General features: G+C 48.8%; 1 protein-coding gene and 3 long non-coding RNA genes across 5 annotated transcripts; 2 read left to right on the top strand and 2 right to left on the bottom strand.

Moving 5' to 3' along the window:
* LOC102184471 lies at nucleotides 11627-16123 on the top strand. Its single transcript, XR_310826.3, has 6 exons — nucleotides 11627-11727; nucleotides 12246-12300; nucleotides 12741-12825; nucleotides 14370-14468; nucleotides 14582-14658; nucleotides 15612-16123. It is a non-coding gene; the product is annotated as an uncharacterized LOC102184471 (long non-coding RNA).
* On the bottom strand, nucleotides 16813-34852 carry ST6GALNAC2 (ST6 N-acetylgalactosaminide alpha-2,6-sialyltransferase 2). Of its 2 annotated transcripts, none has more exons than XM_018063734.1 (9): nucleotides 34607-34852; nucleotides 30673-30736; nucleotides 26073-26247; nucleotides 25312-25480; nucleotides 24755-24893; nucleotides 22566-22669; nucleotides 20741-20929; nucleotides 18741-18840; nucleotides 16813-17596 (listed from the first exon to the last, which is right to left on the bottom strand). In XM_018063734.1, exons 1-9 carry the CDS (start codon nucleotides 34726-34728, stop codon nucleotides 17429-17431), a joined length of 1230 nt encoding a protein of 409 aa, XP_017919223.1. In that variant the 5' UTR covers nucleotides 34729-34852; the 3' UTR covers nucleotides 16813-17428. The 2 variants fall into 2 exon arrangements, with proteins under 2 accessions (XP_017919223.1, XP_017919224.1); XM_018063735.1 differs by having other exon boundaries at nucleotides 20741-20824; nucleotides 34607-34848.
* On the bottom strand, nucleotides 36084-47875 carry LOC102184758. The gene is made up of 3 exons (XR_310828.3): nucleotides 47750-47875; nucleotides 38142-38390; nucleotides 36084-37395 (listed from the first exon to the last, which is right to left on the bottom strand). It is a non-coding gene; the product is annotated as an uncharacterized LOC102184758 (long non-coding RNA).
* Nucleotides 48036-51565, top strand: LOC102184279. The gene is made up of 2 exons (XR_310825.3): nucleotides 48036-48132; nucleotides 51302-51565. It is a non-coding gene; the product is annotated as an uncharacterized LOC102184279 (long non-coding RNA).

The following is a 70157-nucleotide window of genomic DNA, read 5'->3' as shown; positions in this document are numbered from 1 at the left end:
CATCTTCCCAAGCCCCCCTCCTCCCACGTGCATCTCTCCTCCCCCTCCAGCTCCTACTGCTCACCCTCCTGCCAGGAGCGAGGCCTCTGCCTGGCCGGCCCCGCTCCCTGACTTTCGAGAAAGAGGAGCTTCTGTAGACAGCAGGGAAGGCTGAGATGCAGCAGACTCGGGAAACCCACTCTCAAGGGACAGGGAGGAGGTGCAGCCTGCTGCAGGGAGCCTGGCAGTTCCGTGGGAGCCTCAAAAGTAGGGCAGGGCGGAGGCAAGGGAAGGGTCGCACCAGGGGAAGGAGCTCCGTGCTGGAGCTGAGTCAGAGCCCCACTGCCCGCCTGACATGGGCCGCAAGTTCGTGACCACCTGTCTCAGCTCCCGTCAGCCTGTCTTTCTCCGGGAGGCATCACTCACAGGCTGAGGGCCAGAGGGCACTGTTCCCAGGACCTGGCCTGTGCTCCCTGATCCTACCTTTGCGTTCATCCTCTAATCTCTTTGCCATATTCCTGTCACTTCATCCTGGCTGCCGCTCTCTGCCTGTCTCCTTCCACTGGGCTGAGGAACTGTCAGAGCAAGGTCGGCTCGCTGCACCGGGGCTGGCTCACCGCCCAGACACACATCCACAGAGTGACACCCCTTTGCAGCCCTGTTCTCAGAGCCTGTGAAGGCGCCCCTGGGGACCATTAGCCGGAAGAAGGGAGGGAAACCAAGAGGAAGGGGCTGCTGGAGGTGGGGGGAGGTGTCTGCTGGGCTTGGAGGCTGCCCAGGCCCTGGCAGCCGGGGTGCCATGTGGGCTGGCTGGGAGGGGCTCTCTTCCCCAGGGAGCAGGCTGGCTTTGGTGGGAGCAGATTGTGTTTACACCTTCCCCACACGCCCGGCCCACGCTCGCCTCTTATTCTCAGGGCTCTCCCACCCCTGGGCTCAGCACAGTCTGCACGCTGGCAGCTCCTATTGCAGAGTTGCCACCCTCGGCCGAGAACTCCTCTTCAGGAGGCTGCCCGGGGCCGAGGTGCCCCTTCCTCGGCCCACTATCTCCAGTTCCAGCAGCTGGGTTGAAGCCCGTGCGGGGGGTGGACCCGGTGTTCCCGAGAGGCTGAGTCCCTCTCCCTCCCATTTCCTTGGTAAGAGCTGCTGCTTGGATATGAGAGCAGAAAAGTTCAGGGGCTTGGTAGATCAGCTCTAACAAGAGAGAGGGGATTAAGGGAGACTCAAGAGAGAGAGCTGGGCCCCTCCTGGTGCAGGGTGTGGGCTGTTAGGAAATAATGATCAAGGATTTGAGAGTGAGGAGCCCAGGGTCAGAGCACCAGATTGAAATCTTGACTCCACCGCCACTTCGTACCTCTGTGGCCTTGGGTACGTTACTGAACGTCTCAGTGCCTGTTTCCTCATCTATAGCACGGAGATAATAGTGTTAGTTTCCTGTCTCACAGGATTGATGTTAAATTAGATAATGTGTGTAGCGTGCTTACCACGTTACTAAGTGTTCAATATATGTGAGCTAGTGGGATTGTGTTTGTAAACTGTCAGTTACTGAACAATTACAGAACAATCAGTAGGTAACTCTAACAGCTAGAGTCCCTCCCCTCTTTCCCAGAGCCCCTCCTGGCCTGTCTTTCCACATAGATGACCACCGGGCACTGGCAACTCTGAAATAAACAGCAGAGGGTGGGACTGCTGGGTGGGGGCCACCGAGTTAAGACCTAGCACCCAGTGAGACGGTACAAGAGCCTGCTGCTGTCGCTTCTGGGTACCTAGAACCCCATCCCAACCTCCAGGGGGTAGGGTCGGTCCTGGCCTAGACACCTGCCCCCCTAGAGGCTCTGCTTCTCAGCTCCAGAGAAGACAGGCGGCGGTTGCCCTGATGCTCTTCCACCCTCCGTCTGAATGCTAATCTCCCTGCCGTGGAAGCCTGAGTGACAGGGAAAAGGCTGCTCGGAATTGCAGGGCAGCCGAGGGCAGCAGCGGGAGGCAGGGAGGTGCTGTCGTCTGCGACTTTTGCAGCTGAGGCTCAGGGCTGCTGCCAGTCTCTCCTGGAGCTTGGGAGACTGGGACACGACCAGAGAGCTTATGAGGCAGCGGGGGTGGGGCGGGGGAGCAAGGGAGGCAGCCACAGCAGCTGCGTCTGGCGTGACCCTGGGGTGTAGAAGCGACCGGGGAGAGCACTGGCCCATCCCAAACGTATGACTGTGTGTCTTCGGACAAGACGGTCCTGGGCGGGGGCAGAGAGCAGAGGCCCCGTCCTAGACTGGTGGGACATGGCCCCATCTGAAGCAGCCACGATGACACAACAGCAGGGGGCCCAGCTGGCCCCACTGCTCCCGGGGACCCCTCTGCAGGCGCCCCACTGCTAGAGAAGAAGCCCCAGACCTTGAGATAGAGCCTCAACAGAAGAGCCAAGTGGCTGATACCGAGGTTTACTTTGATGATAATGATAATGATACTACTACTATTAATAATAATGGCTAATAGGTCTCACACACTCTGTGCCAGGCGCTGTGCCAAGAGCTTTATTTATAAGCACTGTCTCACTTATGAGGCAGGAACTGCTGTTAACCTCACTGACCCAATAATTCATTCAAGGTCACTCACAGCTGGTGGCAAAGCTGGGATCTGCGCCCGGGCAACATGATACCGGAGCTCGTGAGCTGGCAGAGCAGGAAGGGCCTGAGTCTTGAGGAAATCCAGGGTGACCCAGCCTCCAGGCACAAGGAACCAGTCGTGGCCCAACCTGGACGGTGCCTCTGTAGGTGGGCCGGGAGGGTTCTGCCAGGGCTATCTCTGTGCTCTCTCTTCTGGGACCCATGGTTCCAGGGTAGACTCTGGGTCCTGAAACAGCTAGTCCTTGCTTTCCAGCTGACAGGGGAAAGGAGAGCGGGCTCCGCAGGATCGGTCATCCTCTTAGGGAGGAGGCAGTGGCCACCGGCAGACAGACAGAGAGGCCAGCACTCAGAGCCACTGCCAATCTGCTGTCCCCCTCAACTAGGGCAGAGAGAGAGGATATAGTCAGCAGACTGGCTGGAGGGGGAACTGGAGGAGGGGGAGGGCTTCAAGCAGGTGGCTTCGAGAGGGAGCCCCTGACTTAAACTGGAAACGAGTCCTGGTACGTAAGGACTACAGACCCTCTCTGTGGGATGCACACGCCCCCTAGTGGGGACTAAGCCTAGAGGGTGGACAGAAAATGAAAACAGAAGTAGCTGATGACCATGACCTGTGAGCCTAGGTGGGAAGGGCCAGTCCCATCCTTTGGTGAAGACACATATGTCCACTTAAGGTCACATGCAGAAGCCAGCTGAATTAAGCATTAAAGGAGACTATTAATGTATCCACTTGCTTGTTTATTTGACAAGCACATATTGGGAGCCCACAACATACAAATCTTGTATTAGGTGTTCGGAGTGAGACAGTGAAGAAAAAGACAGTGCCTGCCCTGCCAGTTAGAACAAGACCAAGACCTTGGCCTGGGAGGCCCAGTTCTGCCAGCCAGACACTGCCTGGCCACGTGACCGTTCCTTCTCTGGACCTCCATCTCCCCATTTAACAGGCATGTGTTGAACTCAGGTGGGCTGGTGCTGGCAACGTAAAGGACTAATGACCGTCCTCAGGAAAAGAACTGTCTACTAAGATGAAGGGGATCCATCTGATGACCTCTGGGGGCCCCAGAACTTCTCCCAATCAAAAGAGACTCTGATGGACTGTGTCTGGAGGTGCTAACAAGGACTCGCTCACTCAACAGACATTTATGGAGTGTCTGTGTGCCAGGCACTGTGGATGCCAAAATGAATTAAGACTTCCTGCCACAAACAACTAGAAAACTGAGCAAAATATAAGAAACAGACACTTGACAACAGGCAGCACACAGGATGGTGACCTCATGACTTCCTGGGCATCTGCCTCAGACAGTCCCCTGCCTGCAGTGGGGGGGCGGGGGGGGTGCAGAACATGCAGACCACAGTGGTCTTACTAGGGTGAGGAGGCATGATCAGAGTTCAAGACAGTGTGGCGGGGGCTGGGGGCGGAGGAGGCAGTTCCAAAGGACATACACACAGATCGATGGGATCCGAAGACAGGACAAAGGCGATTCAACAGAGAAAGGAAAATCTTGACAACAGAAAATAGAAAGCACTAACCATAAAAACAAAGTGGATAAACTGGAAAGGCTAGGAGAAAGTATCTCCCAAGCAAATAGCTGAGAAAGGACTTGGGTCCAGAATATATGAAGAATTTTCACAACTCAGTAACACGATAGGCCAATAAAAAAGGGAGGGTTTTAATAGACTCGTCACAAAGAAGTACACGTAGGGCCAATATATACAGAAAGATGCTCAACATCACAGTCGACAGGGAGATGTGTGTTAAGACCACAGTGAGATACTACAACACACCCATAAGAATGGCTAACGTTATGGCTGACCATAACAGGTCCTGGTGAGCGTGTGGAACCAGCGTAACTCTGAAATACACTGCTTGGGGGAATGTAAGCAATACAAACCACTGGGGATACCAGTTTGGCAGTTTTCCTTGCAGTTATCCAAGAGGAATGAAAACTTATGTCCACAGACAGATCTGTATAAAAATGTTCATTGCAGCTTTATTAATCATAGTTCCAACAGCCCAAATGTCCATCAACATGTGCATGGATAAAAATATTGTGGTGTATTTATCTGATGGAATAATATTCAGTAATTAAAAAGGAAATGAACGACTGTTATAAGCCACAGCATGGGTAATCGAGGGAAGCCAGACACAAAAGAGTACCTGCTGTAGGGCTCCATTTATATGACATTCTAGAACGGGCAAAACGAAGCTGTAGTGATACAAAGCAGATCAGTGGTTGTCTGGGGCCAGGGCTGGATGGAGATTGACTGTAAAAGGGTGTGAAGGGGATCTCTGGGGGATGAAAATGTTCTAAACCATGAAGGGGTCATGGTTGCATAGGTGTATACACTTATTGGACTACTACACTGAACATTTTTAAATGGATGCATTTTATTGTATGTAAATTATACCTCAATAAAAGATGACTTAAAGAGTTAAAAAAACAAACAAGAATAAAGCTTTGACTCTTATCTTGCTTACAGTCTAGTGGAAAAGCCAGACCTGAAAACAAATTATCATAAAATACTGGGTATTAAGAGAAGTATGTTCACATAATAAGAGCTCCACTTACTGCGTGCTTCCCTGTGCAGGCTAGGTGCGTTGCACGCACAGTCCTAAAACGGTCCTGCCGGGTTCGTGGGAGCCTCTACCTCTTCCTGCTGCAGATAAGGAGCCTCAGAGAGAGGTGAAGTCATCCGCCAGGGGTTACTTACCTCAAATCAGCAGAGCTGGGACCCGACTCCAGGTCTGCTTGGTTGCAGAGCATGTGCTACATCAGCCAACCGTGGGAACATTGCAAAGAGCTAAGGGACTGTCTGAACATCTCAGGTCAGACTTCGCAGAGGAGATGCTGAAGCATCAGTCGGGATTTGATACGCACAAAGGGAAGGACGAAGGGAAGGAAATGTCCAGGCAAAGGAGACAAACAGCATGAGAGCAGGTGCTGCAGCAGTTATGAGAAGGGATTTCTGGGAAGGGGAGTCACGTCCAGAAAACAGGAGGAAAGGTTAACGGCATATTATGTATCCTTCAAATTCACTTATTTTTAAAAAGCCTATTAAGCAATAATTTTATGAGAGGCAACAGATCTGCAGAGCAGGCAAATGAAACCTGTGCTACTGGTCACCACAGGAAGGAATCCACTGCAACCCAAGGTCAACCATTCTCAATAAACAGGGTACATGTTGTCCTGTTTCTTCCTCTCCAGAAAGTTAAAAGCTCTGAGCAATGGTCCCAGATTTCTGCTGAATGGGATTTGTGGCCCTCTTTCATAGTCCTGAGAAATTGAAGTGGAAAATATCCTCTATGCTTTGAGGATGTGCTTTCGAGCTGGATGAATTAAAATCACTGGAGTTAGCAAAACATGAGCCACTGTTACAGTGTATCTTTCCAGGAAACCCAGCACAATGGTTAAGACCATAGGTCTGGAGGCTCAACTGAGTTCCCAGTGCCTTCACACACTGATGACTTTCATTTTTCTGCCCTTGAGTTGAAAAACAGAAGGATAATGACAGGACTGTTGTGAGAGTCAAATGAGAGAGCCAACTGAAGGTGCTTAGGGTCATCAAGTTTTATACTTTAAATTTGGGCAGCTTTTTGTATGTCATTCAGATCTCAATTAAAGAGGTTTTAAAAATATGTATATTCTTCTATTTATTTATCTTTGGTTGTGCTAGGTCTTCACTGCTGGATACGGGCTGTTTCTAGTTGCGGCGAGCAGGGGGCTACTCTTTGTTGTGGAGCATGGGCTCAGTTGCCCCGCGGCATGTGGAGACTTCCTAGACACGGGATCAAACCTGTGTCTACCACACTGGCAGGCAGATCCTTAATCAGTGGACCACTACAGAGGTCCAGTATATCAAGTGTTTGTTTTTTTTTTTTAAAGGCACTTAAAACAGTGCCTAGCATGGAGTCAACACTATATACCAGCTATTATTTTTTTCAGGATGGTAATTTGATTGTGTCAGTTTGTCTTCTTTATTTTGCCATGACCCATTCTTCCCGAGAATAATCATCAACAAAAAAGAGAGGATGATTTGGGATATGCCAATCCTATCATTTAAAGTCATATCATTCTAATGGAACACCCAGCTTAAGATGGCTTAAACAGCAGAGTGGTTTCTTTTTTAAAATCTCCCACTCTGTATTTCACTCAAACTAGTGCTCACAGGATGCCTCCCACATTCAGAAATATTGACATGTAAAAATATGTGTCTCTGAATCAAACTAAAGGTCTAAAGGCTGGGGACATTGGGACTGGCTTCTCCAGCAGCTCAAAAGCATCTTCAAGGACTCAAGCTTGTTCCGTCCATCACTGCTGACCTTCTGCTCTTCCTAGGAAGCAGCAGTTGGCTTGCTGTTCAGGCAGCAACAAGATGGCTTCCATGGTCTCAGGCATCACTTCACGGGGTCCCAAAACTAGAAGGGAGGCTACTGTTTTTCAAAATTAGAAAACCTTCCCAAATGTGGCAGAACTGCATTGCAGATCACTTTCTAAACCAATTCCTGGCGAAGGGAAGAGATTTCTCATGGGCCTGGTGCAGACTATTCAAGACTCACTCCTTGGGGCAGAGATGGGGTTTGCTTCCCAGCACCTCTGCGGTGTTCATCATATGGAGGAAGGGCAGTGGTGGGGCTAAGGGTGCCTGCCACACAGGTAAACTTCTGGGAATATCACTGGTGCAACTGCTCCCCATGTAAGCAGCTAACTGCTCAGGAAATACTGCTCCTCCTTCGTGTTCTTATTCATAAAATTAAACACAACTTTCCAGTTAAGACATTAACCTCAATATTTAAAGACTCTTTTCTATTAATGTGGGTTTCAAATGCGTGTGCTCAGTTGCTCAGTTGTGTCCCACTCTTTGCGACCCCATGGACTGTAGCCCACCAGGTTCCTCTATCCATGGGAATTCCAAGGCAAGAATACTGAAGCAGGTTGCTATTTCTTTCGCCAGGGGACTCTTCCCCACCCAGGGACTGAACCCATGTCTGCAGGGTCTTCTGGAGGCAGATTGGCAGGTGGATTCTTTACCACTGAGCCATCTGGGAAGACACAGTTTTCAAATAATCCCAAGTCTTAGATTTGGAAGACTCAGCAGTGGCCACAGGACTGGGAAAAGGTCAGTTTTCATTCCAATCCCAAAGAAAGGCAATGCCAAAGAATGCTCAAACCACCACACAATTGCACTCATCTCACATGCCAGCAAAGTAATGCTCAAAATTTTCCAAGCCAGGGTTCAACAGTACATGAACCATGAACTTCCAGATGTTCAAGCTGGATTCAGAAAAGGCAGAGGAACCAGAGATCAAATTGCTAACATCCGCTGGATCATCAAAAAAGCAAGAGAGTTCCAGAAAAACATCTACTTCTGCTTTATTGACTATGCCAAAGTCTTTGATTGTGTGGATCACAACAAACTGGAAAGTTCTTCAAGAGATGGGAATACCAGACCACCTGACCTGCCTCCTGAGGAATCTGTAGCAGGTCAAGAAGCAACAGTTAGAACTGGACATGGAACAACAGACTGATTCCAAATCGGGAAAAGAGTACGTCAAAGCTGTATATTGTCACCCTGCTTATTTAACTTATATGCAGAGTACATCATGAGAAACCCTGCACTGGATGAAGCACAAGCTGGAAACAAGATTGCCAGGAGAAATATCAATAACCTCAGATATGCATATGACACCACCCTATGGCAGAAAGTGAAGAAAAACTAAAGAGCCTCTTGATGACAGTGAAAGAAGAGGGTGAAAAAGTTGACTTAAAACTTAACATTCAGAAAACTAAGATCATGGCATCCAGTCCCATCACTTCATGGCAAACATTTGGGGAAACAGTGTCAGACTTTATTTTTTTGGGCTCCAAAGTCACTGCAGATGGTGACTGCAGCCATGAAATTAAGAGATGCTTGCTCCTTGGAAGAAAAGTTATGACCAACCTAGACAGCATGTTAAAAAGCAGAGACTTTACTTTGCCAACAAAGGTCCATCTAGTCAAAGCTATGGTTTTTCCAGTAGTCATGTATGGATGTTGAGAGTTGGACTATAAAGAAAGCTGAGCGTCGAAGAATTGATGCTTTCAAACTGTAGTGTTGGATAAGACTCTTGAGAGTCCCTTGGACTGCAAGGAGATTCAACCAGTCCATCCTAAAGGAAATCAGTCCTGACTATTCACTGGAAGGACTGATGCTGGAACTGAAACTGCAATACTTTGGCCATCTGATGTGAAGAATTGACTCATTTGAAAAGACCCTGATGCTGCAAAAGATTGAAGGTGGGAGAAGGGGATGACAGAGGATGAGATGGTTGGATGGCAACAACAACTCAATGGACATGGGTCTGGGTGAACTCTGGGAGCTGGTGATGGACAGGGAAGCCTGGCGTGCTGCAGTCCATGGGATCGCAGAGTCAGACACATCTGAGCGACTGAACTGAACTGAAATCCTATCAGTGAATGGAACTCCGTGAGCTGACTGCCTGAGCGCAGCAGGTTGGCTGACCCGATTTCCCCTCTGCAATCAGAGCCAAGGCCCTGCACAGCCCTGGGGACTCCTGCCCTGTAAACCTTCTGATCTACTTCTGTCACTTATCTCTAGACTGTGTGACTCTCCATGTAACAAATATAGGTCTACACTGGCCTTGAATAATGTAAAATTCAAATATCCTAGACCTCGCCAGCAAATGAAGTCACAACAACATTAGCATTTCCCTCTCAATAGCTCTGAGCCCTTGCCCTCATTCAGGAACGCTAGCGCATTTTGTGTTTCCCAGTTATTTCCGGGTGGCCTATGCAGTGCACCTGACGCGTACTCAGGCACAAGGGCTCATTGCATTTTGCTCAGTCACTTGGCCACAGCCCAGCAGCCCGTGACACCCCCATCCACCGTGAGCCTGCTGCTGTTTTACCAAGGGCCCTGTCAGGTGTGAAACCTCCACTGTGTCCTCTGGCACAGTGGCCCTTCTAGAGCTGGGACGAACAGCCTTCACTGCACACTGGGTGCCAATTAGTCTGGGACCCAAGACAGCCCCCTCCCTGCAATGTAGGGGACCTGGATTCAGTCCCTGGGTTGGGAAGATCCCCTGGAAAAGGTAATGGCAACCCACTCCAGTATTCTTGCCTGGGAAATCCCATGGACAGAGGAACCTGGCAGGCTACAGTCCATGGGGTTGCAGAGTCGACACAACTGAGTGACTAACACTTCCATTTTTCAAGACAGCCCCGCGACAGCCCAGAGCCCTCAGTCTTTCACAGATCAGCTCCTGCAGCCTCTCATCCTCACTATTCCTGCCAGAAAATGGCTAAAAACAGTGGAACGGGTGCCCATCATCCACACCCCACTTCTCAGTTTCATCTCTAACCACCCATGGAAACACACAAAATCTGTTTTCCTTCCCCTCCCCCACAATCCCAAACCCTTCTATGTAAGATCAATTTATATATACACTCACAGTACAGTATAACTTCATCGTAAGAGTACAGACTCTACAGGCTAGGATCAAACCCTGATTCCACCAGTTACTAGTGTGTGAACTAGGGCAAGTTATGTAATATTTCAATGTTCCTCTTTCCCCATCTGTAAAAACAAGAGTAGTGATAACACACTTCACCATGCAGTGGTGAGGATGAAACAAATTAATATCCATAAAGTACTCAAGGAGTGAATGTCTCACAGTAAGTGTTATAAAGCATTAGCTATCATTATTGTTTTGCCAGCAGATCACCTGCCTACACACAAGCAGCTTTTGGCAAATTCCACACTTAGAGCCTGAAATAAATTTAGTCTGCAGGAAGAGACCTCATTCTTTCTTTTGGTATTGTACAAAATAATTTGTCTTCAAGGGTAAAACAGAAACTTAGGGGCCAATTTCACACAATTGGAGCTATTGCTGAGTTAATGATTGTATTTGTGGAGTACTTACTGTGAGCAGAGGCAGTGGAATACCAACTAGGTCTGTGAAGAATTTAAAAAGAAAAAACAAATTAGACTTCTGCCTTGAACAGCTTACAATCAAATTAAGGAAGGCAAACATTAACAGATGTGGTAACTTGAAAATAAGTCCCCGAAACATTACTACACACAGAACAATTTAATCCAGACTTAAATGCTACTGAGATCATTGCTAAAGGGCTGATGAGGATGGGGAAAGGGTGATGTTTTAAGGCTTCATGGTCTTGCAACTTTACTATTATTATTATTAGTATTGGTCGCAGGACATGCAGCACGTGAGATCTTAGTTCCCTGTCCAAGGATCGAACCAGTGTTTCCTGCACTGGAAGTCCAGAGTCAATCACTGGATTGCCAGGGAAGTCCGCACATTTAATTTCCAAATAGGTATACATTCTGGCTGTGACTCTAGTTGTTGTTTTGCCCTTTTACAATTTCAAAACTAAAGCCGGGGTGACTGCCTGAAAAACAGCCCTCAGGAGTAGCAGACGGTGTTACACTACTCTGTTCTTTTTGTAAAGTATAATTATTTTTGCGTGCCGCCCCTTGGGTTCAGGGGAATTTCGAGCCCGGCCCGGCCCGGCCCGACCGGTCGCTCTCGGGCGCCCTCTGCCGCCCGCGCCCCAACTAAGAGCAACGGAGCGGGACGTCGAACAACGAATTCCCCGGGAATCTCCTTTTCCTTCACTAACGCAACCACCCCCTCCATGACTCTAATAAAATCCGTCGAGCAATTAACTACGAAGTCCCTCAGAGGTTCCTCTCGAAGCCCCCTCGAACTTTCTGCGGCCTCCACCACCCAGCCAATCTCGGCCAGGGACAGCCTGTTCACGCAACAGATAGCGACTTTGTAACCGAAACGACCGTCGGTCTTCGTTTTCTAACCGCCGGGGTTTCTATACAGAGCAAGCCTCCCGCCCTGGGCTCTCTACTGTCCCCAGTGGCGGCCACCATCTTACCCGGGCTTCAGAGCCTCGGGCGCCCCTCAGCGGCCGTTGACAACACTACATTTCCCAGCAGCCCTTTCTCAATAGCGCGAGAGTTCGCGCGAGACTTCCGTGAAGACTTGCGCGCAGGCGGAAACCGGCCTCCTTTTCCGATGCGGGCTGCTTGACTGGGAGTCATGGCTTCCTCGCTGTGGTTCCAGCAAGGCCAGCAACCTCGGCCCTTTAGCCGAGGGAAGGCTGCGGAGGTGGGTAAACAGCTTATTCCTTGATACGGCGCTAGCATACTTGGCCTCTCGCTGCTCGAAGGCGAAATAGTGACGCTAGGCCTGGTTCCCCCAACCCCCACCCCCATAGGTGGTTGGGAGGATTAACTGAGATACTCGGTGAGAAAACGCTTTCCAAAGGGTGCGAGGTTTTGCTACTGAAGGGAGAGAGAGCCCAAGCCCACCTTTGACATCGCAGCGTCCCTCCTGGGGGAGAACGTCTCTTCCATCCTGCGCAGCCCCCAGGCCTCATGGCCACCCAAGCGCTGAGCTTGCAGGCCCAGGGGCCCTGCTTGTCCCCAGGTCCTCCCACGGGGCAGGCTCGCAATTAACATCCAGGGTATTAACGTCTAAATATTTGGCTTCCTGTTGGAGTGCATAGAGGACAGCCCCAATCAGTTTCACTTAATTCTACAGCTAATAGTGGCGTGGTAGACTTTGTCTGGAAGGCTGCAGTTTTATAGCGACCCTTAACATGCTTATGTTTTTATTCCCCACAGGCCTTTCCGGCATCTGCAGAGAAGCTTAGAAGTGACGAATGGAAGTCTGAAATAAGTAAGAATGCATGCAGGCAGGAACTTGGGTGGGCAGCAGAAATGAGAAAGCCGAGATGGTCTTAAGCCTGCCACGCACCGCAGCTCTGAATCCTGGCTGACTCAGGACCAGTTGGGGGTCCTACTCAGAATCCAGAAATGAGGATGGTCTCTGTGCCAGTGTAGTTGTGGCCACTAGGTGTCGCTGTTTAAAACCAAAGTGGATGCCACTGCATTCACGGGTAAAAGGGAGACTTGGAACTTGAGTTTTAAAGTTGATTGAGATTTAGAAATGTTCCTTACTGGTTGAGCTGAGGATGATTTAAAGTTATCCCTGTCTGAAAAGACTTCTTTTGTGAGGAAATCTAACTTGCTGAGGCTCAACGTTTTAAATTATGTTCTTGGGAATGAATATCCTAAGTTTGTTCCTGTTAATGTGTTATCCATATTTTTCTTTTAAAGATGTAGGCTGGGGGCTTTGAAAAAAGTCACATGAAAACCATCATCCAGAGATGTAAGGATCCTTGTGATGAAATGTCTATAAATGGTAAGAGTTTTAACTTTAACAGAATTGCATAGATTATGGTTCCTTTAAGTGTTGGCTTGTTAGATTTCAGAGATGTGTGGGTCTTCCCACACATTAACAGCTATCTGAGAGATACTTGTGTAGGCCTTCTTGAATAGTTTTTCCTTTTAGTGCCCAGAGAAGAGTAGTATGAACTCTTTCCTAGACCTCTCACCAAGTACCCTCACAGTGATTGTTACAACACTGTGAGGTAGATGTTTCCCCTATGTTGCTCCCGAGTAAGTCAACTGAATTAATGAGTTCACTTGCCCAAAGTTACACAACTAGGTTATTTTTTTTTAAGAGCCATAAAAACAAAGCTATAAGTGATTTTGGAAGGGGGACATTTTTATTAAGCTTTATTGAGATATAGTTAACAGCTGGTCATTGAGTTAGACTAGTGGTTCTCAACTAGGGGTGGAGGGTGTTGCTGGGATCCAGGCAGTAACCCTAATTACCCTATAGTGTACATGACAGGCCCCCCACCACCCCGACAAAGAACTCCCCACCCAAAATGTAGAGTTGAAGTTGAAACCCACTATTAGACTGAGACTCCAGTCTCAGCTTGTTACCAGGTAACCACACTAGCCCTTGTTTCTTCATTTCTAAAAGACAAGAGTGGTGCTTTTCAGACCTGGCTCTGCACCTGTAGAATGTGCCTGGACCCCACCTCCACCCATGCTAAGATGGGTGAGATGGCTTTAGAGTGTAGCCCAAGAATCATGTGTGGCTATTTAGGAGCAGATGTGGAGGAACAGGGAGATGATCTGATCTACTTTTAGCTCGGGGATTTTTATTACAGCAAGGTTATCGTACTGGCTATTTTTAAGTAGCTCTCAGGGCAGATCTATAATCCCTATCTTAAAGAACTGAAAGCCACATGGTCCCTCTGCAGTATCATTTTGCACACAGGCGAGCAAAGAAGTGACCTTGTTTGGTGTTGATTCTTCTTGGCATCAGGCACCCTTTGTGCAGCCGGCCTTCAGTGGTCTGGCTGAAAGGAGTAATCCACACTGTTTTAGACATTTCCACTGACAGCACAAAGATGCTGAAATATTTACTCGGCTACTAGACACTTTGTGCTCAGGGAGACCCTGGCTTTAAAAGGACAGGAACTGTCACCGTGTCAGGTGTGGGACGCTGGGTACAGCTAGGCACTAGATAGAAAGTTTTTGCCCTTGAGGGCAAGCACATTCTAATAAACCAGATAAGATTGAATAAGTTCCTGGGAAAGGAAGTAAAGCGGAATTTGGTAAGGAAAACATGGTTTGCTTGTGCTGTGGGCTGGCAGCTGGGTGGGGAGCTGAGTCCATGATGATGTGAAGTTATCCCTGTCTGAAGGCCAAAATAAGGCCTTTGAGTGTGGAATCTGGATATCTGAGACTCAGTTTCCCAAGTTTGCTTTAGAGAAAATTGAGGCCTGGTTTATTTGGTTTGTTTAATGCCTGAATTAGCAGTGATCTGTCTGAGAGATACTTGTGTAGACCTTCTTGAATAGGTTTTCCTTTGCAATTTCCCCTTGCCAGGTACAGCCTCAGTTTGAGGCCGAAAAGGATACTCCAGAAAAAGACACCGGCTGCAGTGCTGTGGCGGCTGCCCTGGGCTCGGCATGGAACTTCTCTCGTGTAATAGAGGAAACCTTTGGGACAGGCCTGGGTGGATGTGCTCTGTTTCCCCCGGCCCTTGGGTTGTGCTGAGTGGCAAGGTGACTTTGACATACGTCTGTTTTCTTTGCTAGATGTCTGCAGCGTGTGAAACAGAACTGACCTGCTTTACCTAAAGCAAGTGAAACTGTTCTCTCCCGTTGTTTGTAATGTAAGCTTTCTGTTTCTATCTTACGGGTCCAAAAGAATCCCCACAAGCCTGTGATGGTTAGTTATCCCTGTCTGAACATCTCGACTGAGGGAAAACAGTCTGTTCTGAGGCTTAAGGGGCTGGCTCTGGGCTCTTAAAAGCAGTTCAGGCTTTATAAGGGATCAGACAGAACGCACTCCAAAGGGAGCTGTGCTTATGTACCCTGCTGAGACCCCAGTCCTGGTGCCCCATCCCTCTGCCACGTGAAAACCAGTGGTGGGCTGCCCTGTCACCCTTTGGCTCTGAGGGCACAGGCTATAAGAGGTGGCAGTAATGGGCAAGTGGCCCAGATCTGGCTTATGCTTTTAACTGTGGAATGAAAGAGTGCTTGTCACATATTTCAAGAAAATGAATGCGCTCTTTGAGACAGACGGCAATGGAAGATGTGTGCCGGCTGTGGCAGTGAGCACACTTCAGGACTATCTGATCTCTTGTCTTTTTACTGTGTCCTGACATTCAGGAAAGAAGGGGTACCTTGGCACTAGCATGGTTTCCAGGTGCCTTGTTCACGCAGGGCACTCTGCTGGGGTTAGCCCAGCTCTTGTCTGAATGGCATGGCTGGCTTGTGAGCAGGAGAGTAGCAGAGTGGCACTGGGCTTTGTTCCCATTGAAATGCCATGCTTGAAGTGGGCACAGATTGCCTTTCTTTTCTGTTGAAGTTGGGAGGTATGTGCAGCTCTTCATATGTAAGGTCACATATTTGTTTGGTCACCAGGGAAGCTGTATTTGGGGTGGGATTTAAAGAACCAGAAAACTGGTCCAAGCAGCCTACAGCCTAAAGCAAACATAGTGACAGGACGTGTTAGCAAGTGGGAAGGTCTACCTGCTGGGTTACAGTCTGCTTCTGAGTGGACTTGACTGTTCTGCGGGACCCAAGTGAACCTGGAGGGGTGTTTTGTGTTTTGTTTTTTCAGCTCTGCTGCACATCAACCCTGGCCCTTGGCAGTGAGAGCGCCGAGTCCTAACCACTGGACCCACCAGGGGATTCCCCGAACCTGTATGTTTGACTTCAGAGGGCGTCTGAATATAAATGCCCCCAGCACTTTGTGGGTGCTCTTTACTGGGGCTTTGCACTGTCTCCTGGAAAGAGGCAGTTGGGACCCACTAGCCTGCACTGAATCAGTCTACTTGTGCCTTACACACACACAGGCAAAATGGTCGATCGCTTAGAATGAGTTCCTTCAGGATTGCCTCTTGTAAATTAAGGTAGAACTAAGAACATTTGCACTACCACACACAGAGTTTAGGTGATCTTGGTGCAGTGGGGGGACTGCAGTTTTGTAAAATGAAACTCACATGGACACGCTCTGTTGAAGACTAAGGGGAAACAGGTGTTCAGCCTAAAAAAACATTTCTCAGTGGATTTCTACAGTGTGTCTTGGGTTTAACTCTAAAGCAAATTAAAGCATTTAAAAGTTGACTTAAAGCATTTGTGGATTTCAGATTGAGACCTGTGGTTTCTTCTGTGTATCAGCACGTTCTTTTATAAATGAAAGTTTAAAGTTTCTCACTAAATCGATGTTATACAGTTGACGGGTTTGCTAACTACAGATGTGATGGGAATAGGGAAAAAATAAAATATGGGGGAAAGGGGTCCAGGCCTCAGGAAGCCGTGCTTTCTCAAGTAGCTGCTATAGTGGTTAAATCGTGAATGTCCTTTCTCTTAGTCACCTGTCTTAAAAAAGCAGCAGTGTTGTATGGAGAGGAATGACCCTTCAGAAGCAGGGGCCAGAGGCCAGGTTCTGGGTGGGAGGCTCTTGCCAGCCCGCCCCGGGGAGACCTCCCCAGCCCGCTCCACTGCCTTACGGGGTGTAGTGACACCACAGTCAAACCCAGGGTTTGTGTACGGAGCTGTGTAGTGGTCATTCCGTTGATTTATACTTTGAAGCCCGTATAATCTAAAAGAAAGCTGCCTGTATCCAGTCAAATTATTGAAGCCTTGATAGTCAGTGTCCAGGGATGAGGGTTTGTTACCCAATAATGTCCTTTTGGTGATGGGGTGGTACTACATCCTCAGTGGGCCTTTAATCAGAGGCCACAACTTTCCGGTGGTTCAGACTCTCTGTGTTAAACACCCTGCGTGATATACTACTTCCCCCAACACAAACACAGACACAGTGGTTATCCATTGTTTATGCAGTTAACTAATTTCAGATGACTTTCTGCCCTCTGAGCTCCCACTTTATCAGGGGGCAGAAGTGAGTCCGTTCCCTTTCGAAGATAAACCTGTTGCAACATGTCCTTGAGGTGAACTGCTTTGGAGTCTGAGGCTGGACATGCTAGTGGGAGGATTTGGGCTGAAAAGTGCATTTGTTTCTACTGCTGCTTGACCTTCGTTAATTGAGAGGCCCTGAGCCACTCCACTGACCTAGTCAGTCCGTACCACTGCTGGCTTGGAAATGCTCAGCTCTGAAGGATCCCTGCATGCTCCCGCTGTCAGTCTCATCTTGAGAGCGTTCCCTTCAGTTTTCAAGATGAGCCCAGCAGAGCAGTCTTTTTCCTCGACCAAGGTTGGGTTGTCTCCCTGGGCCCAGAGGAGTCTCCTTTGGTGAGCTAAGAACAAGGTAGGGTTTCCCACAAAGCATTCTTCAGTGACTGACACATCCCCTCTCTTCTATAGGGAAGGGGGAAGGTGTGTGTCAAGGATAGAACGCACAGGAAGGTAGCTTTAGTTACTTGAGGGGCCGAGGGCCACAGCTCTGCAAAAATAAAGGTCTTGGATGTTTCTGGGTCACCGCTGGTACAACCAAAGGATGCCAGCCTTGTGCAGGTCCCTCCAAAGGGTGGCTTCCAGGGACAGGTCGTGGTTTGCATAGAATATCAGTGGCTTCTTCATTCGATCGAAATAGTGGTCAGAAAATTTCTGGTAGTTGCTGGTGATGAATCCATAGGCGCTAACCTGGACAAGGACAGTTAGCATTTGAATTAGCATTTGAGCTGCTATGTGTAAAGGGCTTCCTTGGTGCTCAGATGGTAAAGTAGGTGCCTGCAGTGTGGCCCCTGGAGTAGGGCATGTCAACCCACTCCAGTATTTCCTGGAGAATCCCCATGGACAGAGGTTCCTGGTGGGCTATAGTCCATGGGGTTGCAAAGAGTCAGACATGACTGAGCGACTAAGCACAGTTTATAAAGTGGCAGGAACTTGGGCATAGCTGCCTCATGTGAAGGTGAGGACAACCACCATTCTCAACCACGTTTTTATAGCTGCCCTGTGCTTTCTGCACATTTTCTCACCCAACTAAATAATCGCAGATACTGTCCCTGTTTTACAAATGGGGAAACGGGCTCAGAAAGATAACCAAAATGTGTGTCCCCAGTCACAAGCTAGTAAGTAGCTGGGCTGGGTTTTTAACTCCAGTCTGTGACACCAAAGCCATGGTCATTATGCTCAAGACGGAGGCAGAAAGCCCCTTACCTCCCGCTTCCTGTTCTAATGGTGACTGCAGACAGGAGAGTCCTGTGTGAAACGTGGAAAGGGGACCAGAGCCCAGTGGTGCTTGGCCTCCAGCTCTTGTGCCTGGGTCACCACTGCCTTTCCCTGAAACCTGCTTCCTAGCCTCTGTCTCTGCAGCTCATGTGGGTACCACCCCAGTAAAGAATTAGCTCATGGAGTGATTTCAGAGACTCCATGTGTGGAAGGCTGCCCACCTCAGTTTGAGAGAATCTTCCCAAAACAGATGTCCCTACCCACTTTGGTTGAGATTTTGCTTTGACAAGAGCAGTTAAGTTATATGTCCCTTAAACACCATGTGCAGCGGCTGCCCCGGGGCAGAGGGTGAAAGGACAAGGCCAGGGGAAGGTGGCCCTGGGGAGGAAGGCAAGACTGGGCCCAGGGCTGACCCTTAAGGGACCAAGAGCACTTCCTCCACCCCATTGCCTAGACTAGATGGCTCCTGCAGCTGGAGAGCCTTCCGCCACGGGATGGAGGCCCAGAGTCCCGGGTCTGGGCTAGCAGGCCTCAGGTAGAGGATCTCAGGGATGGAATAAGGTTCCATTCACACCAGCTCTGCTGCTGTGGGCTCCTGAGAGAGCAGAACTCTTACCTGGTCACAGGTATGCAAAGCTGTCAGCAACATGAGGGCCCCAGTACTAGGCATGTATAGGTCTCCAAATTTTGTGTTAATCAACTTTGATTTCAAAAACCTGGAAGCAAAAAGAAGCATCAAAACTCAAAGACTCTGGAGGACTCCCTTGGTGGTCCAGTGACTAAGAATCTGCCTGCCAGTGCAGGGGACAGGGGTTCAGCCCCTGGTCCAGGAAGATCCCACATGCTGAGGCGCAACTAAGCCCGTGTGCCTAGGGCCCGCACTCTGGAGAGGCCACCAAAATGAGAAGCCTACACCCCACAGCGAAGAGTAGGCCTTGTTTGCCACAACTAGAGAAAGCCCATGCAGTAAAGAAAACCCAGTGCAGCCAAAAAAGCCCAAGACTTGTGTTCTTGCACATTAGCTTGAGGGTTGTGCCATTACACCAACTCAGGCAGGCTGGAAAACGGCAAAATTTTCTGGCCCTTCTACCCTCACCCATCTGCCATTTGGAGAAAGATGAATTATACACAAAAATCTTTGGTTGAAATAACACCTTAGGTAACAAGCAGTGAGGAGGAGAAACAGGCCCTCCTGAAGAACCACAGGTGAGACCCTTCCCTTTCTCCCGCTCTCTAGAAGCCTGAATCCAGCCTAACGTGCTTTTCCTCTCAGCAGCACACTCCCGCACCACAACGTCACAGGCATAGTTGGCGTATTTAACCTGACACCTAAATTTCACCTCCAGACTGGCCAAGCAGGAGCCACACGAGGACAGAGGACACGTAGGTCCTGTGACTGGGTCGCTAGTGAGATGGTGCACATGTGTGCATGCACACGTACACGCTTTCAGACACCCAGATGGTCCAAAATGAGGCCACAGTATGGTGACCATGAGCCTTGACCTCAGCCCTGGGTTCTCATCTAGGCCTTGCCAGGCAAATCACCTAGCCTCTCAGCCTGTTCTTCCTCTGTTGAGTGGTCTTCAGTTTGCCTCCCAGATGCTCCTGCCGCCCCTGGCCTGCTCTGGGTCTTGGGGTGCTAGCCCGGGCCTGCATGCAGTAGGCGTCCCAGCTGCAGCACCGTCACCACTTCAGGCTGGACAGATGTGCATTGCAGGGACTGCCCTGTGTCTTGTAGGTGGTTCAGCAGCATCCCCGGCCTCTGCCCACTAGGGGCACTCAGGTTGCCTGCTGCTGCTAAGTCGCTTCAGTCGTGTCCGACCCTGTGCCACCCCATGCCTGGGATTCTCTAGGCAAGAATACTGGAGTGGGTTGCCGTTTCCTTCTCCAATGCACGAAAGTGGAAAGTCAAAGTGAAGTTGCTCGGTCGTGTCCAACTCTTAGCAACCCCATGGACTGCAGCCTACCAACTCTCCAGACAGGGCAGTGGACCAGCCTCCTGCTGAGAACCACTGGTGGGTGGGGTGAGGGTGGAGATCTGCAGGCAGGGGTTCCCCAGGCTCCTCCCAGGGTCCTCCTGTGTTTGGGCCTGAATGCTGGCTTCCGCTAGTCCCCATACAGCCCCACACTTAGGTTCCCTCTATGCCCAGCCTAAGCGTTGATGAACATTTTTGGTAAGTAAGCCTGTTGAGTTTCCTGTCTGCCTTGACTGATAGAACATCACCTCCATCAATGTGTTTAACCTGGTGGCTCAGTGGTAAAGAATCCACCTGCCAGTAACGGAAGACTTGGGTTCAATCTGGGTCCAGAAGATCCCCTGGAGAAGGAAATGGTAATCAACTCCAGTATTCTTTGTGGGAGATGCCATGGACAGAGAAGCCTGGCGGGCTACCATCCATGGGGTCGCAAAGAATGGGACAGGACTGAGGGACTAAACAAGAAGTAAATGAAGCAGCGTGAGTGCTGCGGGGGGGCCCGGCCACGGGGGTCCTCGGCACGTGGCCCAGCTGTGGGTTTCATCTTCGGGGGTTAAAGCCAGTGCTGCCGGTAGGTGTGGGGCGAGTGGTGGGCGTGGGCGGGGGAGTCGCTCCCAGCACCACCCCTGCCCGCACCTACCTCTCTCTCAGGTAGCTGATGAAGTCTGGATGGAGTAGCTTGAATTTGCTGGCAGAGGAGTCCGGTCCAAAATAGGTCTGAGGCCTAGGACCCACGATAGAAGTGAACGGAGCGGCCAGAGCCGTCGTGGAGCGAGGAGAGGTGAAAGGCGCTGGGGCGGTGGCGGTGGATGGACCGGTAGGGGCGGGGCTGAGAGTAGTAGCGGGAGAACGGGGTGTAGAAGGTGGCTGGGAGCACCGTGGGCACCACGTGCGGCTTCCCGCCCACCAGGACCTCGGTGGGCGGGGTGTAGGAGAGGGAGGAGGGGGGCGTGAACAGGGCGGGGGGAGACGGGTAGGAGCAGCTGACCCGGGGCAGGTGCGGAGGCGGCGGGAGGAGAGGGAAGTACAGGGAGTCTGGGGGCTGGCGCGGGCGCAGGCGGTCCCGGGCCCGGCAGGGGAAGGAGCAGGGGAAGCACTGGTTCTGCGGGAGGGGCGAAGTAGGAGGCTGGAAGAAGGGGGTCTCTTTCATGAAGCGGGGCACGTAGGGGGCGATGTAGGACGGGATGCCCCGGATGGGCCCGAGCCCGATGTAGGAGGCCGAGGGCGCGGGGCTGTGGGCGGGGGACTTGGCGCCAGGCATGGGGGGAGTTTGGGAAGAGTTTCGGGAGAGGGATTTCAAGCCAGATTGAGAGGGAGATTTGGAGGCGGGTGGAGTGGCATTTTGCGAAGACCCTCGAGGCTGGACATGAGGGCTGGGGGTCAGGGAGGAGGCCCGGGAAGAGGGCTGTGAGGCATTTGGGGTGGCAGGGTGAGATGGGGCACGGGAAGACCCCCGGGTAGGGGACGGGGAAGGAGCTGAGCCGCCAGAGCTGGCATAGGGCTGCTGGTTGGTATGGTTGGATCTGGACTGGGAGGGGGACTGGGCAGGGGACGGATTAGGGGAATGGGAGGGGGAGCTCATTGGTGTTGGGGAGGCTTAATGTCCACCCGATGTCTTTGAGCCAGCCCCCCCCAGCCCCCAGGAGCCAGTCCCGTCTGGGTCCCAAAGCCCACCCCCAGGAGCGGCTGCCAGGCGATTGTTAGGTCATCAGCAGGTTGGGGCGGGGCATGGGGCGAGGCACGGGGCGGGGCTGGCCTGGCCCTGGAGGGCTTAACCCCTCAGGACGCCTCAGAAGGCGTCTTTGAGGGTGGGTGAAATGTCCGGGGGCCAGAGAGACAGGAGGTCCAGTCCTTGCGGCTACAGGGGTTGGTGCAGATTTGTGAGGACCCAACTCAGGGACAAGAAATTGTCTTCAGCACCACAGGGAGAAGGTTCAGATGAGGCCTGGACATGGTTCAAAAGAGCTGGACACGGGCCTGCTGCCCAGGAAGGTGGGGGAGGACAGACAGAAGGCCCTTTGTTCCCACTCCGCAGGACACTGGGCCCACGTCCCCTGCTCTCCCATTTCATGGGCAGTCTTGGGAGGGTGCCTGCCAAGGAATGGCATGGGTCCTGGCCCCCATTCTTGGTCTCCAAACACAATGCACTCAACGGGACAGCAGGGCCAGCTGCGGCCAGGCCAGCTGGGCAGGTTATGGGACCACATCTGAAGCTGAGGGGCCAGGCCTGCCGGCCCCCATTCCAAAAGGAGCCCCTTGAACCTGCAGCCCACCTGGTCAGGAGGGTCCCTGGGGACGAGCAGCATTACTTGAGCTTTCCCAAGGGTAGGAAAAAAAGAAGAGTTTACTCTTACTAATGCTCTGATGGATTCTTGGGGCCTTTCTGGCTACCTTCAGCCACCTTTCCCATCTGACAGTGGACCCGGGAGCAGTACCATGCCCTATTTCCCTGCTTGGCTGCTCACCTGTCTCCTTTATCGGTGCCCTCCGGGACAGGCACACCCAGGATGGCGGATCTCAGCATCATGTAGTCACGTATGTCCGAGGGGATGAAGATATAGCGCAGGTGCTGTCGGGGCAACAGAGAAGCAGCCCCAGTGGGGACAAGACCACGGGGACTTCCTGCTCCGAGTGGACCGCCCTCCGCCCAGTCGGGCCCCCTGCCCTGGCGGGAGCATTTCCCTTCTGAGTCTGTAATTTCCACGTTCAGGTGCCCTGTTCTTTCAGGCTCCACTGAGGGTTTCAGCACTCAAACCCGTTGATATTCTTCCCTTCAAGGAGCCGTGCTCAACTGCCATTCCCTTGAGTGTGGGCTGGACTGAGGGACTAAGAATTTTTCTAATGGATAAGAAATAGTGGGAGTAAGGAAGCGTGCGTGACTCCCTTGGAGAGGGGGTCATAAAAGACACTGGAGGAGCTTCCTTGCTCTCTGGGATTGCTCACCCTGGGTTGAGCTAGCTAGCCCATCGGGGAGGCAGTATATTAGCCCTTCAGAGGGGCCGGCATGGTGAGGGCTGTGAGGGAGCCATCTTCACCCTGGGCCAGGCGGGCCTTCTGATGACCACAGCCCCTGTCAAGCCTGACTGTGACTACTGGGAGACCCTGAGCCAAAACCACTCTGATGAGGGACTTCCCTGGTCCACTGGTTAAAACTCTACCTTCCAACACAGGGGCGCGGGTTCAATCCTTCGTCAGCAAACTAGGGTCCAACATGCTGCTGGTGTGTGTATGCTTAGTTGCTTGGTCGTGTCTACCTCTTTGCAACCCTGTTGGACTGTAGCCCGCCAGGCTCCTCTAGCCATGGGATTTCCCAGGCAAAAATACTGGAGTGGGTTGCCAGGCTCCTCTGGCCATGGGATTTCCCAGGCAAGAATACTGGAGTGGGTTGCCATTTCTTTCTCCAGGGGCTCTTCCCAACCCAGGGATTGAACCTGCATCTCGTATGTCTCCTGAATTGCAAGTGGATTCTTTACTTGCTGAGTCATCTGGGAAGGGCATCCCTGATGGCTCAGACAGTAAAGAATCAGCCTACAATGAGGGAGACCCAGGTTGGACTCTGAGTCAGGAAGATTCCTTGGAGAAGAGAAAGGCTACCCTCTGCAGTATTCTTCCCTGGAGAATCCTATGGACAGAGGAACCTGGAGGGCTACAGTCCATAGGATCGCACAGAGTTGGACACAACTGAATCAAGTTAGCATGAACGCATACAGGTTCTGTGGCTACACTAGAAATGAAACTGTGCTATCTTGTTTTATCATGAGCTAAAAGAGGCCTTGGAGCATGGATGCTGTGGCTTGGACACCTCTGACGTCCCTGGTAAGAGGAGGAAGCTGCTGGAAACTCAAACCAGCCCTATCGAGGACCACAGCACCCTTATCCTGGGACCTCCCCACTGCATGGGGGAGCCAGCCTGCTCTGGAAGGGGAAAGAAAGTGAAAGTCGCTCAGTCTTGTCTGCCTTTTTATGACCCCATAGACTATATGGTCCCTGGAATTCTGAATTCTCCAGGCCAGAATACTGGAGTGAGTAGCCTTTCCTTTCTCCAGTGGATCTTCCTGACCTGGGGATCGAAGTGGGGTCCCTTGCATCACAAGTGGATTCTTTACCAACTGAGCTCTCAGGGAAGCCCCCTAGAAGGGGAAGCATGGTGTTAGAGCATCTGGGTGTGGTTGAAAGAGCCTGGAGGCAGCAGACAGACTCAGGTTTCAGTTCACAGGTGCTGCTGTGCTGAGTGTGTGTGGGGTGGGAATGGAGGAGACACTCAGCAAATGCCCTCTGGCTGGCTGTGTGCTGCTGAGCTCTGGGTTGGGGGATAGCTGGGGTTTGAGTCCGGCTCCACTGCCGCCCTGCTGAATGAAGGGGCCCTGAGCCTTAGTGCCCTCACCAGTAAGAGGGGGCTGATGTGGTCTCTGTAAAGTGCCTGGCACTCCATAAGCCTTCAGTAAATATTAGTCATTCACGCTCCACTCCAGAGCTTTCCTGGTCCTGAGCCACAGGGCGCTCATCACACAGGCCCTAGATCCCGGCGCACAACCTGTCCATCCATTGGGCTGGGGCTTAGGAGCCCCATGACCTGCCCCGCGGTGCGATGAGGGGGCAGACAGGAAACAACAGCGCCGACTGTCAGGGACCGTGGTGCCTGTCGGAGCCTCACCTGTCCCTGCGGCACAGAGGTGAAGCCCACGTTCGAGTAGGAGATGAGGGAGTTCTTCATTGTGTTCACGGTGAAACCGTAGAAGGAGATCTTGGTGCCCACGTCATTCTCGAAGCCTTTGATCACCGCACCATTGAGTCTGGTCCAAACAGAGGCTCATCAGCCTGCTTGTGGCTACACGGTACTGCATGTCGACTTCCATCCCCAGGCTTCTGGCACTCCTTCTACCCATGGCAGCCCCAGTGCCCAGTCGCCAGCCCCATCCTGACAGCCGGGCACCTGAAGGGACACCCTGTGAAATGGGTGAAGCCAGCCCTGGCAGCTCCTTCCTCCCGGGTCCCCTGGGTTGACCACAGCCTCGCGCATCTTCAGGGTCTGTCTGCGTAACGCCCTTGTCCGCGCCTGTCCGCCCATCACAACTGCTGAGCTGCCTGAGGCCGCTGCTGCTCCATTAGCCCACGCCCTCACCTATGATGCTCCCCCCTGGGGGGCTGGCTGGGAACCAGCTCTCCACCCAGCTCCTCTTCTGCTTCCTCCCTGGCCCCTGGCCCACATACCTGAACACGTAGTCATGGGCATCAATGTTCTGACCCTGGCGGGAGCCATTCAGAATGCCTCCGTTACCCACCACGGCACACCGGATGCAGCCAGGAAGCAGCTCCCTAGAGACGGCGAACAGCCTTGTGCTCTCCGAGCCGTTCAGGAGGTTAAGGGTGGAGGTGATGGCTGTGGGACAAGGTGGGGCACCATGAGGGGCACTGGGGCCTTCTCGAGACTCTTCCTGGCACCCTGCACCTGCCTGAGGCCTGACACCAGCCCTCTCTCGAGAGGCACAGAGGGTGGAGGACGCCTGCAAAGAGGGTGGGGTGGGAGGGTTGGCTGTGGCCCCAGTCATCTCAGGAACTCAGATAACCAGTCCTCCCGACTTTGCTTATTCCAAAAGGAAATAATTTGGGGCCTGCGGGTCTGGGGTGGAAGGGCTGATTTAAAGTGGAGGGGGCTCTGGGTGGTCTCTCCCAGCAGCAGCCATCAATGGGCTGTTTGAGGGCTCACAACTGCTATCCTCGGGCCACCTTTGGACACTGACCATCTTTCATGCCAGGCCCCAGGAGGGCAAGAGCCGCTGGTGGCGGGGGTGGGGTGGGGCGGTAGCCAGGCCCCTCTTCTTGACCCTTGTAAAGGGTGCTTGTAGAGGGAGGGAGTCTCCAAGCAGTGGTGGCGAGCCTTGAAGCCTGCCTGGGAGGAAGTGAGGAGAGAGGGGCACCGTAGCCCCAGAGCAGCAGGAACGGACTAGTTAGGGCCAGGGGCTGCAGGTTACCTTGGTGGGAGAGCCCCTGCCAGCCGTAGGGGGCTTTGTGCTGGCTCAGGCTGTCCCAGAGCTGCTGGGTGAAGAGGTCCCCCGACAGCAGCACTGGAGTGGAGAAGTTAAACAGATTCTGGAAGCGAGGGTGCCGCTGAACGGCGAGGGAAAGTGCATGTTGACAGAGCAGGTTCTGTGGGTGACAAGATAAGAGGGCTGTTTCTTTTTAAAATTTACTTATTTGGCCGCCTTGGGTCTTAGTTGCATCATGTAGGATCTCCGTGGTCAGGCCTCTCTAGGTGTGGCACGCGAGCTCTCCGGTGGCACTGTGGGCCTCGCTGCCCTGAGGTATGTGGGATCCCACTTCCCCACCCAGGGATGGAACCCACGTGCCCTACACTGTGAGGCGGATTCTTAACCACTGGACTCCCAGTGTTAGTCGCTCAGTTGTGTCCTACTCTGTGATCCCACGGACTGTAGCCTGCCAGGCTCCCCTATCCATCGGATTCTCCAGGCAAGAATACTGGAGTGGTTGCCATTTCCTTCTCCTGGGTGGGATCTTCCCCTACCCAGGGATCAAACTCACCAGGGAAGCCCAAGGACCCCCAGGGAAGTCCCCGAGGGCTGTTCTGGAACAGCCAGGAACCTTCCAGGGAGCCTGCATACCCCACAAGAGGGCTGGGAGGGAAGCGCACTGCCCTTCCCTCTCCAGACTTGGGCCACCCCCTAGATGTGCCAGCCAAGCTGGCCTGTATGCAGTGGACCGGGGAGGATCAGAGAGCTTTCTGGATTTACCCTGCCCAGCCCTTCTCCCTGGATGCCATGTCTCTCGGGCCTGACGGCTTTGGCCTACTACTTTACCTCACACTTGGGGGGAACTTGAGGGCACTTTCCCACAAATGGGTAAGAGCTGCCTGCCCTGTATTGGAGGAGGTCCACCCCAGGCCTTGGAATCCATCAGCCTGGGTCCAAACCCTTGCCCTGGCTGTCCTTGCTGCAGTAGGGTTCGTGTGGAAAGGGCTGTTGCGAAGATCTGTGATGTCTTTGACCAGCCGGTGCCTATCTTGAGTTGAATAATGTCCCCTCTCCCAATTCATGTCTGCTGCAAACCTCAGAATGTGACCTTATGTGGAAAGAGGGTCTTTGCAGATGTAATCAGTAAGGTGAGGTTACACCGTAAGGTGGCTCAGCGGTAAAGGATCCACCTGCAGTGCAGAAAGGTCAAGGAGACGCGGGCTTGATCCTTACGTTGGGAAGATCCCCTGGAGGAGGGCTAGGCAACACACTCCAGCCTGGAGAATCCCATGGACAGAGGAGCCTGGTTGGCTACAGTCCATCAGGCTGCAAAGCGTCAGACACGACTGAAGTGACTGAGCCACACACATAAATGGAATATAGCTTCCAATGTACTAAGGTGGGCCCTAAATTCAATGACTGGTATCCTATGAGAAGGCATGTGCTAGGCTTCCTGTGGTGGCTCAGGCGTAAAGAATCCACCTGCCAGTGCAGGAGACACGGGTTCGATCCCTGATCCAGGAAGATCCCACATGCCGCGGAGCAATGAAGTCTGTGCTCCACAACTATTGACCCTGTGCTCTAGAGCCTGGCCCCGCAACTATGGAGCCCATGGGCCGCAGCGGCTGAAGTGTGTACGCCCTAGAGCCTGTGTTCTGCCTCAAAAGAAGCCACCGCAATAAGAAGCCCGTGCACCGCAGCTGGAGAGTAGCCCTCGCTCACCACCACTAGAGGAGGGCCCACGCAGCAACGAAGACGCTGCACGGCCAAAAATAAAATCATACAAAGAAGGCACGTGCTGATGGTGGGGTGCGAGCAGAGAGTGAGTGATGCAGCTCCAAGCCGGGGGACAGCTGGAGCCCCCATAAGCTGGAAGAGGCCAGGAGAGATTCTTCCTTGGAGACTTCAGAGGGCGGCTGGCCCTGCTGGATACCTGACTTCAGACTTCTGGCCTCTAGAACCGTGAGAGACTCCATTTCTCTTGTTTTAAGACACCCAAGTTGGTGGTCTTTTGTGCCAGCAGTCATAGGAAGCCTTGCAGGGGCCTCCGCACACAGCGACCTTGAAGGAGAGCATGGGTACCAGACAGGCCCCAGCCCCCTCTGCCCGAGGACCCCCGTGTCAGATTCCTGAGCAGCCCTGGCCTGGGCAGGGCTATTCTTCCATTGAAGGGGCTCTTGGTTAAGCTGTTGGTTTGATCAAAAGACAACGTGGGAAAGAGTTGTACAGTCGTTTCTGCTGTTATGTGACATACGAATGCCTAAAAACCATCCTGCAGAACCGCAACCCAAACCACAGGGCTTTTGGGAAAAGGGACTACGAGCAGCAGTAACTCAGAAAACGATCAGTGATGCATACAATGAAGATAGAAGCAGTTTTACACACATTCACTGGTTAGGAAACATCTAGAAAAGTGAAAATGTTAGTCACTCAGTTGTGTCCGACTCTTTGCAACCCCATGGACTACAGCCCGCCAGGCTCCTCTGTCCATGGGATTCTCCAGGCATTTACTGGAGTGGGTAGCCATTCCCTTCTCCAGGGGATCTTCCCGACCCAGGATCAAACCCAGGTCTCCTGCATTGCAGTCAGATTCTTTACCGTCTGAGTCACCAGGGAAGCCCAAGAAATATATAAGTAGTTCTCAAAATATGGCGCTTGACCTTGGAAAAGAACTGACATTTGCTTGGGGATGTGCGCTTCGGAAGGGTGGCAGTTTGGGAGTTATCGTGAAGTGGTGGGAAGCCAGTTATAAAACATGCGATGAAGCAGATGGCTGGCTGAAGTGTGCACATGCGTGCCTTTTGGGTATTCCTACATGATTCCCTTCGGTGGAGTATGGTTTTCTGCATTTATCAGTGTTCTGGCTGACAAAATCACTGATAAACACACACGAAATTTGGGTTCTGCTCAACTTGTTTTACCCCCACAGCAATCTTTATGGACCAAATGCATGCTTTAAAAGCAAGCATTAAGCTGAACTTACTACATCAGTTTCACTCCTCTTCAGTTAATCATAGGGATGTTTCCCAGGGCCTCCTTTACAAGGCTCCAAGAGAAAAATCTTCAGGGCCTTTTTATAAGGCTTCAAGAGAAAAATCTTCAGGTCTCCATATCCAGAAGGGCTGCACTTTGCTTGGGCAGCTGGCTTGCTTTTATCTCATGGACAGGGTGGTAAGCTTTCCGTCTTTGCTGTCATCACAGGGAAGCTCAGAGCCCATCTCTGACACCCTCTGGCATATTTTTCATGCACTTATCTGACATTATTGTCTAACTTTCTTACCTTTATTTTTCCTTTACCTACTTCTTCATTTTATTCTTTTTTCCCCCCCATGTCATATATATCCAAAAGACAAAAGCTCAAATCCTTTTGTTTTTAAACCAGATTAGGAAATATGTCAATTAGCATCAAGTAGCTCAAGGTGAAAAGGACTGTAGGAAAAGTAAAGATGACCTGGCCAAGTGCTTTAAGACGCTTAAGGCCTTTCTTCAGCCAGTCAGCCAAGTGTCCACCTGACCTCTGTTCTTGGGGCGGGGGTGGGTGGGGTCTCCATCACCTTCCGGGGGGAGCTTGCTCTGCTGCTGACAGCTCTGTAGTCAGTCTTGCATGTGGTGAGATCTTGCCCCCATGAGACCTCAGTTAACAAGTTCCAGTGTCTTGGGCATGAAAAAACAACTCTTAAACCGGGATCAGGCCAGAACTACACAGTCATCATCCCGCTCGACTGCAGTCTGCAGAGAGGGTGAGGGCACCTTGCTCGGGAGTTCAGAGCCAGCCCGGGGGTCCAAGAAAGGCTTGAATCCCTGTGCCACCTCTTTTCCACGGATAACCTGAGCAGGGTATCTCTGAGCCTCATTTTACTGTAAAAGCTGCCTCCCAAGCTTGGCGACAGGTTTAAGTGAGAGAACGCAGGTAAAATGTGTGAGACGGCCTGTCAGGCCACAGTCAGTGTGCTCTGTTACAGAGCAGGGGAGTCCCCTGGGCTTGGTGTTTACTTCATGGTAAACAGTTTAAAGGGCTTCTCAGGTGGTGCTAGTGGTAAAGAACCCTCCTGCCGATACGGGAGACGTAAGAGATGCGGGTTTGATCCCTGGGTCTGGAAGATCCCCTGGAGGAGGGCATGGCAACCCACTCCAGTATTCTTGCCTGGAGAATCCCATGGACAGAGGGCTACAGTCCATAGGGTTGCAAACAGTCGGACACGACTGAAGTGACTTAGCTCACATGCATGCTAACAGTTTAAATGTGAGTTTTACAGTAAAAAGACATTTTGAGGTGTAGAATGTAAAAATCAGAGAACTTTTAAAGATAAATCAAGATTTGCAAGAACTTTTCTGCTGGTTATACCCCAAGGAGTAAAAATGGAGCCATGTTTCTCTGCTGTTGGGGTGCAGGGACCTCAGTGGTCAGGTCTGAAGAGCTCTGGCTGGCTGGCCCCTCAGTTCTGTGCTCCATTCTCCGGGTGAGGAGGGGGATGTAGGGGGGTGGGGGGAGAGGAGGGAGGGGGATTTCCAGAGAGCTCCCGCCCAGCAGGCTCACAAGAATGTTCTCATTCCCATTTTTCTTTCCCCTCGTACCCAGCCACAGGGTAGCCCACCACTGTACCTTTCTTGTCCTAGAATTCGATGCCTTGTGTCCAAAGAAAGCTCGCGACGATGACGTAGTGTTCCTGGGGGAGAAGGAGGAAGTAAAGCCGGGGTCTGACCTGCCCCCGGAGCGTGCTCGTCTGGTAACTCTGGAGGCTGACCGTCCATCAGGGTCTGATTTTTTATTTTTTCCCCTAAGCTCTGATTCTTGCTCATCTCTTTCTCTTTGGGCACAAAATATCACCTTATTATGTTCTGCCTAGCCCCTTGGCAAGTGGCTGAAATGTGGAATGTACTGGAATAGTGAGATGGTGGTTAAGAGATGAAAACATAAAATAGGAAAGATTGCCAGCTCCCTGGGCTCGTGACCACCTAAGTGGTCTCCCTGTTAAGGCCCCAGAAACAAGTGTTAGATCCCGGGTGCCCTGGGCCCCCTTCACCTGGCGAAAGGGGTGGGGCCAAAGCCCAACTCCATGGGTTTGGGTTCCAGGGTCTCTGGAAGCCACTGAACTTCTTAGAAGCTCAGTGCCTGTGTCTGTTCAGCAGGGATGATCATGCAGGTGTGAAGATGGTCAGATTTGGGGCCTGGGACCCTTTGCTGCAGTGTTTGCATTTGGACAAACATCTCCTCGAGCAACAAAACGCAAAGTAAACTACAAGGGACTGAAAGTAGCTGAGTACATGCAGCAGCTGCGGCAAATTATGGACAAAGAGATACAGGAAGACCAGACTCTGAGCAGAAGCAGGTATGCACGTTCAGCCGGCACATGGCTTACCACTAAGCCATCTCTTTGGCCTGACCCCCTGGACCCATCCCTACTGTCACCCTGTAGAAGGAACCAACTCACTGAGCCCCCCTCAACCCCAGGGAGCAAGCAAGAAAACCTGGCATTGGGTTTGCTTCCTGTTGCTGTGGCAGGGGCCCCAGTAAAGCCCTGCCTGCATTCTTGTCCGGAACCTTCAAACAGAGTCTGTGTTATCTTATGTAAGAAGTGTCTTCTAAATATTAGCTATTGTTACCTAAAGGGCAAAGGGAAGGGACCCTGTGACAGGCCTCAACGACACTGACCCTTCTGGAGGGAGGTAAGGGTCTAGGTTACTGCCCCACACCCACTTTCCAGGTGCTAGGTGGTCCCTGCACCAATGCGTGTGTGTGTGTGTGTGTGTGTGTGTGCACGTGCGCTTAGTTGTGTCTGACTCTTTGCGACCCTATGGACTGTATGTAGCATATCAGGCTCCTCTGTCCGTGGGATCTTCCAGGCAAGAAGACTGGAGTGGGTTGCCATTTCCTCCTCCAGGGGATCTTCCTCACCCAGGAATCAAACCTGCAGCTCCTGCATTAGCAGTAACATTCTTTACCACTGAGCCACCTGGGCAGAGGGCAAACAAGAAGGAACAGGAGCCCCTATCCATTCAAGAGGGTGGTTGGGCTACTGCCAGACTCCTCTCGCCTCCCCTACAACCCAGAGGGAGCAGGTGGGGGAGGATCTGAGATCAGCAGTTTCGAAGGAAACTAACGCTTCCAGTGACTTCCTTCTAGGCACCAAGACCGTTTGAGCCACAAGAACATCTGGACCCACCTGCCTTCAGGGTGAAAGACTTTGGAAGAGCAGGCCAGAAAAAGCAGGGCGATCCTTTCCTCCACTCAACCCAGATCGGCCAACCACAAAACCCTGTAGCTCCTCTCAGAGGAGGAACTGGCACCCTGGTGCTTAGCCCAGGTGGCCTTCAGGAACCCCCAGGGAACTTTTGAAAAACACCAGAATTCTGATCGGATGGTTCTGGGTCTCCAGAACCCCCCTCCCCCCACTGTCATCCCTTCCTCCCCAGTGATTCTAACATGCACCCAGGCTTGGAACCTGACGGAGGAACTGCTGAATGGGCAGAATAGAAACAGGAGGGAGCCTTGAATCGCTCAGGTCTCAGGAAGGCCAGCTCCTCTCCAGAGCACCCCTTCTGTTCAAGAGACTCCCCCAACACCCCCGCCCCCGCCGAATCCAAAGGCTTTTAGACACCACCCTGGGAATAAGGCTTCTCCAATGGCTCAGTGGTAAAGAATCCACCTGCAATGCAGGAGACAATGGGTTTAGTCAGGAAGATCCCCTGGAGGAGGAAATGGCAACCCGCTCTAAAACGAGTCTAGAAATTCCAAGCCTGGGAACTACTGACTGGACCGATTCCACCCTCTAACCTGCAAGGAGAGCCTCATCTCCCATCTCTGGTGTGCCAGGCCTGGTCCCAGCACTTGGCTTCCCCTGGACTCCCCACTGTAGCCCGGGAGGGCTGCTTTTGATTCCCAGGTGAGGGGGGTCACGTAGCTTGCTTGCCCTGCTCAGATTTCTATCCCGCCTGTCCCTCTGCTTGTCCAGCTCCTAATGAGGCTGAGTCTGGACCTGGCCCCTGGAGTTTAGCTAAAATGCAAACATCACCAAAACATCAAGGATATGGACAGATTGTACTAGATTTTTTAAACATGAAAGGTCATTTAAAAAAGCTTTGTTGAGATATAATGGATGTTCAGTCAACCTCATATGTATAGTGGTATTAGTTACTTTTGAAGGATGTTCAAACAAATGTGTTTCAAAATATCCTTACAGAAAACTGATACGTATCTGCTTTCTTAATACCCTCAGTCCTTTTCAGTCCTCTTTATGCAATCAATGTCTGACTCCAAGGAGGCGACGGTAACTTCAGGTGTTGCCAGGCAGAGCACCTTTGGTTCTAAAGGGAGGGTATGCATAATCAATGGCAAGTGTGTTTCATATTGTTTTGCAACATTGGGTGCCCTTTGACTTTGTTTCCTGAGTGTTTTTTGTTTTGTGTTTTAGTCGCTAAGTCCTGTCTGAGTGTCTGACTCTTTTGCGACTCCATGGACTATAGCCCGCCAGGCTCCTCTGTCCTTGGGATTTCCCAGGCAAGGATACTGCAGTGGGTTGCCATTTCCTTCTCCAGGGGATCTTCCTGATCCAGGGATTGAACCTAGGTCTCCTGCTTGGCAGGCAGATTCTTTACCACTGAACCACCTGGAGACCCCATTCCTGAGAGCAGACACTAATTCTGACTTCATTCCCTTTAGTGAGGACTGTGTGGGTGGAAAAGCACTGGGAAGGGAAAGCCAGGGCCCAGAGGCCTCTGCACCAGGCTGTAGGTACCCGTGGGGCCTCACAAATCCAGACGCTGGGCACAGCTCGGTCCACCTTCCGGAAGAAAAGCTAAATCCCTTTTAAGGTTTCTTCAGTAACTGGAACCTTGACCTACCAAAGGCAGGCTCTCAGGTTTCTCCTCCTGGGGCACAAATGAAAGGAAGGTGCCCAGGGTCAGCGAGAGGGAGCGGAGCGCAGAAGGAGCAGCTCAGGGAGGGAAACTTGGGTGGAGCCCAAGGTGGGCCCCGGTCCACCTCTTCACCGGATTGCGCCCAGACAGGGCTTATCAAAATAAACAATGGAACAGAGCGGGAGGAGAGAAGCGAGCCGAGCGCGGGGAGGGCAGGGACCACAACGAGCCAGAGAAGCGCGACCTGCCGCCGCCGGACTGAGGAGCCGCGTGCAACTCTGGATCTGGGAGACTTGGGTCCCTGCCCCCAAAGTAGAATCTGAGAAATGTGACGTTAGCGAGGGACAATTCGTGGAAAGCCAGGACTGATTTTATCTGACTCCGATGTCCAAGCCAAAGTTGAACAAATGAAAGGGTTTCTAATCAGGGCTGGAGGGAAGTCAGCAGAAAGCTGTCGGGAGTGGATCTCCGGTGCGCAAGGGGCGAAGCTCCTCTTGGATCCAGCAGCAGCTGTGGGACCCCCGGCAGCACGAGTTTAACGCCGGGGCGGAGGCTCTGGGTACAAAGGGCCGCAGCCCGAGTCCCCGCGGCAAGCCTCCCCAGAGGGCACCCCGGCCCCGGGCTGGGCGCCCGGCGCGTCCCCTGCGCCCTCCGGACAGGTCCCGCGCGGCAGCTCCTACCTGGCTCCGGTGCGGGGCCCCAGGTGCAACTCCACCGTCGAGTACAGGGCGACCAGGATCCCGGAGCAGGCAGCCGCGAGCAGGAGCAGCGGCCAGAAGAGCCGGCCACGCTGGAGCCCCATGCAGCCTCGGCCCGAGGGCGTCCCGTCGGCAGCCGACCCGGGCGGAGAGGAGAGGCCCGGGTGCGCCGGGCTGGACTCCCGGAGTCGGCCGTCCGGCCCCGCCCGGCCCCGCCACGCCTCCCCGCCCCGCCTCTCTCCCTCTGCCGGCTCCCGGCCTCTGGACGCCGCCGCACCCTTGGGGGCTGCGCGGCGGGTCCCAGAGGCGAGAGTGTCGCGCCGGCACCCAGAGCTGCCCGCGCCTCTCAGGCGCTACCCTCTGTCCTCCGCACTTGGACGGCCCAGCCCAGAGACGCCGCGAGCCGGGCGCTTCCCGGTACCGTCAAGGGCGGGCGTGCGCGCGGTCCGGGGGCTCTGTGGGGCCGCGGGGCGCGGGGAGACGCCGCCACCTGCCGCCTGGGCCGCGCACTGCGCCCTCGGGGGCCCCCCGGGGCCCGCGGCTTCCAGGCACCCGAGGCCCGTGGGAGGGGCGGGGAGCGTGGAGGGCTAAACCCCGACCGCTCAGACCCCGGCTGAAATTGGAGGGGGTGAGGCAGGGGGCCTGCCCGGGATGGGAAGGGCAGGAGAGCTGAGGTTGTCCGTCTCTCTCATTTGGTGACTGGCCAGAGCCCTCAGTCACAGTGAGTCCCTGTTACAAACCCGGGGCAACCTGGAGATCTCAGCAACCCAGAGACACCTGAAAGGTGTAGCAGACGCCCAGGTGTCACCAGGAAGGCCCGGGGAAGCCCGGGCATCCCTGCGCCGGATGCAGAGCCTTTCCAGGGGTGAGCGGTAGATGAGACACTGTATTCTCCAGTGGACATCATTCTGGCCCCAGAAACCTGTGAAATACCCTAGACCCTCAACTGTCAACAAATGCAAGGATGTCAGGCACCTGCAATGCACCCACCCCCAACCCCGCCCCAGTCCTCAGGGTAAGCCTGGGTGCAGCAACAAGAATCTGTCTAATTGCAAGGCTTCTGGGAAAACTTCGTGCAGTCTCTGCTCTCAGGCAGGAGCAGGTCCTTCAGGCTCAGTTCACATTATTTAAAAAATGCTGCCCCTGGCTACCCTCTTGTCAGACCTGTTAAATGGATGATTTCAAGTCTTTCAATCTTTACCGTTTTCCACCCCCCAAATCCCTGTCTCTGTTACTTATCCCTTGATCAGCACCTTCTCCCATTTCCTCAGGGGTTGATAAAACATCAGACCTCTCTCTAAGTCCCTAAGTCCCAAACCTACCCCCAGCCCCTGTGGCTCGGCCGGTAAAGAATTCAACTGCAACGCAGGAGACTGGGATTTGATCCCCCTGTGGGGAAGATCCCCTGGAGGAGGGCATGGCAACCCACTTCAGGACTTTTGCCAGGAGAATCCCATGGACAGAGGCTCCTGGAAGGCTACAATCCATAGGGTCGTGAAGAGTCAGACACCACCGAAGTGACTTAACACGCACACAAGCACATCCGTATTAAGGATTTGGGTCCATCTCCAGTGCCTAAAAGACAAATACCTCAAGATTTCCCTGGTGGTCCAGTGGCTAAGATCCTGATCTTCCAATGTAGGGGCCCCAGGTTTGATCCCTGGTCAGGGAACTAGATCCCACATACCACAGCTAAAGGTCCCCAGTGCCAAAACTAACAAGATTCTGCATGCTGCCACTAAGATCCTGCACCGCCAAATAAATAGATATATACATATATTTTAAAAAGGTAATATCCCACTAAGACCAGAGCTTCCTATCCACCACATGGGGGTCTCTTTCCTGTCTGCAGCCTCCTGTGTTCTCCCCCCTCCACTGTCTCCCGGCACATCAGTTCTCTCCCTGAAGCTTTCTTTGCTTTCCAGCCAGGCCCCTGGAGGTCATAATCTGAGAGCTACTCTCATCATAACCCAGATTCTCCTGTGTTCCTGGCTTTCCGCCCAGCAGAATTCCGACCTGGATTCACACTCTGATCGGCCTGTGCATCCCCTCCCCCATGCTGCCTGCTCCCTGGCCTGGCTGGGAGCTGCTGGCCGGGGACTGTTTCATTCCAGAGTAGAATGGTACCCACTAGGCATCAGCTGGACTCGCCACACCAGCCATTTCCCCATCCTTGGTTAGCTCCAGCTTCCATCCTGCCCAACAGGGATTCCAAGATGTCACCTCAAGCCTCCTTTCTCCCTGCCATACCTCCGAGAGGGGAGCTTCAATTTCCCAGGCTTACAATTACAAAGGCACCTCCTGGCCAGAATGTGAAGGGTCCGAGGTTTACCCTGTGATCGGGCTAACAGCTCAGCCCGCTACAGTTTTATGGATGCTGGCAGAAGATGTGAGACTCTGGGGCCAGAGATGAATGACTTGATTACTGGTGGCACAATGAGCAACGTGACTTTCATGGTGGTGCCTCCTTGCTTCTCAGACCCCACGAAGGGGAGGCAGAGGGACCCAAAAGGGGCCACACAGCGGGTTTGCTGCACATATAGTGGGTTTGCCACACGACTGAGGAACCTTGAACAAGGGAAACCAGAATCTTTTACAACGGGCTTCAAGCAAACCTGCCATTGCCCTTGAGGCAGGCATTAAAAATTATACTGGAGGGACTTCCCTGGTGGTGCAGAAGTTAAGACTCTGATCTTCCAGTGCAGGGGATGCGCGTTCAATTCCTGGTCAGGGAATGAAGATCTCACATGTTGCAGGGCACTGCCAAAAGACTTTGTTTAAAGAGAGGAAAAAAAAAAAAAAACTTAGGCTGGAAGTAAGAAAATTTGTCCTCTGCTCCAGATGGGGGTATTATCTTTATCTTCCAGACAGTTTGCTATATACCAACATTCTTGGAAAGATAGTCCGGGACAAAAGGCAGTTAGCGCCTCTGCTAATGTGTGCAGAAATGAGATTCACCCGGCGAGGGCTCCCAGCGTGTTAATGTCCACGCCTCTTCACCTGCACCCGCCCAAGCTCTCCTCCTGTAAAAGCCGGCCTCTCTGCTGTGTGCTCCCACCTCTTTGGGTCGCCCTTTGGCAGCCATCCCTTCCTGATCTATAGGGCCCGGCCTATGCGTGTGTGCTCAGCAGCTCAGTTGTGTCCATCTCTTTTGTGACCCCGTAGACTATAGCCCTTAGGCTGCTCTGTCCTGCTCTGTCCATGGGATTTTCCAGGCAAGAATACTAAAGTGGGTTGCCATTTCCTACTCCTGGGGATCTTCCCAACCCAGGGATCGAACCCTCGTCTCTTGTGTCTCCTGCATTGGCAGGTGGATTCTTTACCACTGTTGCCACCTAGGAAGCCCCCCTGGGCTATGAATATATCCCAAAGAGCTCATCCTAAAAAGCAAAACAAAGTCAAACAAAACCTCTGTTGAGCTGACACCCTTCTTAACTACCCGTTCCTTCTCATCCTCCTTCTTGTTGGGACAACCACGCTGTGACCATTTCTCTCTGAATCTGGTTTCTTTACCTACCTCCCCACTGAAACTGTCCCATGGAGGCCACCAGGGCCTGTGTCGTTCCCGGTGGAACAACAGAGCAGACGTTTTCCAGTTCTAGTCCTGCTGCATCTGCCTCTGAATTTGGATTCCGAAGAAAATTGAAAGTGTCATCTTCAGGGCTCCTTTTAGCTGTTTGTTAAATCCAGCATCTGGCCACTCCCACAAGGTAGTTTCTGCTGACTGCCTTTTTCTGGTTTAACAGTCATGCTTTTTTGTGTGGACCTGAAACAAACAGATGGCCAGCTATTTCAACAGCAAAACTGGTTTTATTTGACCTACTGTATAGCCCAAGGAACTGTTACTGCTCAGGGTTCTTGGCCTCTTTAATCAATAGAAATTGATCAGAAGCCAGATAAGAAATTCAGGCAAGGCTCTACTGGGGGCCAGAAGGAACTCTTGTTTGCTTGATCCTGAGGAGGGGCAAGCTTGTTCCTTATATGGGGTGAGGGCAGGGGTGTGTCCAGGGGGTGGGCTAGAGGGGTGGTGGCTTGGGTGGTTTGCCTACCCCTTGGGTGGTGGTGTGTGCAGGGTTAGGGTTAGCCATCCTGTCTTTAAAAGTGGCACTTGGGTTTTTTTGTCTCTTTGTATCGTTTGGGTCCAGAATTTGCCCCAACTGTGCACGCATGCGTGCAGTCATTTTTATTTTTTTAATTTATTTTTTAATTGGAGGAAAATTGCTTTACAATGTTGTGCTAGTTTCTGCCATACAACAATGTGAGTCAGTCATAATCATATATATACATTCTCTCTCTTTTGAGCCTCCCTGCCTTTCCCCTGTCTCAACCCTCTAGGTCATCACAGGGCACCAGGCTGGGCTCCTGTGCTATATAGTAACTTATCACTAGGTACCTATTTTACACAAGAGCACAGTCACTCAGTCGTGTCTGACTTGCAACCCCATGGACTATAGCCTGCCAGGCTCCTCTGTCTTTGGGATTCTCCAGGCAAGAATACTGGAGTGGTTGCCATTTCCTCCTCCAGGGAATCTTCCCCCTCTGGGGATCAAACCCTCGTCTCCTCCGTTTCCTGCAGTGGCAGGCAGGTTCTTTACCACTGAACCACCTGGGAAGCCCTCTTTTCATTTTACACTCAGCTCAGTGTATATACATTACTGCTACTCTCAATTCACCCTTCCCCTGCTGTGTCTAAAGCCCATTCTCTACATCTGTATGCAGTTATTTTTAGTCCCATACAGATTCCTTTTTAGATACAAGTTCTATATAAATATATTTATCTTCCCTGGTGGTCCAGTGGTTAGGACTCCATGCTTCCACTGCATGGGGACCAGGTTTAACCCCTGGCCAGGGAACTAACATCCCCGCAAGCCACTTGGCACAGCCGGAAAAAAAAAAAAAGAAAAAGAAACATTGGGCTCAACAGAGAATTGGAATTTCTGGATCTATAACTAAGGACCATGTGCAGGTCCCACGGGGCAAGGGAAGGAAATGGCTTTTACAGAGGAAACAGGATCTGGGTGGCTACCACAAACAAAGAATCCAAAGCTTTTCACTGGCTGAGTCCTTGCCAGGAAGAAAGCGGTATCTTTCTTCTTCCTGTTGGGCTCTGCTGCCCTCGCTGGGCATGAAAGCTTCCCCCTTCTGTCTCCTGACTCTATTTAACGGAGGTTTCTGTTTACTAGTTTTTTACACCTGCTTATTTGCTTGTCTCATCTATTTCTGTTGGAAACTGGACATTTTAATTAGAGTTGTAGCAACTCTGAGTACCCCCCAGGCTTGTTGTAGCTCCCTTGTTTGTTTAGTGACTGGCTGGCTCATTTTAATGAAGCCTCCCTCCTCACCCACCCCCTTCTCCCCACTTTGCAGATGAAGAAACTGAAAAGTAACCCGAGGTCACAGGACCTTGGGAGATGTCACATTTCTTTTTCTTCTTCTTCTTTTTTTTTTTTGAGATGCCACATTTCACTTGGTCTTTTACCATTTTCTTTTTGTACTCCTTTTATCCCTTCATGTCTCACTACCCACGAAGTCCATGAACGCTGTTCGCAGCAAAGTCACCTTTTAGGGGTGAGATCAGGCCTGGGGATCAAGAAATGGATATCCACTCTTCTCTCATTAGCTAGGACCTACCAGAAGGGTTGTACTCCACACCTGCTTGGCCCACGGCCACCCTGCAGGACATCCATCCACAGAGACAGGGACTCCTAAACCCTCCCAGATGACCTGGCCAGGGAAAGCCCACCTCCACGACCCCTTGGGTTTTTCCTCTAAGAACCTCCCACCGTCTCGGCCAGCGAAAGCAGGGTCTTCTCACCCACCACACCCCCTGCTAGAATGTCTTAGTTCACATCTCCTCCACCTCCTCACACTTCTGAAGCTTTTTTTCTTTCCCGCTGGTCTTTGTGGTCCCTGAAGTGTTAACCTCTGATGCACAGGGAAGTGCAGTTTGGGGTCTGCCCACTGTCACCCTCGGTTAGCCGTGACTTGGGCCAGATCATCTTCGTCTCTTCCCCTGACCACGTGCAGCTGTCAAGATGCGTTAATTGCCAGTTGATCTGTTGCTTTCAACAATGCCCTGGCACATAGATTGCTCTACAGACTCGGGCTCCTTTGAAGGAACAGCTCCTGAGGTTACTGTCTCCTGTTTCTCTCCCTGATTCTCTCCTGCAAACTAGCTGACTTATGCGTTAGCCTGATCTTCATGGAATCTACACTCTTCTTCCAGTTGCCTTTCAACACATCCTTCTGTTGTTGTTGTTTTTTTTAAATGTATATATATTTGCTTATTTATTATTATTTGTCCACACCAGGTCTTAGTTGGGGCATGTGGAATCTAGTTCCCTGACCAGGGATCGAACCTGGGCCCCCTGCATTGGGACTACGGAGTCTTAGCCACTGGCCACCAGGGAAGTCCCATCCTTCTGTTTTGAGAGCATCCTTAGGCTTGAACTTCTCCACTCTGTTGCAGATAAGGTCAGTTCTTTTGGGAAGAGATTAGACCTGTCTGTTTTATAATCTGCTTCTGTCCCTAGGCAAAATCTCTGAGGCTGGACTCCGGCTGTGGGTGGGGACAATGATGTATTTCCCTCTGAGTGATACCCCTGTGTAAGAGTTGACCAAGTGGCAGAAGACAGCCCATAGCTTTGGGTCTTCTCTGCTTGCCTCTCTTGGCACGGAACCACCACTTTAGGAGCCAGGGCAGGGATGACCAAGGCCCCAGAATCCCCAGTGGTATCACGCCCAAAGTAGAGCCTCATGTGCCATGAATGGGAGGGCTGAGCAGAAGAGAGTCCATAGCTTAGCCTCAGAAGCAGGGACTTAGGGCAGGATGAGAAATGTCAATGCATTAATCCTCCTAGAAAGAACCCTCTGACAGGGAACTGATGGGAGAGTGAGCCCTGTGCACTTGGTTGTACCAATCTGGAGTGGAGTTTTTGTCTCCACTGGGCTGGGAGTAGGGAGGGAAAGAGAGAGAGACAGAGAGAGAGAGAGAGAGAAAGAGCAATTCTGGCTCAAAGACTCATCAACTTTTAGTAGATTTTCTCCAATAGATGTTTCTGTATTTGCTATATATTTTTAGGACCATTTCCAGACACTTCGAATGGTTATCTCTTAAAAAATTCTTTTTTCATTTATTAATTTGGATGCTCCAGGTCTTGGTTGGGCATGCAGGATCTTTAGTTGCAGCATGTGAAGGTCTTAGTTGTAACATGCTGGATCTAGCTTCCTGACCAGGGATTGAACCTGGGCCCCCTGCGTTGGGAGTGTGGAGTCTTAGCCACTGGATAACCAGGGAAGTCTCGATGGTTATTTGTTTATACTTTTCACCAGTTCCACTGCAGAGTGGGTCTGTGGAATTTCTTGGGCTGTCATATTGGAAATTTATCACCTGCAATGATTTTTAACTTAATGTTGGTTTTTCTGTTGGTTTGTTATTCTACAATTTTATTGTTTGAATCAAGGAAATTTGAATACAAACTGGATATTTGGTGAATCTAAGAAATTCTTAACTCTTTTAGGTGTAATAATATTACACCTATTATTTTAAAGAGTTTTTAAAGTCTTTAAAATATTATTTTAAAGAGTTCTTACCTCTTGTAATGCATAGTGAAATGTCGGCAGATGAAATAATAATGATGCATGAGATTTGCTTAAAATAGTTGAGTGTGGGCCCTAGTGGGAAGGGGATAAGGATGAAACAAGATTGGCTAAGAGTTGACAATTTTTCTATTATGCTGTATTAGTACTTATATTAATTATTACTAATGGATAGTTCACTGTGCTATCCTTTCTACTTTTGTATACATTTGAAATTTTCCATAATAAAATGTTAATTTTTTCTTTTGTCTACATGTGAAATATACTTCATTAGATATCTTAGAAATATGTTATTTAGTTGAATTAAAATCTTGAAGAGTATATATACATACTTTTCACCTAAGATTATGTTCTACAGAACTGAGAGATCAAACTTCGAGTGCTCTTCATTCTGAAACAACATTTATAAACATCTTTGTAAAAAATTTTTTTAACTAAAATCAATGTATTTTTCAGTATCTGAAATGGCATGAATTTCAAGCAAGTTCCCAATCAAAATTTATCAGATGTTCTAATTATGTACCAGAAGCTAGTTTTTGTTATTTCAATCAAAACCATTTTTAGATGATTAATTATTATTTTATGAAAAAAAGCCATGATGAAAATTGTTCCAGTTTTAATTCAAGAATTTATAAGAAGAGAAATTTATGCACTGAATTGAAGCTGAGTAGAAACTGAGCTTGCAAAAAGAAAATACAGTTGATGACAAAATTTTGAATATCAGCTGGGATGTTCTGGGTCAGTCAGAGCATGGATTAGCATTTGTGATTCAAACAATTAGTGCCTAATGCTTTTCAAGATGTAAAATGTTTCTTTTTCTATGTTGTTTTCTATAGACCTATTAATGGGAATTTTTTTTCAATCCCTTGGAAAATGTCAGCTTCTTGAGAAAACAAATGTTATTTTGTCAGAAATGAGAAACTAGTCTTAACAATAGATAATTTGTCTGTTTGTATGACAGCGCAGTTGATAACATTTTGCACAGTTATGATTGGTCCTGGGAATAATAGGAAACAAAAATGTTAAAATTGTGAAACTTGAAAGTGATTTCATCATTAATCTCAATTGTGCTGCCATAATACTATATTTATTATAATGAATTAACTGTTCCAAAATAAATCAGTGATTTACTATTTTCCTGTCTATGATGCTTAACACAGCTCACTATGTTTTTCTTTGTTGTTGTTGTTGTTAGTTTGGAATCCAAGTTGAATCCATGTGCTATCTTGTTTTTAAGGGAGGAGAGCCTTGTTTTTAAAAATAAGTTGTTTTTTAAAGATTTATTTATTTATATTTATTTGTCTGTGCCAGGCCTTAGTTGTGGCATGTGGGATCTTTAGTTGTGGCTCACAAACTCTTAGTGGAATGGGGAACTCTTAGTTGCATTATGTGGGGTCTAGTTCCCTGACTAGGGATAGAACCTGGGTCACTGGCAGCTGGGAGTCTTAATCCCTGGATCACCAGGGAAGTCTCTCTCTTTACTATCCATTTACTATCACCTGGATCCTAAATATTTTTCAAATCTGTGCTCATCTCCCCGCCCCTACTATAAGTGGACAACATTGGGTTACAACTGTTTTCTAATCACCAGTCTGCCTTCCACCTTGTCCTCTCAAATTCAACTTTTGCTCAGCTAGCTGCCAATGTGACTTAGATGGCGCTCTAAACATAACCTCTCTTCGGTTTAAAGATTTCAGAGGTTCCCTATTGTGCATGTGTGCTTAAGTTGCTTCAGTCATGTCTGACTCTTTGCAACGCTATGGACTGTAGTCCACCAGGGTCCTGTCCATGGGATCCCCCAAGCAAGAATACTGGAGTGGGTTCCCATGTCCTCCTCCAGGGGATCTTCCTGACCCAGGGATCAAACCCATGTCTCTTATGTCTCCTGCATTGGCAGGCTGGATCTTTACCACTAGCGTCACCTGGGAAGCCCAGGTCCATATCACTGATAGTAATTTTTAAAGTGTGAGGATACTTTTCTGCATATATAGAGAAAAGCCCTGTCCTCTAGTTTGAGAAACATTGTGGTAGAAGTTAGTTAAAATATGACATTTCAGGAGATGGGTAAGTAATCATCAATATGAATGGGGCCCTGAGCCCGTATGGCAGTACTTACCAGTGTCCAGATGACCAGGAAGGCGTCTCTTAAACTTTTACAGGAACAACAGTAAAATGAAAACCACTAGACTGAACATTTCTGATAGGCTTCTGGGTAAGGAAGGTAGGCTGAACACATGCATTTATTTATATTCCCTCTTAAAAAACCACTACGATAGATAATAAAGGGATTTTTTGAAAGCATAAACCCACCAAGTTGAGGGAAAGAGGATTAGAGATCATAGCAACACAGTTCTGCAAAAATAAATCGGAAGGATAAGAAGTAACTGATTTAACATCTCCAGATAGCTGCATATGAACTTTTAGTGGGGAGGCAACAACCAAACTAATTTATGCTATAGAAGCTTCAGAGGGGTTAGGAATGTTTGACATTATGTACCTCTGTAATGAGGCTTGATAGAAATACGTTTAAGAAAATTCCATTCCACACGCTTTTCAACCACATGCTGCCCCTCATTCTTGGCAAAAGACCAGAGGGTTGTTTTCCTCTAGGAGTTAAATAGAGTCTTGGCCTGGAGGCTATCAGGCACAGTGGAAGATATGGTACGTTAGTGAAGCTGAGCATATTCCCAGTTGGCACTAATGGTAAAGAACCCACCCGCAAGAGACGTAAGAGATGTGGGTTTGATCCCTGGGTCAGGAAAACACCCTGCAGGAGGATGGCAGCCCTCTTCAGTATTCTTGCCTGGAAAATCCCTCGGAGAGAAGAGCCTGGCAGGCTACAGTCTGCAGGGTCACAAAGAGTCAAACATGACTTAGCACACAGACATGCATATGTTTTAAAAAATATTTATTTCACTGTGCAGGGTCTTAGTTGTGGCATGTGGAATATTTGATCTTCTTACTGCATGTGGTACCTTTTAGCTGCAGAACGCAATTTCTTACTTGCAACATGTGAACTACTTAATTGCAGCATGTGGGATCTAGTTCCCCAACCAGGGATTGAACCAGACTTCCTGCTAAGCTCAGAGTCTTAGCCACTGTGGTCATACTTGGTATTTAGTTGCTAAGTCATGTCTGACTCTTTCCTGCCACTATGGACTGTAGCCCTGGCAGGCTCCTCTGTCCATGGGAGTTCCCAGGCAGCAATACTGGAGTGGGTTGCCATTTCCTGCTCCAGGGGATCTTCCAACCCAGGGATCGAACCTGCATCTTTTGCACTGGCAGGCAGGTTCTTTATCACTAGCACCACCTGAGAAGCCCAGTTCTTCCCTGCTGCCCCTAATCCCCACATCCTCCACCCTTTTCTGCCTGTCTGTGTGTTATTTTTAGCATTCAACTTCGATTTATCTATAAATCAAAATTTGGCCTCACCAACTGCCTGGTCCAATTTTAGTTCCTCAACCAGGGATCAACCCATAACCCCTGCAGTGGAAGTGAGGAGTCCTAACCTCTGAACCACCAGGGAATTTCCTATCTATAGTGTTTCTGAGTATATCTTTGTATGTAGTTCCATTTATTTGAGTTTGTTAATTTCTCAGTAATGTTTCATAATTTTCAGTATAGATATGTGCACATTTTCCCTTAGGAATTTTTCCTAGGAGTTTCGTGCCTTGGGATGTTATTGTAAATTATGCTGTTTTAAAATTTTTATTTCTTATGTTTGTTGCTGACATACAGAAACACAAAGGTCTGTTGAAGCGACTTTGTATCTAGAGATGTCGCTAAATTCACTAATTAATTTTAGTAGTTTTTAGATTATTCTGGATTTTTTATGTGTACAATCATGTTGCTAGACAATAATGACTTTCTAATCTTTATGCATTTTATGGCTTTTTCTTGCTTATTGATATGGTTAGGATATCCAGTTTAGTGTTGAATAGTAGTCATGACAGCTGGCATCTTTATCTTTTTCTTAGTCTCAGGAGGAAAGTTTTCAACATTTTGCCACTCAGAATGATATTTGTTACTGACTTTACTTTTTAGCAGCTGTACTTTATCAGATTAAGGAAATTCCCCTCCATTTCCAGTTTGCTAAAAATTTTAAAAATCATAAATGGGTGTTGAATTTTAAATTTTTTTCAAATGCGTTATTGAGATAATCCAATTATTAGGTCTCTCTTTTCCCTCTGTTAGTGCGAATTATATTGATTGCTTTTGCCATCCCATATTTTAAATTGAGAAAGAACTTACATATGTATATATGTATATACTGAAATACATAGATTTAAAAATTTTTTGTTTATTTTTAATTGGAGTGAAATGCATAGTTTTAGTATACAGTTCTGAAACTGCACATACTTATGTAACCGACACCCCATCAAAATATGAGCATTTCCATCACTTTTCCAGTCAATCCGCCATTGCCTCTAGACACAACCACTATTGTTTTCTTCCGATAAAAATTAGCTTCGGTTGCTCTCCAGCTTCATGAAAATGTGATCACGCGGTCTGTGTTCTGTGTGATTCTGTGCTCTAGTGGCTTGTTCTTTTTTCTCGTATTTCTTATTCCACTGTATGCATAAGCACATTATTTATCCATTCTCCTATTGATGGACATTTAGGTTTCCAGTTTCCAGCTGTTATGAACTATGAGTAGATCTGCTATGAACATTGTTGTACAAACCCCTTTGTGTAACTATTTTTATTTCTCTTGGGTCAGTCTCTAGAGGTGGCCTTGAAGAAAGGCCACCTTTCAGTGGCCTTTCAGCCTTAGAAGAAAGGGCCTGACATTTCCAAAGCAGGTTTGAATTTATCTATTTCTTTTTTTCAGTTTTGTCAGTTCTTGTTTCGTGTAGTTTGAAGCTCTGTTATTTGATGTATGTGCTTTTACGATCATTCTGTTTATTGATACGTTGGCCACCTTATCATCATAAAATGTTCCTGTTTGTTTCTGATTATATTTGTTGTCCTGAGGTCTATCTTGTTTGGCATTAATATAGCCACTCTAGCTTTTTTATTATAAATGTTTACATGGTTAACTTTTTTCATTCTTAAATAATACATGACTGGTCTTGCTTTTTTTTATTCAGCTTGTCAGTCTCTGTCTTTCAGAGTATTTAGTACATTTACATGTAATATAATTATCGATATGATTGGGCTTATACCCACAAGATCACTGAATGTTTTCTGTTAGTTTCGTCTGTTCTTTGTTCTTTTTTCCTTTCGTATTTTATCTCCTCTATTGGCTTATTGGCTGCATTTCTTTGGGTTATTTTGAAAATGGCTGTTTTAAAGTTTATAATATTCATCTTTAGTTTATCATAATCGACTTTGAAATGACAGCACGCCACGTAACATGTAACGTGGAGCCTGTACACTTTCATTTTCCCTTCCTGTCCTTTATATCAGCATTATTGTACACTTTACTTCTGCATGTGTTTAACACCCTACAGTTCATCACTATTTTCTTTTCTCTGAATAATCAATCATCTATCAAACACACTGAAAATGAAATCGGTGTCTTACCATTTCCAGAGCTCTTCCTTTCTCCTTGTAGGTCTGAGTACCCCCCGGGTGTAATTTCCTTCGCTTTCAGGACTTCCTTTGACAGCGTTTCTAACACAGGCCCACTGGCCATGGCTTTCTGAGCTATGTGAGCTCTGGTTCATTCACCTCCCAGATTCTTAGTAGTTGTTCTTTTCCTGGTGGTTTCCCTTTGCCTGGCTTTGTGGACACTTGCCATATACTGGCTCAAATTAATATTCGTCAATGCTGCTGCTGCTGCTGCTGCTGCTAAGTCGCTTCAGTCGTGTCCGACTCTGTGAGACCCCAGAGATGGCAGCCCACCAGGCTCCGCCGTCCCTGGGATTCTCCAGGCAAGATAGACTCAGCTAATACCATGGGCTGAGGTATGCTTGAAATGGCGTGTGATTGTGATATGAATGTATGTCTGTGTTTTAGTGTATATACACCAAGTGTATACTTCCTTTCACTTTCTGTCTTATGACCTCTGTTTCTTCTTTCCCATCTATCCAAATTTATATACAACTCAGAACAAAATATGTTCTCATTTATTTATACTCTAAATATCATAAAACAGCAACAAAATATCATAAAAGCTAATAAAAATACCATAAAGAATTTATAGTAATAATTTATATTCATAGTGGGGAGAAATTCAAAGTCTTAATGTGCAGCCAAGTTCCTGGAGAAATGTAAATTGTGTTAAAGTTGCTTTACTCTCTGTAAACTTTGTGGTACTCAGACTTGTTTACTTGCGGTTTAACGTTCAGCACAAAGCCATGCACTAGAAAATTCTCACTTGGGTTGTAGATAGACTTCAATTTAGAGTTTATATTTCTGAATTGAAGAGATAAAGTCCAATTCCCATAGGAGCAGGGGTGGGAAGAACTCATTTCCTTTCCTTTGGTTTTCTTTGAACACTAGCCAGCCCTTGCATGCATGTACAGTCATGTCCAAATCTTTGCGACCCCCTGTACTGTATAGTCCATGGAGTTCTTCAGACCAGAATACTGGAGTGGGTAGCCTTTCCCTTCTCCAGGGGATCTTCCCAACCCAGGGATCGAAACCAGGGTAAATAAAATAACAAAGTCTTGGCAATTGCTTGGTGCTCCAGTGGTTAGAACTTGGTACTTTCACTGCCATGGGCCTAGATCAGAAAATAAATTTTTAAAAAGTCTTAAAACACACACACACACACACACACACAAACCAAATCTGTTGGACTAATCCTGAGTGGAAGGACTTCCCTGGTGGTCCAGTGGCTAAGACTCCACACTCGCAGTGCAAGGGGCCCAGGTTCCATCACCAGTGAGGGAATTAGGTCCCACATGCTGCAGCTGAGTTTGTGTGTTGAAACTAAAGATCCTACACGCTACCATGAAGACCCAGTGTGGCCAAATAAATAAATATTAAGAAAAATACTGGGTGGGAAAGCAACAAAGTTCATATGCAATGGAAATTTGCCACGTCTATCTAAAATCCAAACACATGATTATTTTGCAGTTGCCAAGTAAACAGAGAGAAGGCTCTCCTTCCTGCCATGGGAGTTGAAGGGCAGTCAGCCCTCTCCTGCTGGCAACCAAGCACAGCTGGAGGGGCTGCGGCTCCCTGTCACTCTACCTCGACGCTCTTCCTGGGCCGATTGGGAGATGCAGGGATAAATGGAGATGGCTTATAAGTAATGAAGAAATTTACACCACGGATCTCTTGTACATGATCAAAGCCCTGTGGAGTTCTGGCAAATAGCTGGTGAGAGCGACACAGGGGTGTTGTCCCCAGTGGACGGTTCCAGGGGCAAGATTGAGCTTGGATACAGGCTCAGCTGCCTGGTCATATGAGCACCTATTTGGTTTCACTTCATACATTATGAGAGCACTGAACGCTGGGCTCAAAAAGAGGATATAATTGAAATCATGTGTGTGTGCACGCCTACACATACAAAGGGGTGTGTGTGAGGGCAGTGCTAACCAGTGGCCTTCAGCCAGTGCCCAGAACTGCACAGACCGGCCCCACCCTCCATCCGCTCTGGCTCGGTCCTCACAGGGATCCCATGTGCCTGCACTTTCCTACACAGCTTTGCCTGCACAAGACCAGGCAAGCACTCCTCGTCCCTGCCGGTCCCTGGCGACAGTCACCCACTGCACCGAAACAAATCAAGTCCTCACCTGCCTCCTTCCCCAGGGAACTCTAGAGTTCAGATGTTCATGCCAAGCCCTGCCTACTGGCCTTCCTGGCTGCGGTAGCTGGGGAGAGAAGCGGGTAGGGATGTGTGCTCCAGCCACCATCCCCCTCAAAGCCCTGGGCTTGACTCCCTGGGATTAGTTAGACAAGGAAGGAGAGAGGGATGTCAAGGTAGAAGACACCTCCAGATACCTCCGAGGCAGAGCCACAAAAGGCAGGAGAGTGGGATGCTCAAGAGAGTAGATTGCAATCCGCGCTGGGTCTTCACTGCTGCAGGGGATTTTCTCTAGCCGTGGGGACGACACTCTAGTTGTAGCAGCAGGCCTCTCATTGCAGCGGTGCAATAAGTGCCTCTCTTCCCTTGCTGCAGCTCCCAGGCTCTACAGCAGAGGCTCGATAGTTGTGGTGTGCACAGGCTTAGTTGCCCCGCAGCCTGTGGGAGTTTCCAGGACCAGAGATCGAACCTGTGTCTCCTGCACTGGCAGGGAGATTCTTTACCGCTGGGCCACCAGGGAAAACCCTCAGCTCTACTCTTGACTGACTGTGAGCTGGGACAAATTCTTCAAGCTCGCTACACCCCGGTTTCCTCATCTGTAACAACTTCATAAGAACTGCCACATTTATCAAGCTTTGAAACATATACATAACCATATGTAAAATTAGACAGCCAGTGGAAAGTTGCTGTATGACCCAGGGAACTCAAATCTGCTGCTCTGTGACAACCCGGAGGTGGGGGATGGGGTGGAAAATGGGAGGGAGGATCCAGAGGGAGGGGATGTGCAGGTACCTCTGACTGATGCATGTTGATGTATGGCGGAAACCAACACCATATGGTAAAACAGTTGTCCTGCAATTAAAAGTAAATGATTTAAAAAAAAAATTGCTACACTTATCAAATGTGCCTGCAACGGTTCTGAAAATGGAGGAAGCCCTGTACAGATGTTTTTAGTGCAATGCAGACTGAAAAGGGATGTGTCAAGGACAGATGCTGGACCAGAGAAAGACAGGGCCCTTGTGGGTGGAATGCTGTGTCTGCCCAGTGCCAGGCTTTGGATGGTGCGATAGGAGGGCTACACCTGAAAGCCTAGCGTCACCAGGTGCGTTGCTGGCGGAGATGCTACAACAAGCCCTCCCATCCTCAACCGCCTCTAGTATACACACTCCTCCCAACAGGAGGTCAAATCTGTTTCCCCCTCGCTTAACTCTGGGCTGGCGTTGCACTTTCTTTGGTCAATAGAATGTGGCCAAAATGACACTGTGTGCTTCCTGACAATCAGCCTCATTTGGCCTTGTAGCATCTTTTTTTTTTTTTTTTAAATTATTTATTGGACTTTCCTGGTGGCGCAGTGGATAAGAGTCTGTCTGCCGATGCAGGGGACGCAGGTTCAATCCCTGGTCCGGGAGGATTCCACGTGCCGTGGAGCACCTAAGCCCGTGAGCCACAGCTACTGAGCCCGTCCAGCGGCAGCTACTGAAGACCATGCACCTGGACCCTGTGCTCCACACGAGGAGAAGCCGCTGCAAGGGGAAGCCTGCAGACCACAGTGGAGAGTGGCCGCTAGAGAACTAGGGAGAAGCCCATGAGCAGCAATGAAGACCCAGCACAACCAAAAATAAAATAAATTTAATTTAAAATATTCATTTATTTTAATTGATTTATTTGGCTGTGTTGGGTCTCAGTGGTAGCATGCAAGATTATTAGTTGTGGCATGTGGGATCCTAGTTCCCTGACTAGGGATCAAACCCCAGTCCCCTTCATTCATTAGGAGCACGGAGTCTTAGCCACTGGACCACCAGGAAAGGCCCTGGCCTTGTAGCTTCTGCTCCAGGGTGTTCTTGGAACCCTCTGCCACCATGTCCAGGAGTCGGGCTAACCTCCTGGAGGATGAGAGGCCTCACAGAGGAGAATGAGAACCAGCATGAATGACTGGACGGAAGCGTGAGGCCATCTTGGAGCGTCCAGCTCCAGGCCTGCAGCTGCGTGGGTGACTGCAGACCGTAATAGGAGGAAGCCGATCTCAGACTCGATGGTGGAGCCATAAAATCGTGAGCAAATATGTGGTCATTTGTCCAAGCCTTCAGAATTTGGAAAGCCTGGAGGGCCACTTCTCAGGGAGTGGGGTTTCGCAGGCCCAGGCTTTGGGGTGGAGCTGCTGCTGATGTCTGGTGGCCCAGCAGTGGTGGCACTTCCTGCCGGGGCTTCCGCAGAGGGCTCATGCTGGGCTCTTCAACCCTGGCCTGCAAATATGCTAACAGCCTTCTTATCACATCTCACATCCCACTCTCCTGGCCTGGTGGCTGGGAAAATGCTAAGTTTTCAGCAGCCCAAAGAGGGCAGCTAATTTAGGAGGATTGCACAACCTGAGGTCAAGGCTGAACACCCCAGCTGTCACCTCTGAAACAAAAGGAAGGGTGGATGGGAGGGGAACTTTAAATGGTTGTGAGTCCTTTCGGGGAGATTCTATTAGAACATTCAAAAATGTTCTGGAACTGATGTCCCCTCTCTCCACCTGCCAAAACAAACGGAAAGAAGAAAAAAAAAAAAAGACCTTGACTTTTTATTTTTTTACAGTTTTTTTTTTACCATTAAAAAATGGAAGTAGAGTTGATTTACAGAGCTGTGTTAGTTTCAGGTATACAGGATTTTTAAATTTAAAAACTCAGTGGAGGAATTCCCTGGTGGTGCAGTAGAGAGAAATCTGCTTGCCAGTTTGGGGACATGGGTTTGATCCCTGGTCCAGGAAGATTCCGCATGCCTTGGAGCAACTAAGCACGTGCAACACAAGTGCGGAGCCCACGTGCTGCAATTACTGAAGCCGATGTGCCTAGAGCCTGTGCCCCACAACAAGGAGCCACTGCAGTGAGGAGCCCGCACGCCGACCAGAGAAAAGCCTGAGCAGCAGCAAAGACCCAGCACAGCCAGAAAGAAGAAGAAAAAAAAAAAAAACTGAAGTATAGTTGATTTACAAAGATGTATTAGTTTCAGGGCTACAGACTTTTTAAATCAGAAAACTCACAAGAGAATCTGAAGAAAAGAGTGTAGTCTTTGGTTGAAATCCAAATGCTTGGTTCACAGGGCAAAAAATAATAACTAAAAATACGTAAATTATAAGTCGAGCGAGACTTGAAGAGTGGATCTTAGGGACAAAAGGGAGCACAATGAGGCAGGAAGACATGGGTGATGACAGAGATTTTCCTGATCTGACTCAGACTCGCAGGTTGGAGAAGATAAGCCCTGGGCTTATCTGGTGAAATTCCAGAATTCCCAGAAGTGGCATTCCAGTGGCAGGAATGGATTACTTAGAAAACAAATTAGCCTTCTCCTGGACTCTTTCTAGTTTCCAGACTGGAGGCTGGAAGACAATGAGGCAGAAGAGAGAGGTTCCTGGGAACCATGTGGGTGTATTTATAAATCCATAAATGTGCCCAGCAAGAGAGGACATGCGTCTGTCTCTATTCTAAGCCGAGCCCTGTGATCAATGATACTGCTCTGACTGTTTAAATGTCTAAATCAGAAACCTACTTGGTCCCTCATCCCAAACACTGTTCTCACCAACCCTCTTTTTCAGATTCCAATCATTTCTCCTGATATGGGTTTTCTGACTTCTTTAGTCCCTAACTCTGACATACTGATCATATTTTTAAAATTAGTTACTTTGGGCTTCCCAGGTGGCTCAGTGGTAAAGAAACCGTCTGCCAGTGCAGGAGACCCGAATTTCATCCCTGGGTCAGGAAGATTCCATGGAGGAGGAAACGGTAACCTACTCCAGTATTTTTGCTTGAGAAACCCGTGGACAGAGGAGCCTGGCAGATTACAGTCCATGGGGTTGCAAAAGAGTCAGACTCGACTTGGTGACTAAAAACAATAATAAACAACAATTTATTTTTGGCTGTGCTGGGTCTTCGTTGCTGAGTGTGGGCTTTCTCCAGTTGCGGGGAGCGAGCGGGGGCTGCTCTCTTGTTGTGGTGTGCAGGCTTCTCATTGAAGTGGCTTCTCTTGTTGCAGAGCATGGGCTCGGAGGCGCTCGGGTTTCAGCAGTTGCAGCGTGCAGGCTCAGTAGTTGTGGTGCATGGACTCAGCTCCCCCAGGGCATGTGGGATCCTCCCAGCCCAGGGATTGAACCCCTGCCTCCTGCATTAGCAAGACAGACTCTCAACCCCTTGGACCACCAGGGAAGCCCCTCATTGTACTTTTCTGACACCTCCCAAACAACCACCAATGCTGGGTAAGTTTATTGCATGTCGGGGGAGAGGAGTTCTCCAGCCGTGACCTAGGTTAGGCTCTCCCAAGATGTTTCATTTGGAAGGGGTGTGTTGCCTACAGGAAGTGCAAGAGCATGCGGAGCCATGCCTTTTCCTGCCCTCACATTCCACTGATGGTGAACATATGATGGCTGCCATGTCCTGCATCACCTGGGTGTGCTTTTGCTTTGAGATCTTGGGGAAGCTGGTGTGTGTGTGAAGGAGATCAGGAAGGCTCCCAGTTTCCTGGTTCCCAGGCAGCCAGCACACCGCAGCTCTGTGTGCTTTTCCAGAACGTGGTGATCCAGAGAATGCCATGTTTTAGTAGCAACCCCTCTGCAAACAATTCTGTGGACGTGTATAAATCCTTGAGTTTGTTAAGATGAGCCTTTCTCCTTCTGTGAACACTGGTGTGGACTTTCACCTTCCCTTTACACCAGCCGACAGCAGGTGCTGGATTGCCCCTGAGAACAGAAGATGCCACCATCCTCTGCTAAGGCAACTCCAGACCTCTCGTCACTAACACCAACATCCGTTCTGCTTCATAATCCCTCTCCATCTCTGTAACACACCCTAGACCCAGGAACAACTTTTGCATCTGGGTACTTCCTCTCATTTTCACAAACTTCAAAAAAACCTAAGTGCTTTCTCACTGCAAGAAGAGCAGAGGGACTTCCCTGAAGGTCCAGTGGTTAAGGCTTGGCCTTGCAACGCAGGTGGTGTGGGTTCCATCCCTGCCTGGTTGGGGAACTAAGATCCCACATGCCTTGTGGCCAAAGAAGCAAAACAGAAACAATATTGTAACAAATTCAATAAAGACTTTAAAAGTGATCCACATCGGAAAAGAAATAAATTTTTTTTTGTTGTTTTTTAATTTATAAAAAAAAGAAGAAGAAGAAAAGCAGGAACAAAAACCGCTGACCCAGAAGCCACTGGATGAAACAGAGGTAGACAGAATAGAAAACTGTGAGCAGTGGTAGGATTGCACATTAACGCTGTAAGTCCTCTAGCTGGGCTGACTTCGAAACAGAAGGTACAGGGTGTGAGAAAGGAGAAGCAATGTTAGTGGCAAATGGGTTAGTAACAGGGAGAACCTCGGCAGCAACTTCTGAGCAGAGGGAGGAAAGAGAGAGGTGGGTTAATGGAAGCTCAGTGATGGGACCCCCTTGAGTTGGCAGATCCTGAGGTCTGCCCTTTGGCAAAATTCCCTCTTCCTGGCCCAGGCTTTGAATCCTTACAAATGCACTCCTGGTGGGATGAAGGACCTTAGAGTTCTGTTGTTGTTTGGCAGGGGGTGGGGGGTGTGCCACACCACAAGACTCAGATGGCAAAGAATCTGACCTGGCTTTGATACCCTGGCTTCGATCCCTGAGTTGGGACGATCCCCAGGAGAAGGGAATGGCAACCCACTCCAGTATTCTTGCCTGGGGAATTCCGTGGACAGAGTGGCCTGGTGGGCTACATACAGTTCATGGGGTTACAAAGAGTTGGACACAACTGAGTGACTAACACTCACTCACAAAGGAAGCATGTGGGACCTTAGTTCCCTGACCAAGGATTGAACTTGTGCCCCCTGCAGTGGAAGCTCATTCCACCAGACCACTAAGGAATGGTGGCCCAAGCCTTAGGGTTTGGAAGGGTGAACTTGAACTTGACGCTCTTAGTCCAGGCTGGAATGGGTCAAAGAAAAGGGTGAGAGCTATTAAGTACAACTTCTCTCATTGAACTGACAGTGTGTTCCTGCTAAATTTCTTTCTTTCTTTTTTTTTTGGGGGGGGTGGGGCAAGCCTTGTGGTTTTTGGGCACTTAACGAACCCGGGCCCCCTGCAATGGAAGTGTGGAATCTGAACCCCAGACCTCCAGGAAAGTTCCTAAAATTGTATTTTTAAATGTGAGACAGAACTAGGCCTCCAAGAAAGGCAGTTCAGAATGTGTTTCTAGTCGAGAGCTTCTATAGCAAGAAAGAATGACTCAATAAAACAATGAGACCTGAAAAGGTTTGATGTGTCAGCGTTATCCCTAGAATTTGAGTCAGCGATATGAGTTAAAGATCAGCCAGAAAGGGCTCTGTCACAGATTGGCTTCCCAGAACCAGAGCTTGAGCCTGAGGTGGTTTGATTCTTCAGGAAATACCTGTCAGGGAGAGAAAAGGGGCGGTCAGTTTGAGGCTTCAGATACAGTCTAGATTTGGGGATCTGAGCACAGATCATATCACAGCTTTGTTCTAACCCAAGCAAGATGGTTGGATGGCATCACTGACTTGATGGACATGGGTTTGAACAAGCTCCGGGAGTTGGTGATGGACAGGGAAGCCTGGTGTGCTGTAGTCCATGGGGTCGCAAAGAGTCAGACACGACTGAGTGACCGAACTGAACTGAACTGAAGCAAGCTGATGCCACTCTAATGGCAGAGAGTGAAGAGGAACTAAAGAGCCTCTTGATGAGGGTGAAAGAGCCGAGTGAAAAAGCTGGCTTAGAACTCAACATTCAAAGAACTAAAGATCTTGGTATCTGATCCCCTCACTTTATGGCTAATAACGGGAAAAAGTGGAAGCAGTGACAGATTTGATTTTCTTGGTCTCCAAAATCACTTCCAAGACCACGTCCACAGACCCACAGCAGCTGTGCGGGAGGAGCTGTGTGCGGCGGGGTGCGAGCGCTGCACTGGGCTGACCAGGGACACCCTCCTGCACACGCCACAGCTGCCGGGACGTCTTACCTCTCTGGTCGAGGACTGGGACCTGGATATTGAGGCCATCAACCGAGGCTACAAGCGGGCTCTGCATGAGGCGCCTCCATGGGCCACCCGGAATGCGTGCAGTACCTGCTGGGCTCGGGGGGCAGCCGTCGTCAGCCACTGCCTGAAGGAGGTGGACAGGTAAGAGGGGGTAAGAGGTGGGCCTTACAGAGACAACTCCACCCTTGCCCGCACTCTTGGTCAGCCTCCACACCATTCCCTCTCAGGCGTCCCCTAATATCGTCGCTGACCTTGTGGGGTTAACTGCCTCAGCCTTCTGTTCCAGACAGCCTCCCATGGTAGAGCAGCACAGAACAGAACATGTTCAGATCCCCTGGGGAAGGAAATGGTGCCCACTCCTGTGTTCTTGCCTGGAGAATTCCACGGATAGAGGAGCCTGGCGGGCTACAGCCCATTGAGTCGCAAAGAGTTGACACGACTGAGTGACTATCATTCACTGAAAATCACTTCAGACGGTGACTGCAGCCATGAAATTAAACGATGCTTCTTCCTTGAAAGGAAAGCTACAACCAACCTAGACAGTGTATTAGAAAGCCGAGACATTAGTTTGCCGACAAAGGTCCGTCTAGTCAAGGCTATGGTTTTTCCAGTGGTCATATATGGATGTGAGAGTTGGACTATAAAGAAAGCTGAGAGCCAAAGAATTGATGCTTTAGAACTGTGGTGTTGGAGAAGACTCTTGAGAGTCCCTTGGACTGCAAGGAGATCCAACCAGTCCATCCTAAAGGAAATCAGTCCTGAATATTCATTCACCGGCAGTACTGATGCTGAAGCTGAAACTCCAATATTCTGGCCACCTGATAGGAAGAGCCGATTCATTGGAAAAGGCCCTGATGCTGGGAAAGATCAAGGGCAGGAGGAGGAGGGGTTGACAGAGGATGAGATGGTTGGATGGACATGAGTTTGAGCAAACTCCAGGAGATAATGAAAGACAGGGGAGGCTGGCAAGTTGCAGTACATAGCGTTGCAAAGAGTTGGACACGGCTTAGCGACTGAACAACAACAAGCAAGGGGGAGGGGCCTTACAGTCCTTCAGTGAAGCACTGGCTTCCAGGAGTTAGGGGCAGGGTGGACTGTCCCAAGATTTTCAGGGCAACAAGGGAAATCCTCCAGAGAAGGACATGGGACTCAGCCAACAGCCTGGGCATGGCTGCGCTGGCCCATGACCAGACTTTGGGCGCGTCCAGCAATCTGCAATGTGCCTCATTCTGCTTCTGCTGAAAATCTTCTCTATTTGGAGATTACTCAATGGTAGCACTGGAAATGCCAAATAAAGAGACTTCATCTTTTTTCTGGTGATGATTTTTCTCAAGAGGCATGTGGCTTATTCCTCCTCCTTTTTATATGGTCCTTGAGCAGTGTTCTGGAAGGTGGCCCTAATTGCTCCAAATTCTCCCGGTTAGGCTGCTTGCCCAAGATGGGGTCAGTTATGCTATCAGCCTTTAAGATGGGATGGGGGACTGGAGCTTCCAAGGGGGAAAAGGGTAAGTCACAAGATGATACGAAGGCAGAGGCTAGTGTTCAGATGTTTGCGCTGCCACACAGACAGGTAATTTAGGTAAAAAGTTACCCTTCTTCCTGGCCCAGGCCCCCTATCTAAATTCTTTTAGGTGATTAAGACAGGGGTAAATATTTTTCTTGAGCTTGCTAGGTCTTGATTGCCTTCAGTTCAAAAGAGCTTGAGGGACTTCTGTGGTGGTCCAGCAGATAAGACCCTGTGCTCCCAATGTGGGGGGCCCGCGTTCCATCCCCGTTCAGGGAACTAGATCTCACATGCTACAACTAAGAGTTTGCATGCCTCAACTAAAAGATTCTGCATGCTGCAACTAAGACCCAGTGCGTGCATGCATGCTAAGTCGCTCTTGTCCACCTCTGTGACCCTATGGACTATAACCCGCCAGGCTCCTCTATCCATGGGATTCTCCAGGCAAGAATACCGCAGTGGGTTGCCATGACCCCCACCCCTCCAGGGGATCTTCCCGACCCAAGGGTTGAACCTGCACCCCTTGCATCTCCTGCATTGGCAGGCAGATTCTTTACCACTAGTGCCACCTGGAAAGCCCAGGGCAACCAAATAAAATATATAGACATACACTTAAAAAAATAGCTTGCCAAGGAGGTGCATTTGGGGAGACTCGTTCTGAATCCCAGTCACAGATATAATGCCCTTTCATTCCTAAACATTTCAATCAGTGTTTTCCAAGCACAGGGATAGTCTCTTATATAAATGAAGTGTTAGTCACTCTGTTATGTCCGGCTCTTGGTGACCCCATGGACTGTAGCCCTCCAGGCTCCTTTGTTCATGGAATTTTCCAGGCAAGACTCCTGGAGTGGATTGCCATTCCTTTCTCCAGGGGATTTTCCTGATGCAGGATCAGACTGGAGTCTCCTGCCTTGCAGGCAGATTCTTTACCACTGAGCCACCAGGGGAGCCCATGTCTCTTATATGCTGCTGCTGCTAAGTCACTTCATTCATGTCCGACTCTGTGCGACCCCATAGACAGCAGCCCACCAGGCTCCGCCATCCCTGGGATCCTCCAGGCAAGAACACTGGAGTGGGCTGCCATTTCCTTCTCCAATGCATGAAAGTGAAAAGTCAAAGTGAAGTCACACAGTAGTATTGGACTCTTAGCGACCCCATCGCTTAACCCAGTACAATTATTTTAAAAATCAGGTAATTAGCATTGATATGAAACCATTGTCTAATCTGTAGACCTTCTTTGTATTTTGCCAATTGTCCCAGTAGTCTTAGATAGCAAACAAGATAAAAATCTAGTCCAGGGTCCATTCGAAGATAACGCATTGCAATGAGTTGTCATCCCTTTTGGTTTCTTTTAATCTTGAGCAGATTCTCAGCCTATGTTTGGTGTGACCCTAGAATTTTTTAAAGATAATATGTGAGTTTCACAGAATATTTGATAGACTGTTCCTCAGTTTGGATTCTTGTGGTGCTTCCTTGTGATTAGACTGAAGTTATTATGCCATCAGTAGGGACACTATAGCACTTCCCAGGTGGCGCTCGTGGTAAAGAACCAGCCTGCCAATGCAGGAGACACAAGAGAGGCGGGTTCAATCCCTGGGTAGGAAAGATCCCCTGGCGGGGAGCATAGCAACCCACTCCAGTATCTTGCCTGGGGAATCCTATGGACAGAGGGGCCTGGCGGGCTGCAGTCCCTGGGGTCACACAGAGTCGGACACAACTGAAGTAGCTTAGCACAGCAGCACAGCACAGGGACACCATAAAAGCAATATTGCATCCTTCTCAGATGCTGGTTTCTTCTGTTACGAGTGATATTAAAGGTCATCACTTGGTGAAGTTAGCGTTTACCAGGTTCCTTCCCTTAAAATTACTTTTTCCCTTTAATTTGTAAGTATCTGGGGGGAGATAGTTTGAGACTATATAGAAAAAAAAATAAAGGATATTGAGTATGTAAGATACAAAGGCAAAATACACCAGAATGGACACTTAGGGGAACTCCCCCAGCAGTCCAGTGGGTAAGACACTGCACTTCCACTGCGTGGGGCACCGGTTCGATGCCTGGTCAGGGAGATAAGATCCCACATGCAGTGTGGCAAGCCCCAAAAATAGAAAAAAGCAAAAGCAAAACCAAAAACCCACCTAGTAAAGTCCCTCCCTCCCACCACCCTTCCTACACTCATTCTGGCCACCCTGTTCCTATTTGCCCTTCCCCCTTACTTAACCAATCTCACTAGATTCTGGTATCTTCTCTTTGTGTTTCTTTGCAAAAATATGCAGATGCATGTATATTTTCTTGTTTATTCTTGCCTACATAAAGCATATAAATATTGCATATGTTTTTTGTCTTTACTTAACAACAACAACAAAACACTTAACAGTATGTCCTAGAAACTACTCCCTGTCTGTTCATGTGTATCTTCCACACTTTATTTCAGCTGCATCATACTCCATACGTGGTATGGATGTACCAGTCTTTATGTTTGCATTTCTTATGCTTAAGGATATCAGCAGTTTCCAATATTTTGCAACTTCAAACAATGTTGCAGTGAATAATCTTGTGCGTATTTATTTTTGTATTGTTGGAGGTATATCTTCAGGGTAAATTCACAGATGAAGAGGTTTTTTTGGTGGGAAAGATCAAGAGGTAAACACATCTGTATTGACAGTTTGGTTTGAGATAACCAAATTCCCCTCCACAAGGGCTGTTCAAATTTGCATTTCCATGGTCTATTTCAGAAGTTCCTGTTTTCCCACAGCCTGGCCCAGAAAATGTCAAGCTTCTTAATTTTTGCCAATCTGAAAAGCGCAGAGGGGTATCTCAGAGTCATTTCAGCTTGGATCTCCCTGATGAGTGAAGCTGCACATTTTTTCACCTGGTTAAGGGCCACTTTTTGGAGAAGGCAATGGCACCCCACTCCAGTACTCTTGCCTGGAAAATCCCATGGACAGAGGAGCCTGGTGGGCTGCAGTCCATGGGGTCGCTAAGAGTCGGACACGACTGAGCAACTTCACTTTCACTTTTCACTCTCATGCACTGAAGAAGGAAATGGCAACCCACTCCAGTGTTCTTGCCTGGAGGATCCCAGGGATGGGGGAGCCTGGTGGGCTGCCGTCCATGGGGTCACACAGAGTCGGCCACACGACTGAAGCAACTTAGCAGCAAGGGCCACTTTTGCATCTTTTTCGAGGAAGTTGTTGCTGTTCATGTTTTGTGCCCATTTTTCTGTTGGGTTTTGGGTCTTATTTCCTTCCATTTTCATGAGATTGAAAAAAGAAAAACATATCAGAGATGTTCACCCTTTTACCATGATATTTATGGCAGATATTTTTCCCATTTCTTATTTGTCTTTGGCTTTACGGTGATTTTTGGCCATACAAAACTTTATTTATGTAGTCACATTGGTTGTTTTCAAGGTACCAGTTTACAGATTAATTAGTTACTTACTTTTGGTCGGGCTGGGTCTTTGTTGCCGTGCATTGGCTTTCTCTAGTTGCAGGAAGCAGGGGCTACTCTTTAGTTAACGGTGCACGGGCTTCTCACTGCCCTCACTTCTCTCGTTGAGGAGCACAGGCTCTAGACCTTGTCAACTAAAAAAAGATGTACAACTTGAGAGTTGTGAGTTAAGTTTTATTTGGGCCAAAATGAGGACTGCAGCCTGGGAAGCAGCATCTCAAAGCAGCTGTAGGGGAAACTCAGTATATAAGGTTTTGGTGAAGGGGGTGTTCAGTGCCATGAAGCACTCATTTTACAAAAGGTTTTTGTTAGTCATGAGGATCTGATGTCACCATGAAGGGATTTAGTACTTCTCTAGATATGAGGAGATGCAAAGATAAGTGAACAAGTGAAGTTGCTCAGTCGTGTTCGACTCTTTGCAGCCCCACAGACTGCAGCACCCCAGGCTTCCCTGTCCGTCACCAACTCCTGGAGCTTACTCAAACTCATATCCATGGTGCTGCCATCCAACCATCTCATCCTCTGTCATCCCCTTTTCCTCCCACCTTCAATCTTTCCCAGCATCAGGGTCTTTTCAGATGAGTCAGTTCTTCAAATCAGTTGGCCAAAGTATTGGAGTTTCAGCTTCAGCATCCGTCCTTCCAATTCAGGACTGATCTCCTTTAGGATGGACTGGTTGGATCTCCTCACAGTCCAAGGGACTCTCAAGAGTCTTCTCCAACACCACAGTTCAAAAGCATCAATTCTTTGGCACTCAGCCTTCTTTATAGTCTAATTCTCACATACATACATGACTACTGGAAAAACTGTAGCTTTGACTAGATGGACCTTTGTTGGCAAGGGGATATCTCTGCTTTTTAATATGCTGTCTAGGTTGGTCATAGCTTTTCTTCCAAGGAGCAAGTGTCTTTTCATTTCATGGCTGCAGTCACCATCTGCAATGATTTTGGAACCCAAAAAGATAAAGTCTGTCAGTGTTTCCATCGTTTCCCTGAATATTTGCCATGAAGTGATGGGACCAGATGCCATGATCTTCATTTCCTGAATGTTGAGTTTTAAGCCAACTTTTTCACTCTCCTCTTTCACTTTCATCAAGAGGTTCTTTAGTTCTTCTTCACTTTTTGCCATAAAGGTGGTGTCATCTGCATATCTGAGGTTATTGACATTTCTCTTGGCAATCTTGATTCCAGCTTGTGCTTCATCCAGCCCGGCATTTCTCATGATGTACTCTGCATATAAGTTAAATAAGCAGGGTAACAATATACAGCCTTGATGTACTCTCTTCCCAATTTGGAACCAGTCTGTTGTTCCATGTCCAGTTCTAACGGTTGCTTCCTGACCTGCATACAGATTTCTCAGGAGGCAGGTCAGGTGGTCTGGTATTCCCATTGCTTGAAGAATTTTCCACAGTTTATTGTGATCCACACAGTCAAAGGCTTTGGCATAGTCAATAAAGCAAAAGTAGGTGTTTTTCTGGAACGCTTATGTTTTTTCAATGATCCAGCAGATGTTGACAATTTGATCTCTGGTTCCTCTGCTTTTTCTAAATCCAGCTTGAACATCTGGAAGTTTATGGTTCATGTACTGTTGAAGCCTGGCTTGGAGAATTTTGAGCATTACCTTGCTAGTGTGTGAGATGAGTGCAGTTGTGCCATAGTTTGAACATTCTTTGGCATTGCCTTTCTTTGGGATTGTACTGAAAACTGAACTTTTCCAGTCCTGTGGCCACTGCTGAGTTTTCCTAATTTGCTGGCATATTGAGTGCAGCACTTTCACAGCATCATCTTTTAGGACTTGAGACAGCTCAACTGGAATTCCATCACCTCCTCTAGCTTTTTTCATAGTGATGCTGCCTAAGGTCCACTTGACTTTGCATTCCAGGATGTCTGGCTCTAGGTGAGTGATCACACTATCGTGGTTATCTGGGTCATGAAGATCTTTTTTGTCTGTTCTTCTGTGTATTCTTGCCACCTCTTCTTAATATTTTCTGTTTCGGTTAGGTCCATACCATTTCTGTCCTTTATTGTGCCCGTCTTTGCATGAAATGTTCCCTTGGTATCTCTTAGGGCTCTTAGCATTTCATTTTTCACACATAGGTCTCTGACTCACCTAGAGTTTAGTCATGTGTGAGGGGCAAGTTGTATACCTAGTCTGATCTCTTTCCAAATAGGAATCTATTATCTGAGGACCACCAGCCACAAGGTTGGTTTTGACCCAGTGGTGTTCTTATGCACTTGGGTAAATTTCTGGACTTTCTATCCCATTTAGCTAGTCATCTGTCTATTCACACAGAGCATCACGTTGTTGTTGTTTTCTTGTTGCTGTTTACTATTTTATATTTATTTATTTTTAGTTATTTATTTGGCTGTGCCGGGTCTTAGATGCTGCATGTGAACACTTAGTTGTGGTATGTGGGATCTAGTTCCCTGACCAGGATGGAACCTGGGCCCCCTGCATTGGAAGAGCGGAGTCAGCCACTGGACCACCAGGAAAGTCCCCATGTTGTTTTAATAACAGAGACTTTATAGTATGTCTTAATATTTGGCAGAGCTAGACCTCCCTCATTGCCTTTCTTTTTCAGGTTTTCCAGGCTGTTCTTACATGTTTATTCTTCCATATGTATTTTAGTATGCATTTAGAATCTAGAAAAAATTGTTTGTTATTTTTAATGGAATTGCCTTAAATTTATAAATTTACTTGGGGAGAACTGACACAGTTGTTACTTTGAGTCATCCTTTCCAAGAACAAAAGATGAAATGACTCTCCTTTTGTTCAAACCTAGTTTTGTGTCTTTTCCTTTGTACAAATTTTGGACATTTCCTGTTGAATTTATTACTAAGTATGTTATCTTCTTGGCTGCTATGGAGGGGTTTTCTCTATATTATATCTCCCTGGTTATTGTCTATGTTTATGAAGTCTACTGGTTTCTGTCCATTAATTTTCTATCTCTGTGTTTTACTATATCAATATTATATAGTATATTTATTCTATCATATACTATCATATCATCCGCACTTAGGCCTTTGATTTCTCTTCTTTAATTCACTCAGGGTGAGTTAATCCTATAGTTTATGCAAATTTCTGTTGCTGTTCAGTCTCTAAGTGGTGCTGGACTCTGCAACCCCATAGACACACCAGGCTTCTCAGTCCTTCACCATCCAATCTGGACCCAGATAAAGATGCCCTGGAGCTCAGTCAGTAAAGAATCTGCCTGCAGTGCAGGAGACCTGGGTTCAATCCCTGGGTCAGGAAGATCCCCTGGAGAAGGAAATGGGTACCCACTCCGGTATCCTTGCCTGGAAAATCCCATGGACAGAGGAACCTGGTGGGCTATAGTCCATGGGATCGGGAAGAGTTGGGCACAACCGAGCCACTGCACTTTCACTTTCACATGAGACTCAGTCTTTATATTTGGGTAGCCCAAGTTTAAATTTGAGGAGGCAGATTTGAACGTCCTCTACTGATAGCATATGATTCTAAACAGTTCAGTTCAGTTCAGTTCAGTCGCTCAGTCGTGTCCGACTCTTTTCGACCCCATGAATTGCAGCCTGCCAGGCCTCCCTGTCCATCATCATCTCCCGGAGTTCACTCAGACTCATGTCCATCGGGTCAGTGATGCCATCCAGCCATCTCATCCTTGGTTGTCCCCTTCTCCTCCTTCCCCCAATCCCTCCCAGCATCAGAGTCTTCTCCAATGAGTCAACTCTTTGCATGAGGTGGCCAAAGTACTGGAGCTTCAGCTTTAGCATCATTCTTTCCAAAGAAATCCCAGGGTTGATCTCCTTCAGAATGGACTGGTTGGATCTCCTTGCAGCCCAAGGGACTCTCAAGAGTCTTCTCCAACACCACAGTTCAAAAGCATCAATTCTTCGGCGCTCAGCCTTCTTCACAGTCCAACTCTCACATCCATACATGACTACTAGAAAAACCATAGCCTTGACTAGACGGACCTTAGTTGGCAAAGTAATGTCTCTGCTTTTGAATATACTATCTGGGTTGGTCATAACTTTTCTACCAAGGAGTAAGTGTCTTTTAATTTCATGGCTGCAGTCACCATCTGCAGTGATTTTGGAGCCCCCAAAAATAAAGTCTGACACTGTTTCCACTGTTTCCCCATCTATTCCCCATGAAGTGATGGGACCGGATGCCGTGATCTTTGTTTCCTGAATGTTGAGCTTTAAGCCAACTTTTTCACTCTCCTCTTTCACTTTCATCAAGAGGCGTTTTAGCTCCTCTTCACTTTCTGCCATAAGGGTGGTGTCATCTGCATATCTGAGGTTATTGATATTTCTCCCAGCAATCTTGATTCCAGCTTGTGTTTCTTCCAGTCCACCGTTTCTCATGATGTACTCTGCATAGAAGTTAAATAAGCAGGGTGACAATATACAGCCTTGACATACTCCTTCTCCTATTTGGAACCAGTCTGTTGTTCCATGTCCAGTTCTAACTGTTGTTTCCTGACCTGCATACAGATTTCTCAAGAGGCAGGTTAGGTGGTCTGGTATTCCCATCTCTTTCAGAATTTTCCACAGTTTATTGTGATCCACACAGTCAAAGGCTTTGGCATAGTCAATAAAGCAGAAATAGATGTTTTTCTGGAACTCTCTTGCTTTTTCCATGATCCAGCGAATGTTGGCAATTTGATCTCAGGTGCCTCTGCCTTTTCTAAAACCAGCTTGAACATCTGGAAGTTCACAGTTCACGTATTGCTGAAGCCTGGCTTGGAGAATTTTGAGCATTACTTTACTAGCATGTGAGATGAGTGCAATTGTGCGGTAGTTTGAGCATTCTTTTGCATTGCCTTTCTTTGGGATTGGAATGAAAACTGACCTTTTCCAGTCCTGTGGCCACTGCTGAGTTTTCCAAATTTGCTGGCATATTGAGGGCAGCACTTTCACAACATCATCTTTCAGGGTTTGAAATAGCTCAACTGGAATTCCATCGCCTCCACTAGCTTTGTTCGTAGTGATGCTTTCTAAGGCCCACTTGACTTCACATTCCAAGATGTCTGGCTCTAGATTAGTGATCACATCATCATGATTATCTGGGTCGTGAAGATCTTTTTTGTACAGTTCTTCCGTGTATTTTTGCCACCTCTTCTTAATATCTTCTGCTTCTGTTAGGTCCATACCAGTTCTGTCCTTTATCAAGCCCATCTTTGCATGAAATGTTCCCTTGATATCTCTAATTTTCTTAAAGAGATCTCTAGTCTTTCTCATTCTGTTGTTTTCCTCTATTTCTTTGCATTGATCACTGAAGAAGGCTTTCTTATCTCTTCTTGCTATTCTTTGGAACTCTGCATTCAGATGCTTATATCTTTCCTTTTCTCTTTTGCTTTCCACCTCTCTTCTTTTCACAGCTATTTGTAAGGCCTCCCCAGACAGCCATTTTGCTTTTTTGCATTTCTTTTCCATGGGGATGGTCTTGATCCCTGTTTCCTGTACAATGTCACGAACCTCATTCCATAGTTCATCAGGCACTCTATCTATCAGATCTAGGCCTTTAAATCTATTTCTCACTTCCACTGTGTAATCATAAGGGATTTGATTTAGGTCATACCTGAATGGTCTAGCGGTTTTCCCTATTTTCTTCAATTTGAGTCTGAATTTGGTAATAAGGAGTTCATGATCTGAGCCACAGTCAGCTCCTGGTCTTGTTTTTGTTGACTGTATAGAGCTTCCCCATCTTTGGCTGCAAAGAATATAATCCATCTGATTTCGGTGTTGACCATCTGGTGATGTCCATGTGTAGTCTTCTCTTGTGTTGTTGGAAGAGGGTGTTTGCTATGACTAGTGCATTTTCTTGGCAAAACTCCATTAGTCTTTGCCCTGCTTCATTCCGCATTCCAAGGCCAAATTTGCCTGTTACTCCAGGTGTTTCTTGACTTCCTACTTTTGCATTCCAGTCCCCTATAATGAAAAGGACATCTTTTTTGGGTGTTAGTTCTAAAAGATCTTGTAGGTCTTCATAAAACTGTTCAACTTCAGTTTCTTCAGTGTTACTGGTTGGGGCATAGACTTGGATAACTGTGATATTGAATGGTTTGCCTTGGAGACGAACAGAGATCATTCTGTCATTTTTGAGATTGCATCCAAGTACTGCATTTTGGACTCTTTTGTTGACCATGATGGCTACTCCATTTCTTCTGAGGGATTCCTGCCCGCAGTGGTAGATATAACGGTCATCTGAGTTAAATTCACCCATTCCAGTCCATTTTAGTTCGCTGATTCCTAGAATGTTGACATTCACCCTTGCCATCTCTTGTTTGACCACTTCCAATTTGCCTTGATTCATGGACCTGACATTCCAGGTTCCTATGCAATATTGCTCTTTACAGCATTGGATCTTGCTTCTATCACCAGTCGCATCCACAACTGGGTATTGTTTTTGCTTTGGCTCCATCCCTTCATTCTTTCTGGAGTTATTTCTCCACTGATCTCCAGTAGCATATTGGGCACCTACCGACCTGGGGAGTTCCTCTTTCAGTATCCTATCATTTTGCCTTTTCATACTGTTCATGGGGTTCTCAAGGCAAGAATACTGAAGTGGCTTGCCATTCCCTTCTCCAGTGGACCACATTCTGTCAGACCTTTCCACCATGACCCACTCGTCTTGGGTTGTCCTGTAGGCAGGGCTTGGTTTCATTGAGTTAGACAAGGCCGTGGTCCTAGTGTACAAACTAACAGGTAGCTAGGGGTCTCCTGCATTGCAGGTGGATTCTTTACCAACTGAGCTATCAGGGAAGCCCCGCAGGAATAGTTAGGAAAACCTAATAAAAGCTGGGTACCACTACATCATGAGAAACGCTGGGCTGGAAGAAACACAAGCCAGAATCAAGACTGCCAGGAGAAATATCAATAACCTCAGATATGCAGATGACACCACCCTTATGGCAGAAAGTGAAGAGGAACTAAAACGCCTCTTGATGAAAGTAAAAGAGGAGAGTCAAAAAGTTGGCTTAAAGCTCAACATTCAGAAAACGAAGATCATGGCATCCGGTCCCATCACTTCATGGGAAATAGATGGGGAAACAGTGGAAACAGGGTCAGACTTTATTTTGGGGGGCTCCAAAATCACTACAGATGGTGACTGCAGCCATGAAATTAAAAGACGCTTACTCCTTGGAAGAAAAGCTATGACAAACCTAGATAGCATATTGAAAAGCAGAGACATTACTTTGCCAACAAAGGTCCATCTAGTCAAGGCTATGGTTTTTCCAGTGGTCATGTATGGATGTGAGAGTTGGACTGTGAGGAAGGCTGAGTGCTGAAGAATTGATGCTTTTGAACTGTGGTGTTGGAGAAGACTCTCGAGAGTCCCTTGGGCTGCAAGGAGATCCAACCAGTCCATTCTAAAGGAGATCAGCCCTGGATGTTCTTTGGAAGGAATGACGCTAAAGCTGAAACTCCAGTACTTGGCCACCTCATGCAAGGAGTTGACTCACTGGAAAAGACTCTGATGCTGAGAGGGATTGGGAGCAGGAGGAAGAGAGGACGACAGAGGATGAGATGGCTCGATGGCATTACCGACTCGATGGACGTGAGTCTGAGTGAACTCCGGGAGATGGTGATGGACAGGGAGGCCTGGCGGGCTGCGATTCATGGGGTCGAAAAGAGTCGGACACGACTGAGGGACTAACTGAACTGAACTGAACAACTCAGAAGGGGGCGTAGAGATGCCGCCACCTGCCGCCCAGAGCTGGTACTGCACTCTTGAGCAAAGCAAATCGGGACCTCTTAATCCCCTGGAGAAGGAAATGGCAACCCACTCCAGTATTCTTGCCTGGAAAATTCCATGGATAGAAGAACCTGGTGGGCTATAGTCCATGGGGTCGCAAAGAGTCGGCCACGACTGAGCAAATCAGCAGCACTGGTACTAATTAGCTTTGGAACCTGAGAATTAAGTCTGAAAGGGAGCTCGCTTCACAACACCCTCCCACCGACCCCTGCCCCCAGTCCCCCACCCTCCACTCCCTACCCCCTCACTCCCCTACTCTGCTGCCTGCTCAAGTTCTTCTGGGTTTCAGAGTTCAAATCCTGGAGACAAAGCTCAAAGAGGTAAGGTGAACTGAAGTGTCTTCAGCTTAGCCTAAATTCTCTCCCCGGAGTTTTAGAAAATGCAGATTGATGGGAGGATTAATAAAAATGAAAGAAAGAAAACAAGTGCCTTGTTGCGTCAGTGATTTCAAAAATTCTTGTGAAATGAACACTCCCAACCTAGTCCATCCTAAAGGAAATCAACCCTGGATATTCATTAGAAGGACTGATGCTGAAGCTGATGCTCCAGTAATTTGGCCA

Source organism: Capra hircus, chromosome 19, assembly GCF_001704415.2.
Source record: "Capra hircus breed San Clemente chromosome 19, ASM170441v1, whole genome shotgun sequence".
Classification (NCBI taxonomy): Eukaryota; Metazoa; Chordata; class Mammalia; order Artiodactyla; family Bovidae; genus Capra; species Capra hircus.
This window is presented reverse-complemented; position numbering and strand designations above follow the sequence as displayed.

What these genes read in the sequence shown, in the direction of transcription:
- ST6GALNAC2 (XM_018063734.1), bottom strand. Translation starts at nt 34,728, where the DNA reads ATGGGGCTCCAGCGTGGCCGGCTCTTCTGGCCGCTGCTCCTGCTCGCG. An exon ending in GGGCCCCGCACCGGAGCCAG is followed by an intron (nt 30,737 to 34,606) that starts GTAGGAGCTGCC and finishes CTTCTCCCCCAG; the next exon opens with GAACACTACGTCATCGTCGC. An exon ending in CCTCTGTGCCGCAGGGACAG is followed by an intron (nt 22,670 to 24,754) that starts GTGAGGCTCCGA and finishes TTGCCCCGACAG; the next exon opens with CACCTGCGCTATATCTTCAT.